The 72,089-nt window shown below is 32.1% G+C and overlaps 4 protein-coding genes and 1 pseudogene across 4 annotated transcripts in view; 2 read left to right on the top strand and 3 right to left on the bottom strand.

The window, feature by feature from the left end:
* The first annotated feature begins 7,326 nt into the window (after nt 1-7,326).
* Nucleotides 7,327-11,511, top strand: LOC114760067 (cationic amino acid transporter 7, chloroplastic-like; annotated as a pseudogene).
* Nucleotides 11,512-21,778: 10,267 nt separating this feature from the next.
* On the bottom strand, nt 21,779-29,765 carry LOC114760065 (uncharacterized). The gene is given in 11 exon segments (XM_028949318.1): nt 21,779-21,810; nt 21,891-21,982; nt 22,247-22,410; nt 22,663-22,854; nt 22,941-23,287; nt 23,290-23,349; nt 23,596-24,841; nt 25,428-27,115; nt 27,117-28,205; nt 29,177-29,427; nt 29,495-29,765. Coding segments are annotated over 10 exon segments (5,094 nt in total). The 5' UTR covers nt 29,361-29,427; nt 29,495-29,765.
* A 754-nt stretch (nt 29,766-30,519) lies between these two features.
* On the bottom strand, nt 30,520-41,241 carry LOC114760068 (guanine nucleotide-binding protein-like NSN1). The gene is given in 11 exon segments (XM_028949320.1): nt 30,520-31,107; nt 31,442-31,609; nt 31,611-31,654; nt 31,780-31,959; nt 32,573-32,837; nt 33,588-33,802; nt 33,902-34,075; nt 34,180-34,288; nt 34,846-35,090; nt 35,185-35,209; nt 41,236-41,241. Coding segments are annotated over 10 exon segments (1,797 nt in total). The 5' UTR covers nt 35,204-35,209; nt 41,236-41,241; the 3' UTR covers nt 30,520-30,729.
* Nucleotides 41,242-59,611: 18,370 nt separating this feature from the next.
* Nucleotides 59,612-60,585, top strand: LOC114760081 (transcription repressor OFP13). The gene has a single exon (XM_028949335.1). It carries the CDS (start codon nt 59,738-59,740, stop codon nt 60,449-60,451), a length of 714 nt encoding a protein of 237 aa, XP_028805168.1. The 5' UTR covers nt 59,612-59,737; the 3' UTR covers nt 60,452-60,585.
* An 11,339-nt stretch (nt 60,586-71,924) lies between these two features.
* LOC114760035 (protein SMAX1-LIKE 3-like) overlaps nt 71,925-72,089 on the bottom strand; it is a 3,548-nt gene continuing 3,383 nt past the window's right edge. The window contains exon 3 of the mRNA XM_028949280.1: nt 71,925-72,089. This exon is cut by the window's right edge and continues 1,127 nt beyond it. The gene's annotated coding sequence lies outside the window, so the exon portion shown is untranslated.

The following is a 72,089-nucleotide window of genomic DNA, read 5'->3' as shown; positions in this document are numbered from 1 at the left end:
ATTAAATGATGATAAATATGAAAACATTGTCTATTATGTTAAGCTAGTTTTACGGTTTAGAGTACTGAATACACTGTAAATAATTTTTTTTGACCTGAGTACATTATAAATAATATTAAAATATACTAGAAAAATAACATTAAGGTGTTTGATTGACAAGAAAATAACATCAAGGTATTGATTGCAACGTAAATAAGAGTCAAATATTATATGTATTAGAAAAATAATATCAGGATGTTAAATGCTACTTTATCTTAATTATTAATTATTGTGCACACTCTTATTATATTACAAAAAAAAAAAAGAAACCTTCCATCGTTTTTGGTTGTCCGTATACAATGAGGAAGATAAAGATAAACCATCTTTAATTGTTTTGGATAGCTGGCAAAAAACAAAAAACTGTTTTGGATAACTTAAAATGGGAACAAGGAGTGAGTGTGAATAGTAGAGTAGCGTATGGATTAGATGAGAGGTTCGGCATGAGAATGGGAACCCATTCCCCTGACAATTTTGACCTTCCTCGGTTTTATCCGCTCTGCATATATAAAATATTATTTCTATTAAAATTAATTAACTAATTTAAGTAGATTAAAAAATTTATTAAATTTATTATTTATAATAAATATGAGCTGATTTTTTTAAAATATCTTTGCTAATTATCATATTAGTTAGAAGTACCAATTAATTGAATATTTAACTTGTATAACTATTATAAGGTTATTTTAGAAAAATAAATAAATATAAGAAACAAAGTGAATTTATATTTTATATTTATAAGCAAATTTAAAGTCAAACTAATTCTTATATCAAAACAAGAGGTAGTATAATATTATATAATATGATTTTATATAGGTATGTTATCTTCCATGGAGTGCTTGAGTGAAAATAAACTATAATTTTTGAAAGTAATTTTAATGATATATAAAGTGTGTAAAATATTTTTATCTTGATTTATGTAAAAGTACTTTTTAAAAGTGTTTTGGCTTATCCAAACACCTCTAAGTAGTACTCCTCCAATCCTAAATATAAAATCTATTTTGTAATGTAATTTACACTACAAAATGAGTTTTATATTTAAATCCAAAAAAGTAATATATAAAGTATGTAAAAATATTTTTATCTCGATTTACATAAAAATACTTTTTAAAAGTGTTTTGGCTTATCCAAACACTTCTAAGTAGTACTCCTCCAATCCTAAAATTTACACTACAAAATGAGTTTTATATTTAAATCTAAAAAAGAGTAATATTTTCTTTTAATCCAGCAACATTAGTTTTGGGAGGGTAGAAGATTCTAAAATCATTATTTAATTTATCCAAACATTGATGTTATTTTTATTTGAAATAAAAAATTATTAATTTAAAATTAATTGTGACATAAATATCACGTGAGTGCCGTAATTCTTATAATTCGGGACTATGGATGAACCGAGGGGCAAAGCGAAGAAGGTTAGATCACTAAATTGCTAGAAAAAGTTAATATTTTACTTTTTTTTTTATGAGTTAATAATTTTACTAAATTGCTGCTTCCGATCCTATACATAAGTTACACTCACGCATTTTTTTGTAAATTACAGTAATTAGCAAAAGTGGATATTAGATAGTTATGTAAAAAAAATGATTTAAGAGATCGCCTGCCGATTAATAAAAAAAATGTTATTATAATTTCAGAGAAATAAAGAAGTTCACATAAAGTTCGAAGATGCGTATCAGCTTAAAAAACGAACACGAAAATGCTTGAAACGGTTAAGGATGTCAGATAGCGAGAGGAAGAGGCGAGATGCATGCCACGTGTCATAAAAGCGCATCGAGTTTAAATCCAGAAAAGTCAATAACGTAACGTTTCCCAGTTCTCTCGCTATCCTTCCCTCCCCTTCCTAGTCACCCACATTCATTCACCTGCTGCCCGTGACCCAAACCCCAAAATAAAAATATACCATTCTATTCATATATATATATATATATATATACATCACTCTTATCCGTTTAAATATAAAATATATTTAAGTAATTTAATTATATTAAAAAATTAAATAAGTTAGTTAATTATAAAAATATAATTTTTTTTCTAAAATATTATAATCATCTTTCTTAATATCATCTTTCCTCTTGTGCTTGATTATGGTTGACGGAGTATTCATAGGGGTAATTTAGGAAAAAATTGTAAATATGGAAAATAGATCTTATATTTAGAATTAAAATTAACTCAACAATTAGGTCTTATATTAAGAACCAGAGGATTATATAAGTAAAAAATATACAATACATTTTTCTTTATTACTATTGAGTACAATAAAAAATATGTCAGAAAAAATATACAATACATTTTTTTCAACAGCCAAAAAAAGAACAAGAATGAAGAAATTTATCAATTTAATGTACTCCTCTGGTTCTTAATATAAAATCTAATTATTGAGTTGATTTTAGTCTTAAATATAAGACTTATTTCTCATATTTATGATTTTTTCTAAATTATCCTTATGGATCTCTCTTAACCATAATCAAGTATAAGAGAGAAAGATGATTATGGTGTTTTAAGAAAACATGTCATATTTTTTTTAATCAACTAATTTACTTAACTTCTTTAATCTAATCAAAATAATTAAATAGGTTTTATATTAAAAAACAGAGGAGTATTTTTTATATGTAAAATGAGATCTAGGTGACTTATATATATATATATATATATATATATATATCTCTCTCTCCAAGAGCACAGTGGTGCTCGTATAATCAACTTTTTTCATATCAAAATTAATAAATTAATTTTTTTTTATCTTTAGCCTTTTGAGTAAAGTTTTGGTTTAATCGCTTCATAAAATATTTTTTACTTTTCTAACTCTGATATTATTAGTCTCAAATAATTTTTGTGTGTGTCAGTTATTGTTATTTTAATGTTTGGATTTTTTTTTAAAATGACAACAGTGTTGGTGCCATAAGGCTGAAGGTGGACTTTTACTTAAATGAAAAATAAATATAACTAATATCCAAAACACAGAAGAGAAAGATAGTGCTTGAAAACTGAAGACCATTTTGAAGGTAGTAAATGATCATTAATCAAAACAAGAAGTAGATTGCCAGATTTCAAATGCGTGTATCTTCATTTTTCTCCGTAGTCCATTGTTATGCGAGTGATTTCACTCCTTTTTAATCTCTTATTAATTATGTGTATATTAGAACTGCTATTTGATAAAAATCTTTCAACACGTGTAACTATTAATAAACTACTTTTAAAAAATATGGATAAATATGATAAACAAAACAAATTAAGACTTTATTTTTAAAATTAAATGGAATATTCAACAAGCTTTATATTAACAAGCGGAGATAATATTTATACATGCACTTGAACTATGATAAACTCAATAAAATAATATGAGATTCTTTCTCTTCCACAACACATTCAAAGGACTTATTAGGGCAAATTGTCATGAAGTTTTAAGTAAAATATAATTATTAAAAAGTCTGAGTGACAATAGATGAGTCTGCAATAATGAATTTAAAAATAACAAATAATAGCTGCTTAGTTATTTTTGAGACTTACTCATCTGGCTCTATTTATAGGGCAGAAAGAGAAAACATTTTTTGGTCCTATTTATAGGGTACTAAAAGAAAATTTTTATATGAATGTATAATTTTACCTTTCATTTATTACTGTGTTGACTTTATTTACATGGGGTATAATATATATCAAATAGAGATAAAGTTAGAAAGTTATTGAATTTTAAATAAGAATTAATGAAGGTTAAGATTTTTCTTAATCTGCGTAAAATATGTTAAAAATGACTTATAAATAAAACAAAAAAATATGAGCAATTTTTTTTTTTGAGCGTGATTATAATTTTCCCACTTATTTATAGAAGGATGCATGGGAATTGAGAGGGGGAGGGAGGCACATGGCCTGCGATTCGATCTCTGAGACCGATGCAATTAGGTGCGCACAATGTGCGTTTTCGTTTGTTTGTTTGTTTCAAAACCTAACGCTCTCCCTCCTTTAATTTCCTTCCTTCCTTGCCACGCTTCCCTTTTTTTAAAAAAATATTAATTTTATATATAAGGTTCACATGTCATCTTAATATTCGTTATTTATTTTCTCTCATGTTTTTTTATATAGTTATATTCAGCTTTGTATGTATAGAAAGACGCACCGCTTATTCAATTTTTTTGTCCCCGTTGTCTTTTATTATTAGCGTCTTCTTCTTCCTCGTATTGGGCCCAGGTGCGATCATTATTAATAAAAATTCTCATATCTGAGAGTACTAACAAAGGATTAATTAGGATGTACTATGAGCTTATGATGAATAATAATCAAGTTAATTATATAGAATGAACAGGATCTTAGTCAAGTTATATACCAAACTAAACATACCATCATAACATTAGCTTTAGTTATTTTGTATATTTATTTTAATCCTAAACATAAAGATATACTCATCAACTCAACTTTAGGCTTGATTATTATAAATATAATAAAGCCGCATTATTCCTAGTCTCCCATGTTAAATTTTCTCCTTTGGCAAAAAATTAAATTTTTTCCTATAATCTGCTCATTAAATTTTCATCATGAAATGATAGGTTTATTTTTGAAAAAATCACCAATTCTTTATATATTAATTATAAGTAACCAAATTTACGTTCTTTTTGAAGATTTTTTTTAAATTAATTAAAAAAAATCTTATATTTAATACTGCCTAAGAAGAGCTAAATATAATATTTTAGATCACTTTGTTTCTCTCTTTTTTTTCCCTTCAAAATATCCTTATTAATTGTAAGGATTGCCTATCAAAGAATAATTCCAATCATCTAATACATAGCTCAGAAAGACCAATAGATATTTATGAAAAATAACTAATTTAACTAATTTTCTTAACCTTTCTAAATTAGCTATCCAAATCTTATATTACTTCTGATCCTAATTATAAGACCCAGTTGACCAATTTGGAGAAATTACGAAACTTAGTTAAATTAGTTATTTGTAATGAATAGATGTTGTTTTCCTATAATATCCTTATGAATCAAGTTTGTTATCTAGAACTATCGTTATTAAAGGACTATCTTGAAAAAAATGGATAAATATGAGAGACAAAGTAGATTAGAGTCTTATATTTAGGACAAAAATAAAAGTCAAACAAGGTCTTATATTAAATACTGGAGGTAGTATTAAGTACTGAAATTAGTATTAGGTGGAGTGAAGGGCAAGTGGGAGTGACATTATATACTCTTCTGGTCCTATTTATAGGGCAAAGAAAGAAGGTGTTCTTTAGTATTATTTATAAGGTATTGAAAGAAATTTTTTTGTATGAATGTACAATTTTACACTTCATTTATTATTGTATTGACTTTGTTTATACGAGGTATAATGTATATCAAATAAGGATAAAGTTGGAAAGTTGTTGAATTTTGAATGAGATTTTAATAAAGTTTTTTTGATCTGTGTGAAACATGTTAGAAGTGATTTATAAATAGAACCAGAGGAATAGTTAGTATACAGTATGGTCAAGTCTGACAATTATCATTGGAACTATATTACTCCTCCAGTCCTAAATATAAGATTCTTATACTAGTATATACAAAGATTTTATATTTAGGACTAGAGAAGTATTTGAGATATAATTAATTGCCTCAATACATTCTATGCCTAATTTCACAGAGTAAATCATAAAACTCCGACATGGTAATTTTTTATAGCCTTGGTATTTAGGCTGAGCCCCTTTGAATCTATGAGTACTCATTACTGGTCAGATCTTATATAATTGATTTTAAACTTAAGTCAAGGAAATTATGTTAAACAGATATATAAAATTCATAACAAATCATATTATTTATAAAATTTTAATTTATCAATATATAAATAAATACCTATAAATTAAGTTAATTAATAAATATGTGAAAAAAATAAGACCTCATCTAAATCATATCAAATTATTATTAATTGATGACAAGAGTATTTCGACTCAATGGCACTTCACCGGGGCCTTATAATCCAATGAAATTTTAAAATTTAAGCACCTATTTCAATTTATTTATTTATTTTGGCCAAAATTTCAATTTATTGATTTCATTCCATTTTTCTCATCAAAATTTACGCGTTACATTTTCACATGGAAATACCTAATTTCTCCCTTGTAGTTTGTACATCCGCGTCTCTGCGCAAGGTTCCACGTGCCACCGTTTTGTTTATTCAGCCGCTATGGAATTCTCAACCTTTTTCTGAAAATTAAAAAGTCTTTGTAATAAATGTTCTCTTCCCTTTCGTGTATTCCTGGGCATGTTATATGCTTTGAGAATCGTGGTATTTAGAGTTTTACTTAAAAATAGAAAACAATAAAGGGTATAAGAAAACACTTTTCCTTTGCGTTCACGTATACAAAATTATAAATCTTAATTAATTCACCAGTGTTTTACGAAATCATCTCATTGCACTTTCATTTAATATTTAATATTTGATTTGACAGTAAAAAGGTAAAATTTGATCGAAACAATGTGCATCATGTGATCATCCTAAGCAAGTTTAAGACTTTAAGTGGTGAGAATTAATTCAAACCCTCTGGAAAAGTGTTATTTCTTTTCATCCTATATTTTCACTAATTTTTATAAAGTATTTTATGTTTTTTTTGCCAATGTAGAAAGTATTTTAGATTGAAGACTAATAAAAAACTTATAAGGTGTCATGTATTAAGAAATGAATAGAGTAATTTATAAAAATAAATAAAATAGAATTCAACAGAAAAAATTTATGAAAATTTATTATTTAGAAATTCTATTAATTTTAAAGACTGATATGTTTTTATGCATAAAATGTATATTAATACTACCTCCAGTTCTAATTATAAGAGCAAGTTGACTAATTTGAGAAAATTAAGTAAAAAAGTTAAGTTGGTTATTTGTAATAAATAGGTGTCGTCTTTCTTAAAATATCCTTATTAATTAAGTATGTTGGCTAAAACTATAACTATTAAAAGGATTATCTTGAAAAAAATTGAGTAAATATGAGAGTCAAAATGGATTGAGATATTATATTTAGGACCAATATAAAGTCAAATAAAGTCTTATATTAAGGATCGAAGGTAATATTTTAGTAATTGATACTCAGAAAGCACTAGGTCAATGAATAAAATTTACAAGCACGGATTTTGGCCGATATATAAAAAATAAAGTAAAATAAAATAATTAACAAGAGACTATCGGAAGAGTATATTAGAAATATTTATTTATTTATTTTTGTATTATGCGCAGCCTTTATAACTGGAGTTAGAGGCTGCCCATCCTCAGCAATCAGCATCATCCTCAGCGTCGTCTTCTTCTTCCTCCATAACCAACGCAGAAAGCGACCGAGGGGCGTAATGGCGAGCCACGGCTCATCATTCTCCAGCTTCCTAGCCTACCTCCAAGCCCTCTCTCACACTCCGACTCGGCTCGCTCGACGAGCTCTTTCCCTCTCTACTTCTTACGAAGAGATGAGTTGTGTACGAGCTCGCTCCGGCTCTGACATGCGCAAGACCCTCCGGTGGTATGACTTGGTCGGCCTTGGAATCGGTGGCATGGTCGGTGCCGGAGTGTTCGTCACCACCGGCCGCGCCAGCCGTCTTTATGCCGGACCCGCCGTTGTTCTCTCTTACGCCATTGCCGGCCTCTGTTCCCTCCTCTCCGCTTTCTGCTACACTGAGTTCGCCGTTGATATGCCTGTTGCCGGAGGCGCCTTCAGCTACCTCCGCGTCACCTTTGGTTCGTTCATCAGTCATTATCACCGTTACCTTAACGCTCATAAGCTCTTGAATAGTCAATCCTTGTGATGATAATAAGATATGATCCTCTGATTTTAAAAATTTCCGTTCGTTTATTCCGACAGGCGAGTTCGCTGCATTTATTACCGGTGCGAACCTCGTGATGGACTATGTGCTGTCAAATGCCGCTGTTTCCCGAGGATTAACAGCCTATTTCGGCACAGCGATCGGCGTCTCCACCGCGAAATGGAGGTTCACGGTTCACTCCCTTCCGGAAGGCTTCAACGAGATCGACATCGTCGCGGTGGCCGTCGTTTTACTCATCACCCTCATTATCTGCTACAGGTATAGAATTCCTATCGCCAAAATATCACGTATTAACAACGCAATAAATACAGTACATAAGTATACAATTATAGCACAATGAAGCTCCTAGGCCTCATCATCATCTTCCTATAAGAGTTTGATTGATTGATTTGATTCGATTTTGATTTTGTGATGATTGGTTGTTCAGCACGAGGGAGAGTTCAGTAGTGAACATGGTGTTGACGGCGCTGCACATTCTGTTCATAGCATTTGTGATCCTAATGGGCTTTTGGAGAGGAAGCTGGAAGAACTTTACGGAGCCGGCTAACCCGGAAAATCCACCCGGGTTTTTGCCGCACGGAGCTTCGGGCGTGTTCCAGGGGGCAGCCATGGTTTACCTGAGCTACATAGGATACGACGCCGTTTCGACTATGGCCGAAGAAGTCCAGAACCCCGTCAAAGATATCCCCATCGGCGTATCAGGATCGGTCGTCATCGTCACCATTCTCTACTGTTTAATGGCCGCTTCAATGTCCAAACTCCTTCCTTACGATATGGTAATTATTATCACTAATTTTTAGAATAAATTATTATTTCGTATACATCCCCAGCTTTTATTATTTTTTGCCTTAAAATTTATACTACTCACACATTAATATTCGAACTCTTTATATTCACCCTTCAGTAAAATTTGAAGAAATGTATTTCGTACTTGAAATATTTGTACTTGCTTGACAAATAAAAAATAATTTGTACTTTCAGTATTCGGTTATGGAATATAATAATCTTGCCTTTATCAGGTTTAGTTCTTTGAAAATAAAAAAGCCAATTAAGCTATTTGTTAGTTTTACTTTTGTCCTACTTTTAAGCGAGTCAAGTCGAGTTTTTCAGAATCACATCTGCTTTTTAAAATATATTTCATGGATGATCCGAATCACAATCTGGTCTGATCCGGATCCGAACGCAGATCGATCCAGAAGCGCCGTTTTCGGCGGCGTTCAGTGGGAAATCGGACGGATGGGGATGGGTTTCGAAGGTGATAGGTCTGGGAGCGAGCTTCGGGATCTTGACGTCGTTGCTGGTGGCGATGCTGGGCCAGGCTCGGTACATGTGCGTGATCGGACGGTCCAACGTGGTCCCTCCATGGTTCGCCAGGGTCCACCCGAAGACCTCAACGCCTGTCAACGCTTCCGCTTTTCTTGGTACGTTGCCCACAAGTTACCTATACCCACTATTAAATGTTTGATCGGTTGAGGAGTTTTCAAATACTACTCTATGCTTATGGGTTCCCTTTATGATAAATCGTGCTTAGAACCAGCTTTGTGCTTCGCGATTGCGCTTAGTGGCCAATTTGGCCATTGATGTTTGCAGATGGTTCTTGATATTGTGATCAAGTGGGACCCACTTTGGACGATCTTTCTCATTGTGCGTGATCAAGTGAAGTTGTTTGGTTTTGAGTTTGTTGGTAGTGATAAGACCAAGGTTTTGTCATTAAATGTCAACAGATATTATATATCATGGTTCCTCCTGTCGAAATTGATAATGATGCTGATACTTATCCCTTTTTTGTGGGTATTTTTTCATTTCATGTCAGCAGCCTTTATGTGATTTCTGATGGTTGTTCTAAAGAGTTAGAATTAAGAATCTCATGGTAGAGGCGAGAGATTAAGCTGGTCTTACAAAACTCCACGTCTATCAGACATTTAACCGCATAGGTTGCCCCCTCAAATTAAATAATTGATACATTATATTGCTGTATTACATTTATTTCCTTCTTCAAGAGTGTGTAGTCTTCGGCATAATCTTCACGTAAGTGCACAGAATTGATACTTGTTCAATATGAACATGAATGCAACTTACTCTCACGTATGAATTTACCCTTTTGCCCTTTTTAGGGGAGGCGGGGCTGGGAGTATTTTTAATCACCTGTGCTTCTAATTAAACATTGTATTCAGAGTCTGTTAAATGCTGGTGCCTCTTGCTAGTGCTTATCTCATATGGATGGATATCACATGCCAATACTCTGTGGGATGGTCCTCCTCACAGTACTTATTATGGAAAACATAATTTCCATAATACGATATTCAGCAAGGGTGTGTTAATTACAGAAGGATGCCCAACAGTCTTTACAGCCTCGTTTTGTTAAAAAGTCTGATTGTGAACACCTAACAAAAACACTTTTCAGTGTTGTTTTCTTCTGGATATAGATGCAAGGACGGTGACAACTAGATTAAATGTATAGCTGCGTAGCTTGGAAAGACTAAGCTCTAATCTATAATAATAATGGTTTATAGGTGGAAAAGTGGTCTGCCGAATATGTCACCCTACTTTAAAATCCGTTTAGATGAACAATAAAGAATCTCACATGCGGGGAATTAGTGGTTTGTATTGGTTCTACCGCCACTTTTGTGCGAGTTAAATATTCCTCTTGATCGGAATTTGGAACTACTGACTGATGATGCTGATGACCTTATAGCTCCTCTTCATCTAGCTGCTACTAAATTAAAGTTGGCCTCGAATGATGTGTTTTTGTCATGATCTTTATGCTCTTTGCACATTTTTGACTTCCCGCATACCTCTTTGCTAGAAATTCCTTTTCCTCTTCTTTTCTCTCCCTAGGCCATTGAATGGTATAGTTTGAATTACATAACTGAGCATTCAGGAGTCACAGATTTTCTCATATATTCGCACATAATCTGCTTTTCAGGGATCTTAACAGCTGCGATTGCCCTTTTCACTGATCTCAATGTCCTTCTGAACTTGGTGTCCATTGGAACACTCTTCGTTTTTACATGGTGGCAAATGCTGTGATCTATAGACGATATGTGGTTTCTGGCACAACAAATCCATGGCCTACATTGTCCTTCCTCTGTTCATTGTCCTTCACTTCTCTCATGTTCACCCTCATTTGGAAATTTGTACCATCTGGGAGGGCCAAATTAGGATTGCTCATTGCTTGTGGTGTGATTACCATTGCAATATTGAACATTTTCTACTGCATGGTCCCCCAAGCACGCAAGCCTGAATTCTGGGGTGTACCACTCATGCCATGGATTCCCTCTGTCTCCATATTTCTGAATGTGTTCCTGCTAGGCTCTCTCGACCGGCCGTCCTATGTTCGGTTCGGATACTTCTCGGCTTTTGCAGTGCTTGTCTATGTCTTATACAGTGTCCATGCTAGCTTTGATGCTGAAGGAGACGGTTCTCTCATTCAAAAGAGTGGTGAGACTCATGTGGAATCCAAAGAAATGGAGGACCAGATTTTCAAAGTGTAGGTGAATACTGGCAAAAAAAAACTAGACAAGTGTAGGTAATAAGTTAATGTCGTTAAGTACACATTATCATTTGAGCTTTGACAAATACATGTTCTGTCAATTTAGCTTTTAGAAAGTAATTATCACAATTTGACTCCAAAAGCTTGTAATGATGATAATTATCTTCTAATGACTAAATTGATAAAACATTTGCTGCTTTCTTCTAAAGATTCGAATGGTATAGTTTAGTCTTTTTATTTATCCCTTTTGTTTATCCAAGTCAGGAATCTCAAGGTGACTTCAGCTTTATCAATGGTTGATGGTCACTTACTTAGACTTAAATGGGTGATGAGAGATATGGAATACATAGGCTGCAACCTTTTCCAGAAGTGGCGAATTGTATAGTTTAAAGGCGGCTTAGGCTGTGACATGGCTTTTGTAAATTCTTGGCTAATATTATCCCAAAGAACAAAAAATAATTCTTATATATACTTTTTTGACTTGTGATTTCAAACAGTCTAAGATGAAAGAAACCATGCGTGTGTGAAAGTGACAAGGATATATATTGTGCCTAATAAAGCCAGTGGAGCACAAATCTTTTAGGGCTGATTCTTTTTTTCTTTTTTTTCCTATATGAGGTTGTGATGCTATATATTGACTCTGTGAGAAGCTTTTTGTGTGATTATGAAGTAAGCTGTGAGCATGATTAGACGGATATGAATGGCATCTAACTCATCTTAGAATTTGGAATTATCTCTTTTGTTCAAAGTGTGTGACTGTTTATGGATCTACTGATAGTGAGGCCACCAGGCCAACTGTTGTTCTCAGTGGGGATGATGTCATTCTCCAAATAAAAATAAGAACTAACACCTCTGGTATTGTTGGTTATAATAGTTAATTAGAATAACTATACAGGACTTATATAGGTATCCCAATTAAGCATCTTTTGCAGTTAGAATTCATAGTAACTGTTCTTGATAAATTTGCGTCTATTCATTTCATTATTCTCTTTGGCTTATCTGCTGGATAAACTGAACCTGCATAAAATTGCAAGGAATATGCTATGACCTTTTAACTCCTATATGATATCGTATGGTAAGCAGCCTTGCTGTTTGAAAAGAATTATCTCTGTTCCTTTCAAGCATTTCCCACTGGGAATTAGCACAGGGCCTTGTAACATCTCTTAAGGCCTTCTTAACCCTCTGGAAATTAAGCAGAACCCTTTTACTTTCAGGGAATCGTGTGCAAATTTGTTCTTATTTATTGGCCAAATTGAGTTTAACCCTTAATTATTCAAATAGAACTTGCGTCTCTGTGTCAATTAATTTGTTTTAATTTCATGTAAATCTATAATCAATCAACCTGGATATTGGCCTGCTACTACATGCCATTAGCAATGAATGGAGGCAATAAACAAGAGTACTTAATTATGTATTTTTTGGTTAAGATGTGGACAAGGGATGGGATTATATACAGAACACATGTAGTGATATAAATTAAAAAAGAATCAAAGAAGCAAAGCAATATAGTGTTTATCATTTATGTGACTCGCAGCTCATTTGACAAAGAAGATTCTGAATTTGTTTGTATAACTCATGAATCACGACATGTGGAATGATGAACTCTTTTTGTGACCATAGTGTATAGTATTAAAATTTCACTAACGAATTAAAATAAAAGGATGGCATTATAATAATTAAAATGAAATTTAAAGTAGAAGAACACAAGGTGAATCGGTGCACGCTCATCATTTACAAGATGAATCATTGGCACTGCTTATATTCCATTCACCGAAAGATCCACTAACTCTTTTACATATGAATGTCACTTCTTTCCATTCAACTTTGGCTGATCTCAAACTAATATATAAGGTTTTCACCCCCCCCCCCAAAAAAAGGAAGAAAAATAAGAATTATTTATTCATGGTCAATTCATTCTTGAATAATGCAGAGAAGAGATGCCATTGAAAATTCACTTAGATATTCAGCTAAAAAAAATGCACCTAGATATGTAAGTAATTAAAAATTGAGAGTGTGTGCATCTTTAATTAATTACTCTTTAGTAAAACCTTTTTCAAGTTTACCGAAAGAGATAAAGAAAAAGAAAAGGGGAATGAGATAATAAAATAGTAAGATAATGAAATAAGCATAGGAGAGTGAAAGATGATGGCCAAAATAGACAAAATAGAAAGAAGGAAATGGACAAAAAATGATGGGTCAATATGTTGGCACCATGTCCTCTTCTTTATCCTTTTTGTCCCCTCCACCTCTTCTTCCTTTTTCCTCTTTTCTCTTCCACTCACATTTCCTTCTTTCTCTTTTCATTCTCTCATTTATTCATATTACTTGCCCCCTTCCATTCTTTTTATTCTTATTTTTAACTTAAAATGCATTTCTACTTTGATGAAATCTACATTTTTTTAGCAAAACGATGAAATCTACAGTTAGGTCTTTTTTTTTTTAAACTTTATACAAAATTTTAGTTTAATCTCTTTCATTTCAAAGTATGGAATAATGTACTTAAATATTTCGGAAGTATCTATGAAGGAGCATCTAGCATCTGGAAGTTTTTTTTTTACTCTTATATGCCTTGAAAGTTTTATTTTGTAACACTTCTACCCTGAACCTTTATATGCCACTAAATTTGATCGTTAAAGACATCGGTCAAATTATATAATTTAACGTCAAACTTAATAGCGTATTCTTTGTTACAAAAATAAATTTCTAGGGCATATAAGAGTCGGAAAAAAAGTCAGATGCTGGGTGCTCCTTCATAGATACCTTTGTAGTATTTAAGTACCTTATCCCTTTAAGGTATTTATACTGTTAGTCTCAAATAATTTTTTTGAATAATTGTTCTTATTTTAAAAATTAAACTTAAATACATTTGTAATAGAAAATATTTTATAAGCTTTTAAAATTTTAATATCGGCATTTTTTGTGAATGTAAACTTTTGCCTTTTTTTTGTTGTTGCCCATAATATAGTCTATTGTAAGGGGAGTTACGATCATTTTAGAAAGATTTGAGAAAACTGTAATTACATAATCTTTCGAGATTGGTGTATTGTTACATTCTTGTTACAGTCAACCGTTAATGTTGGTCAGATGATTATTTCATTTTTTGACTTAACTTTAACTTAATGATGCCTCTTAAATAAATTATAACACTGCCCTGATTTTAAGAAGATTGTGTCTTCCACTGTTCCACAATTGCTTTCAAGGGCGTCTATAGTTGATCCAAAAATAACTTGGGAGAAAAGTGCACTTTAAACTCCTTTGTATTAAAAGCTAAAGTTTATTTAACATCCTGAAATATTTTCCCTCCAATTTAGGGTTAAGATTTTTTATCCAGTCACACAACCTTATATTTAAGAAGAACCTGAAGAAAATGTTTGATGTCATTGGGATATAAGATCATGACTCATGACTATGGACATTTGCAAATATGAATAAGCATAGTTTTATCAACAAAGTTTAATTTCTCACGACATGATGAATTAAAGTTTGAATCTTTACTAAAAGAAGTGTTTATATTTAGTACCCGACAATACCTCAAATAGAATTTCTTTCAATAAGAAAATACTCATGTGCATAGGGGCGCGCACACACACATATATAAAGGCATAGTTTTCATTTTATATCTTTCTCATCTTTTAAATAATTTAACAATTATTGGAATCTTGAACCTAGGAATGATTTGCGGCCATTGCGAAGGCTTCTGACAATGATTCTCTTTTTATTGTCAAATTTCCATGATTCGTTATTATTCACGCTAATGATAAAGTATTATTCACGGTGGACTTTGTAATGCATTTATTCCTTTACATACAGCAAAATTTATCAAAGAAGGGAAAGATTTGACAAAATTTCCAGATATAAATTCTGGATAAAAAGAATAATGGATAAATGTATGGTCTAATCCAGATGGATATTCCACTGTTGTTAACAAAATTATATTTAAACTACACTTTTTGAGTTCCATGTGAATACAACTGAAGTTAAAGTGTAAGGTTTACGCATATCAACACGCTGATCTTTGCGTTCTTCTTCGTTTTTCAATTCCAATTATTGTTTTTTTTTTGACCAGCAATTCCAATTATTGTACTAAAAGCATTACTATATAATACTAATGATCCGGTTGTCGTTTTGATTACTAAATAAATGGATGGTTTTTTTTTTTTTTTGCAATAGAAAGGCTGTAAAGCTATATCAACATTTCAAAGTACTAGAGTCCAATCATATTTATAGTATTTGGAGAGATATTGACATCTATGGGCTCCTTTTCATCCATAAGATGTTATTTTAAAAAAAAAGAATAAATCAAACACATTTGTTAATAATTGTCATTCTCTCAAATGTTAAAAGAAATTAAATAACAAAAATAAAAACATAACAAATATTATACATTTAATTTTTATATAAACTAAAAAGAATATCTTTTCATGCTTTTTTTTCATATTGAAATCCAATTAATTCATGTTGAGCTTAATTGTATGTTTTGGACTCAAACCCAAGACTACTGGTTAGTTTAGCATAATATTTTGCCAACTAAGTTATATGCTAATTGGTTTTTCATATTTTAAATAAAGCTGACATTAATTTTTTTTAAAAAAAACTTTGGCAAAAATGTTAGCAATTTGTACTTTTTTTTAATTGATATCATACACACATATCAAAACAATGGATTACTACCCAAGAATACAGACATCACAATGGAATAACATTTGAAAATTTTTGCAACTGATGATTTAAAAAGTATAAAACACTTTGAATAGATAAGAGAATGAGATATTTTTTAAATTTAAAATAGGGGATAAATATTCTTGAAGATCTGCCTAAGCTGATAGACCTGAGTATAAGTATTTATTCCCTTAAAAAATGATAAGACAGGAGAACCAGGAAAATAAGATGAAAATTAAAATAATTGGGCACACATATTTTAGTTTAAACCAAATTCCAGGTACTACCGTACTTTATATTCAAGCCTATTGAAAAATAAGTTGTCAACTATTTTTCTATATTTTGCTATAAAACAAACTTACAATTGAAGATATGCTGAGTGTCAAAAGCAAAGGAACAGATGAAGAATTTAGATGCCGAAAGTGAGCCACGCTCTTAAATGTAAAAGTTAAAAATGGCATTTATTCTTAATATTCTTCAGAGCTATATTCTATATATAAATATATATATACTCCTCCGGTCCTAATTATAAGACCCAATTGACTTATTTGAGGAGATTAAGGAAGTAAGTTAAGTTGGTTATTTATAATAAATAAGTGTTGTCATTCCTAAAATATCCTTACTAATTAAGTATATTGGCTAAAACTATCATTATTAGAAGGATTATCTTGGAAAAAAATGCATAAATATAATAAACAAAATGGATTGGGTCTTATAATTAGGACCAAATAAAAAGTCAAATTGGGTCTTATAATAAGGACCGGAGGAGTATATATATAAGAAAATACTTACATCAAAGTCCTTTAAATCTATTACGTCAATTTTTTTTTCAAAGCAAAAGTTTCGTCCTAATGGAGACAATCCTGTTCGAGATGCTGTAGGATACTAAATATGGATATATCTCTCAGTGAGGACTCGAATCTTGTTTTGTCATATTGTGAGAGATTAACTATTTTTACTAAATCCAACTCCTATTGGTCTTATGGTCCAACCCTACAGGTTTCTTTTATGTGTGTGCATCTATATCTACATTATAATATTTGAAGTTATCTTTCATAAAAGTCAATATTAAATAATCGATGTAAAAATAAAATGTATATATAGTAAAACATATTATTTAAAAATCGTAAACAATGCAATTATTATATAAGGAAGTTCACCTAACTTTTGTTATATATTGCTTAGCTTTCTCTTTTTGTCACTGTGTTCATTCTCAACCCGTCTACTTCTTTTTCCTTTATTTTTTAATTAATCAATATATATATATAAAAATAAAATGTATATATAGTAAATCATATTCTTTACAAATTGTAGACAATGCAATTATTATGTAACTAAGTTCGCCTAACCTTTTGTTATATGTTGCTTAGCTTTCTCTTTTAGTATTGTGTTCATTCTCACTCTTCTACTTTTCATTCCTTTTTTTCCTTTTTTTTATTTTTTAATTATGCACTACTTTGTTTTATTTTCTTAACCACCATGCCATGGCAGACATAATTAAATGTGCATTTGTAGTTAAATTAAACTTTTGAGACGCGGCACATCATCATATTCATGCATGTCTATAAACTACTAAAACTTAAAAGATTGAACTAACAATTCTTTAGTAACACAATTTATTTTTATTCTTTTACTCCGCTCCTCCAGTTTTATATATATAAGAGAGCTTTTTTTTAGAGATAATATACTTTTATTTATGAGAGATAATAATAGTTTATCAAAAGTTTTCGGTATCCTTTCTTACTTTTGTTCTTGTTAATTATTGGTTTGTCTTATTGCATCAATTAGCCACTTGTTTGTCCATTGGCACTCTATCATAAGGGTATAAGTTATAATTTTCACATATTTATTAATTTTTACTATATTTTTATTTAAATAATTCAATTATTGGCAGAAAACACACGAAGAACTTGTAATCCATTAGTTTATGAAGTACACTTAAGATCAAGTTCTCTATATCTACTATGTCAAGTTCTCCAATCAAACACATGTTAACTTTTAATATTATTGAGTTATAAGCTCACATGAAAAAAAGAAAGAAAGTACACTTAAGATCAAGTTCTTTATATCTATTATGTCAAGTTCTCCAATCAAACATAACTATGTCTTCTATTTTTGAAATGTTAACTTTTAATATTATTGAATTATAAGCCCACATTGAAAAAAAAAAATGAAAGATATGATTATATGTGATTGGAGAACTTTATATAATAGATAAATAACCTGACCTAAGTATTCTTAGTTTATTGTGTTAATTTGAAAAAAAAATTATAGCTAGAGACTTGAAAATAAAAATATTTGTGCTCAAGGTTTTTTTTTTTTAAAAAAATAGGAGTCAAATGAAGAGTACACACAGACATATCAATGCACAAAAACAGTGCATAGATTTGATCCTATGACTTTCCTTCTATAGAGAGGGAATGGTGCCACTAGACCTGAGGGTCTTTGGCTGTGCTCAAGGATTTTAAATTCGGTGCCATTTAAAATTTTATATTTGAAAATCAACATAATTCTGTTGAAAAGTATAATATATTTAGAAGAGTTTGAGCTTTTTGGGTAGTTAAGATACGAGAAAATCGTAGGGGAAGATCCTTTGGCCAACACAAATGAAAGCAAATTTTGTAAGTATATGTGAATCAAATCAAAGGTAACAAGTTGAAAAAAAAAAAAAGAAAGGGCACTTAAAAACATTGAATATGACAATTTGACAATGAATGGTTTGGTTCATTCATGTGTCTCCTCAATCTTAAAAACGACGGTGTTTGTTTGGTCCACTCATAATATTTTTGTATTCTTCTGAACTGCCCATTCATTTATGTGTGAATCTCACTGGATCCATGTAGCATCCTCTTCATTGGCTGTACTTTCCTCAATTTGCAGATTTGTATATTCTCATTCACAGGAAATCCACTGCTTTTTTTTCCCGCATTCGATAATCCCATTCAAAGTACTATCAGACACTAAATGTGGATATTTCTATTAATGAGGATTCGAATTTTGATTTGACAAGTTATAAAATATCAGTCCTTTCTGTTAGACCTAACTGTTGTTGGTACGAGAAATCCACTTCTCTTATTTAGTATTTACCCTTCTCATTTTATAATATTGATGTTTAAAAATTGAATTTTTTTTCATTAAAAAGAAAGAGAAAAGAACATTTAAAGTACAATGTTCATATCACCACTGAAAAGAAAATAAAAAGAGCCTACTGAAGAAACCGAGATCATTAATAAAAAAATAAGCATTGGAGAAGGATTTAAACATACAAAGGAGATCAGGCCAAATCCAGATCCAGTTCTTTAGAAAAGCCGATTTAGTGGAAATGGCCATCAGGTTATGATGAGGTCGCCATTTATGGCACTTGAGTTTTGAGTATCCAATAGATCATGAGTCGTAATAAACTTAGAAGGTGATACTCCCAAGCGAGCATTAAACAGTTGAATTTGAATAATATATTCTGCGTTACTACTTTTGATCTTTAATATAAAAACTCGATTAACTTTTATTTTAATCATAAATATGAGATCTCAATCCACTTTGTCTCTCATATTTATCTATTTTTTCTAAGATGGTTCTTGTAATAATAGTAGTTCTACCCAATATATTTGATTAATAAAGATATTTTAGAAAAGACAATATTTATTTATTATAAATAACTAATTAAATTAATTTTTTTAATTTACTTAAATTAGTCAATTAGTTTTTATATTAAGAAAAAGAGAGGTAGTATTACCCAACTTCTCTCATTTGTTGGCTCGGAAAGTCAACCCCTGACGAATCCGTTAACATTGTGTTGCGTCTATGATGGAATATTCCTTGGGCTAAAGATAATTTTAAGTAGCCGCTTTCAAAATCATACTCAAATTGCTGAGGAAGTATTTTTGAATTCGAAAATGAATAAAAAAAATTATGACTAAAATTTAAGAATACCCCATATTAATTTATAATTAAATGGTACAAAGATGAATGATTTTGTTCAAACATAATAATTGCCAAAATTTCAATAAAATAAAACTAATATAATACGATAGATACTGTGGACACACATTTATTTTGTGCCACTCTGCATGTTTCATACTACTTTCACATTTCAATGAGAAAATAAGACCTCCGGCCATTAAAAAAAAAAAAGAGTTTCATTAATAAATGAATGCTTGTAATAGCTAATGTTACTGCAGGTTGTATACGTATTCATTAGCACAATAAAAGTTAATCAATCATATAATTAATTAGGATGTGCATATATAACTAATTAGTGAATTAATATAAGTTGATTAAGCATTTTCTGTAAATGGCAAATCCTTCAAAATATGTGCACCATATTTTGCCATTGCCGATTAGTGCAAACAGAGATTTTTTTTTTTTTCCTGATCTATAGTGCTTAATTTGTAAGTTGAGATAAATTTTTGTAACTTGCGATAATATTGTTGATTGATTTTTTTTTTTTACTAATAAATACCTAGTAAGCAAAACATAAGATGCTTTAAACACGACACCGTGAGAAATCGAGTGTGCTAATTACTCTTCCGTTGAACTCTAGTATGTCAGTTACTCTCTGAATAGATTTTAGTAGCAAAAATGTTCTTTCAGCCAAAGTCAATCACTTTTTTTTTCCCGCCAAATACCCAAAAGTCAATCAGTTAATGGTAAAAATTAATATCTATTAGTTTAAGGACAACATTTCAACAATTTTGACATATAAAAGGCAAAATTACCTTGACAAAAATAATCTGCAACTCTTCTGTGAATATTTTTGTGTTTGTTGGCCAATAATGTTTTCACCTTTAGGAAAAAAGAAAGAGGAAATAGCAAATTTTTGTAATATTCAATAATCGTCTTTATTTTTTATAGCTAATTTTTTAATTATAAATATGATATGGATACAAAAACATTGTCCTCCTAAACCACGCACCTTAGACAAATATAACGGAAATCCTAAAATGTATCATAGCTTCATTTATCATCTCACTTCCCCTGAGTGAGTCCATTGTGATGCACAAAACAAAAGTGAGTTGTATTACTCAACTCTTATATACAGTAAAGCCTTTTTTTTTTTTGTGTCCCATATCTTTGTTGATATTGCGTAGATACATTTTTTATATATTACAGAGTTACCTAAAACAAACAAATTCACTAATCATGATTTGAAGTAGTACAACTTTGCTTACATTTTGATCCTGCACTAAACATTTTTTTTGCATTACATTAAGAAAATGAAATACAGTATACTACTTTTGTATTATATATATAAATACACAAATTGGTAAAGTAATATATTGATATATTCCAAATTTCTATTTTAATGTAGAATTATATTATCTGAGACAATGTTCAGGTGATCCTTAATTAGTTTTCATACTTGAAGTATGTTTATACAAAAAAATTAAATAATCCATAAAATAAACTTATATGCTTATAATCTACTATTTATATATTATTTCCACCTTCTCTCATTTTGTTTGCACAAAAGAGTCTAATATGCACCTAACCTTCAACTATTCTCCCAGGTTAATAATACACCAAAACCCAAAAACTACGTGGCATGTTTCAGGTCACACCAAATCAACAACGCCATGAATTGTTGAGAAACAAGAAACCTCCTCATAAAAGAGCAAGGGTCGTGCATAGTGCACCTGTGACAGCCTCGTGCCTTCATCTCCTTCCACGAGTAGCTAGAAAGAGCATGAACGGAACACTCCTCACGTTTTACCTCATTCTATTCCTTTCTCACTAACCTCAATCAGCTTCTCTTTCTGTACATCTATCTGAGCCTCCTTGGAGATCAAGAACAAAATAACACTTGCTTTCTGGAAACCCTACTTACCTTGAAGTTTTCGAGGCAGGAGAACTACAAAAGAAGGAAATTATGGCTTAGATTGTTGACAGAGTGATTATTCCATAAACTTGTGACGTCTATGAATAGTTTACCTTCTGAAATATTGCAAAAGCTTTGCAGAGGAAATATGGTTTCTGGATCTACCAATTTCTGGGAAGAAACTGCCGAGTACAGGCGTTGTTTACTGCAAAAAGCAGAATGACTCTCAAGTGTGATTAGGCGAGTGGATATTACAAAACATAAACAATGAGACTATGTGACACTTGCAATCATCTCAGCTGCTGAGTAAATTCTAGATCTGAACATGCATCTGTATGCTTTACATGTGATTGAAGCTTTTTATTTAATTTGTTCTCCTAATTTCATTTTGAATTGTGAATGTCAGTTCACAATGAGGGTTTCCAATCCGAGTACGTCATCACTAACGGAGGGAGAAAGAGTCACAAACCTTGACCATGAAGGGACAAATTTATTATTATCTGTACGGTCATCATCGTCTTCGTCTTCGTCATCTGAACCTTTGTATGGAGAAATGTCATATGATTGCTCTTCAATCGTGTTTTGGGCAATCAAATTGTCATTTCCAGTTCCTTTGATCGTATTGCCTATTATCTGTGGAGAAATTTAATCCCATGATGGTTATAAAAAGCAAACGCTTCAACTTTGAGTAAAAATAATATGCATTGTCAGGAGCAACGAGAGCATGGAGATTCCCGGACACCCTTCCTCCATTTCTTGGTGTTTGTATTGGAAAGCAAAATATATATATATATATATATATATAGAGGCCCTCGAGTAATACCGAACTACTGTGAAATCACTTAAAATGCAAGGTTTTGAGAAAGCCATAGCCACAGATGTTACCTTTTCTTTATTACCACAATCATTCACGGCTTCAGAATGTTTTAGGCTTTCTTTCGTTTCATCAGTCATTGGGTTCTTGCTGGTAAAAGTTTCCGCCAATGGAATTCTCATTTTGCCTTCTCGATTATCTTCCAAGTTCTTGCATTTTTCTCTTCCATCCATACAATCCTTGCTTTCATTTTTTCCATCGAGCTGGACCAGAAAGACAAGTATTAGCATTTTTCAAAGTAAAAAAATAAATGAAAAGAGCAATATTTAATAAGAAAGCGGCGTTTTACAGCATCGCGGCATTTTGTTCCTTTTTCTTCTTTCTTAGCACCTAACTTCTCACGCTCTTGGTGCTTCGTCTTTGCTTCCTCAACACGCTTCCGTTTTCTTTCTTTCTCAATTCTTTCTTCCTCCCCCCTCTGTTTTGCTTCCTCAACCCGCTTTCTTTTTCTTTCTTTCTCGATTCTTTCCTCCTCCTCCCTCTGTCTCTTCTTAGCAGCTAGTTCTGCCTCCCGTTTCTTTCGTTCCTCCTCTTTCTTTCTGTTCTGCAGCTCCAGCTGCCTTCGGTTGTCTTGCTCGATTCTTTCCCGCTCAAGCCTCAAAGCTTCCTTTTTCAACTTACGTTCGTTCTCTTCTTTTCTGCCATACGCTTTGCGGCCTCAGCAGCCTCAAGGGCTTTAACTTTAATGTCCCTCTTCCCTAGACGTTCACAAACAATGATAAGGTCATAAAAGAAAAATATCAACCCATCGACCATACCTATGGAACATGATAGATGATAACATTAACCATAACATTATAAAGAATACAGCCACTAACGACGAAGTGCCAACACAAGTATGCATATTTGGGTTGCGAAAAATACAATGCAGTTGTGGTCAAATAAAATCGGGGCTGCTGCAAGTTATATTAACTAAGGTAAATGAACTAAATAAGATCAATTACCTGTAGTAACTTCTGCTGCTTGTTTCTGTTGTACAAGAGGAATGAAGGATGTGATGTTGGATACAATATTGCTGCACGAAGACTTCCCACCGGGATAAGCGGGACCCTTATTGATGCTGTTTTTGCCAGATAACTTTGGCCTACTGGATCTATTGCGAAGCGATTCAGTGGTCCTCCTAGCATGATTTGTTCCTCGCGATATACTCTGGTTCTCCTTCCCCTTACCAGTGAATCTTCTCCTGCAGGCACTACTCTTTTCACGTATCTGTTTTTCCTGATTGCTAGTCCCACAGAAGCTGAACTCTCTGGCTAGACCACATCCATCATCCAATATATCATCTTGGGAAACTAATGAAGGCTTTGCATCATCCGTAATTTCCGCAAGTGGTTCTCTTATGATCGAGCCAGTCGTCCCTTCTGGACGAATCCTATTTTGGAAAGTATTAGCAATTTCATCCGCAGCTTCATTTTCTTCATCAATACAGGGCAGCTCCGGTTTCGAACTTTCTCGTTTCCCTGAACTGCCATATTTTGAATTAATTTTATCCCATAGAGTTTGAATGGGAGAAACACAAGCTTTCTTGATGTCCCACGTTGATTGATTTTTGCAATTTGGTAGGCAATCAGAAAACGACTTTCCACTCTCACCATTTGCAGGAAGGGAAGTCCTTATACCCATCATGCCCTCGACAAGTCCATTTGGTAAAGACTGATAAATATCCGGCATCTTGTGTAATCTATATGGGTTTGAAGAAGAGCAAAACGGAGAATGCACGAAAGTAGAACTACTAAGGCGCTCCAGAATGGAGGCATATTCATCTGTATCACTTGAGAAGTTCAACTTTTCTAATTCAATCTGATCTCCATCAGTGCATCGCCGCGCCTCATCTGGTTGGATAATGAAACTTTCAATCTCGGGTGCAGTTTCATCTGTATCAATCAGATCCGAGCATTGAATCCCCTGAGAGACAGATGGACCTTCTAAGAGCATAGCAGTCTCTCCCAGATAAATCCTTCCCGAACTGCTTTCTTTTGCATCCAGGCTCTTGTCCATGGTGCACTGCTTACTTGAACCAATACCAAAACCACATGAATTTGTCACAACCTTTTTCGCCGTCAAACAATTGTGAGAGTTGCTAGAACCCTGTTCAGTCAAACAAGGTGCAAAAGATTCTCCTAATCCACTTGAAGTGAAAAAAAGAACAGTATTGCTACTTGTGTCCCTTCCATCCAAGCTAAATTTCTGCTGACAAGAAAATCATTTAAAAAACTGTTCTAGGGAAAGCGGACAGGAAACATTTGCAGAAATTTGAAGGGCTCAGTTGCTCACGCCATTCTTGCCCAATGCAACATTGTTTGTGAATACAAGCAACAAGCATATTGAAAGATTAACGCCATCCAAAGACAGAAATAGGCCAAACTGAAAACCACACTGCTTTCAATGTTCCGTGATTCTTCGAACTATCATTAACATAACTAGAAAAAGACTATCAACAGACACTCCAACCCAAAATATCTAAATTAAAAGAACAATATTATAAATCTACAGTATCAATCTATTCGATTTTATTATAATATATTGATATACTTATTTGCTATAAAAAAATGTAGCGGTCCATCAAAATATATCAATTTATGTATATGCCAAAGCATACTGCATGACAATTATTATCTAAAAAGTTGAAAAGTTTTAAATGCCATATAGTGGCGCTGAAAGCAACTTTCACCATTCCAAAATATACGGTAGACTCAGTCAACGCTGATCATTGGAGTAGAAAATCGTACAAATTCAATCTCAACAATTCTAGAGTCTAAAAAAGAAAATTCGGTACCTGGTCCGATATTATTTCAAGGGAAGACCTTTCCATTACGTGGCATCCCTCGGTATTTTGCATTTCTTCTGCTATGTAGTCACTGGCATGCGAATTTTCTATATCCTCTTGATGAGATGTCAAATATTGAACTTCTGTGCTAGCCTCTCCGTCGTCTTCTTTAATGTCAAAGTTCCCACTCACCAGCCTTGGGTTACTAGACTCATGTTGCTTTTCCAGATGGCTAGGAGAGGCGGTTAGAGATCTCTCTGCCTGACTTCCAATCTTTCTTCTCTTATGCTGAGGGCAAGAATGGTTATCAGAGGCAAAACTCCCTGTGGAATTTTTCGGAATCCGGAGTTTTCTTGACAAACCGGCGACTTTTTCATCGTTGAACCACTTCCCCCTCGATAAGCTGTTATTTTGATGTAAGCAAACGCCAGAACCTGTGTCCCGGTTTGTCGAAGAAAAGTCCGGTTCATCCATGGCAGCTGTAGACCCAACTGGAATAACGGTAACAGTTTGAACTGCATTTCCAAGCGGATCACTACCAGTAACTGCTGTAGAACAAGTGTCCTTCATTATTCTAGAACTGCATTCATCACCTCCCGCATTAATGTTTTCTAAAACAAGTTTGGATGCCACAGCTTCCTTTGGAAAACTTCCAGATGAATTTTGAGAAGCAGTTTGTGATGGAATTAAGCCATTCGTTGTGGAAGGTAAGTTCTGACTTCCTATGGGAGCATGCTGACATAACTGCTTCTGAACCCCAAATGACTGTGACTTGGATGACATGACGCCTCGCGATTTCCTGGCTGCATCAGTCTCCTCGGCATCGCTTTCACAAGATCTCATTTGAGGGCCGTCTTCTCTGACCGTAGCTTCCTGACTCCCCAGCAATTGCGCATCCAGGGAAAAGTTGCATTTCTCTTCGCATAAAAGAGATGATACATTGTCATCCAAATATCCTGGCTCTAACATGGTCAAAGCTCCTTTACCAGGCGACACGCCCTGTCCTCCTGCTTTCAGATCGGCACCTGGAATTCCATTCATACTCTCTTCAACATTATCAAAGTCAAGTTGTTTGGGCTTCACAGACATAACAAAATTAGAGGGTGGCGGCCTCGAGACTGAAACGTCCAATCCAACTCTAGGGGACGACCCTGAACAAGATTTACGTTTATCAACTAAAACATCGAACTCTACAGCATCTTTCGCAACAGTTCCAGCAGCTCTGTCATCAATATTACAAGTGACATTGACACCTGATATTATATTTTCTCGAGCATTCAAGGATTTATCGGCCACAACTGTTTCAGCATGCAATGATTTCTCAAGCAAAGACTTCCTCAAAGTAGAATGTCTGCTATCTAAATCGGCAGAATTCACATGCCTCAATGATCCTTCAGTTCTGGACGTAGTCGCAGCCCTTGTATTCCCACAAGAAGCTGTTGCTGCAACTTCTGTATCTAATTTGCAATCCTTTTCACTTGAAGAGGAGTTGGAACTTTTATCAGCAAAAATGTGGCTGACAGACTTTGATTTTCCTTCAGTGGTCTTCACTTCTACTGCACATAAATCTGGATCCTTCTCACAATGGAAGGAACTAACAACACGCATTGCAGGAGGCTGTAAATGCTGTGAAACTGAAGGTTGAGGTGATTTTGTTGTTTCCCGATTGACTTTAAAGAACCACCATGCATCAAAGCATCCTCATTAGGTGCCTGGAAAAAACTTCCAGGCAATCTTCTAATCTTAACATTGCTTTCTTGTTCGTCGCTGCAGCAGCCGCTATCTTTGGTTGTTTTCCTCTGACATTCATTTCATAATCACAGGTTTCGCTGAAAAAAGTCCGTCCACCGTTAACTACTGGTTGCATAGAATCTGGTGGTTCGACTTCGTTGCCGCCAGCCAAGGCACTTTCATGCTTCTGCAATTCGTTATCACATTTTTTTTGGCTATTACTTCTAGATCTTGTTACTTTCTTACTAAAAGCATTGTCTTCTGTTTCCCTCCTCTGATAATCTCCTTTATTTGTTTCCTTAGCTTCGCAACTTCCATTTGAAAACCAAGGGGCATCAACTGGCCCCGATCGGTTGATCACATTATTAGACTCAGGACCATCTTCTTTCACTTCGGAAGAACTAACCACATCCAACGAGTTGGGTTTCAGTGCTAAGCTTCTAGATCTCGTAACGCGACCAGAATAGTTAGACTGATCATTTCTCTGAGTCGAACACTCACCTCTTTTTACGTCTTCCGCAGCACAACTGTGAATATTGCTATTAGAAGCTTTCGCTAATTCTGACCCTTCGAAATGGTCCAAGTGCGGGGAAGAAGTTGCAGAGCCTGTTTTTCCACTAGCACAAACATCAATATAATTATCATATCCTGAACAGCTTTTAGCTGCCTTTGCACTATGACGGAGCTCCAGAGCCCTCTGTCTTGACTTTGATCTTTGCAACTTTGCCAGGGAGAGAGCGGGGTCGTTGTAACTGTGTGAGATTCTTGATTCCATCTGAATTTGAGGAGATATAGCTGTAGAATCCATTTCTGGGGCACTAAATGAGGAACGTCCAACATTATTGACAGAGCAATCTGGCAAATTTGAAAATCCATCTCCTGCGCCGATATCTCTATTTACAGCATGGAATTCATTATGTAAACAACTTTGAGACTGACCATCATCAGTTGTAGCAACCACGTTGCCCTGCCGATTCCAACCACGATCAGAGATAGGATTTGTAGACTGTGCTCTTGATAATAGCGCTCCAAATATAAGATCATCTTCATTTAAATCTGCACGTGCAGAAATTACTTTTAATGGATCAGGATTAAATATCCCAAAGCAGAATTGGCCGACATATACTGGCCCAAATACAACCAGATGAGAAGTACTACTCGAATTTAATGTATAAATAAGAGCATATAAATCAACCTAATCCCCCCGGGTCCTGCCATGTTTTACAGATAAAAAAGGAAAGAAATAATAGAGAACTGAAGTAGTGTTCAGTATCAGAAAGTTGAAGCATGGCATAACATTGGAAATAAAATCAGACAACACCTCAAAATTTTTAAGGCTTCGAGACATGGAAAAGTCGTAGATCTGAAATTACGTATAAAATGAAGTATAACTATTGTGAACCGGTGCGATATAAGGTTTACCTCTTGTACCATTAACCAAAAATATACTGGATCTTCCCTATCATAATGGCCCGCTTCAATTACTTACATCATATGGGAGACATTACCTGTAACTATAAACTTCTCTTAAACCCCAATTTTCCTGCAAACCAATGTTTTTGACAGAAAAAAATAAAATCTTTATGATTTTCCTCTTTTCAGATCAGTGTGCTTCTTGTTTACTACTTCAATTTATACTCCTGATGAACAATATTTGGTGGACAATACTCAGTATAATGCTAAAGGAAACATATGACAAATAAAACCATCGTGAATTTTCACAGCGACACTATGATATCACAGTTATTGAAATTTAGCCGGGGAAAAAAAATTGCAATCTCTTCCCTCCCCAGCCCCCTCTAAGTTTCATATCGAAAGAAAAAGCCATAAAACAAGGAAACACTAGAAACAAGTTGGTCCTGTGAGAGTCAACGTATGGTTGAATTTTCACTCTCGAGGGTGGAAACTAATCTACGGACTTCCAAATCCATATTATGACCCTAAAAACACTAATGTCAGGTCAAATAAGCCCAAGTCATGGGCGTTGAGAGAAGAAATGGTTTCTGAGGAAGGAGATGAAGCATTACCTTTGGGATCTGAGGTAAGGGAGGTAAGCATAGGGTTGGACAGCCATGGAGGAGGGACAATTCCGTCGATAAGGAGTTTAGACACAAGGTGCTGGTCGAATAGATGACACTGACGATGGGCCTGATCGATTATTCGCTTCTTCTTCTCGAAGATTTGAATGAACAGCTTCTCTATCGCCGACATTGATCAGAGGATTGGCAGGAAAGCGCAGACGCCGACGTGATGGAGATAGAGGATAAGAGCTCGCGTCCTGAATGTGTAAGGCAAGTTATTGATTATCTCCAGAAATTGCACCCATAAAAAGCATTTTGAATTACCTCAGGATCAAAAGTTAAATTTCGTCGCCGATAGACTGCCTCGGTCACCGAAACCTATCCCCGCCGATGAACGACGACCTCCACTCATCCCACTCAAATTGTCTAACTAACACGCCGACCTAGCACGCCGAAAAGCTCAGATTTTTCAGTTACTCAGTCGGTTGTGGCAATATATACAAGCAGACTGACCCCACGTCCTTCGCAGAAGCCATAGATCGAGATCTAGATACAATTTTTCAAATTACGGAAACCAGATATCGTGGATAGACATATTGAATGAAGCTCAGGCGTCAGGGTCTTCGTTTTGGATGAACGGAAGAGACGAGCTTCGCGCTTACCGCGCATTCGAATTCAAATTCAGGGTAGAAACGGAACTCGATAGATCATGCGGATTCGGATCGGTTTGGTTTGCTGGGCCTACCGTCTTGTTTGCATGTGCGACATATGTTAGTACTGGACCACGCCGGATTCGGGTCAGCCCGGACTTGATCAATAATGGCCACTTGTAATTCCTATCATATTTTGAGCCCATAAAAATCCCAATCTCAATATACTTCTATCACGTATTAAATGTAAACACTTATTCCAATCTCAATTGTTTATTTTTATTTTCATTATCAAATAAAATATCTCAACACGTCTGGGTCCATACATGACTCAACAGAAACTAACTACGTGCTGAATAGAAATATGCGCATAGAGGGGCAACAAACCGATTTTTTGAGATTGAAAGTCTATGTGCTTCATTGAAATGACAGTATAAGACCTTCAAGAATAGTTATTTAATCGTATTTTGCGAAATATAAGAGCCCCAAACAATTCCTAGCAGTAAAAAAGAATTTGAGCGATGAAATCCTATTTTTCGTTCATTACATACTTAATGAAATTTGTTAGATAGAAGAATTAGAGAGGTGGAAGAGAAGAACGCATCATGCTTACACGAAAATGGCTGGAATCCGAGCTGAATCAGAGTAGACAATTCCTCATGCACTTGAAATTTTTCATTCAGACATTTCAAAGTTAAATTTCTTTAAGAGAAGAATCTCTTAACTGAAAATTGAGCAACAACTTTCCATACAAAAATCCCATTCGGAGACACCGCAACAGGACAAGAATTCTTGAAATCTAATAATTTGACTGTTGCCCCAAATATATATTAAAAACTGAATCAACCAAGAGAAAACTATTCAAAGCCAACGCCAAATGACAAAATTGAAGGCATGCCCGCTACCCCATTATTCATCGGTCTGCATGCCGGACGATGGCACTTGTTGAGAGTTGTGTTTATCATCATCATCCTCGCTCTGATCGCTCTGTCCCCCATCAGCATCCATTGCAGTTCCCTTTTGGAAGTAGTCAACTTTGAAGTCATAATCGCCGTCCATGCCATCGGATGCAGCTTTGTTAGACTTTTTCCTTTTCTTCTTCTCTGCTCTCCGAAGCTTTGTATTAAGCATTCCTTCCTCTGCATATAGTTTCTCATTTTGCCTACAAGCAGCAGTTTTCCCCTTGCTCTTGCTGTCATCCTCACATTCCATGGACTCGTCAGCATTGATTTCTGCTGCGTTCTCACGACCTTCACCTTGATTTGTTGGTTGAGGCTGCACGTCATCCTAAAATACATGGCGTTGAACAATAAGATGATTTTATTAATGAAAAATTGATATTGTAGGTTCATGATTAAGATAAAGCAACACGCAAAAAAGCATTTCCCAGGAATCATCATAGTCCTGCTGATAACTAAATTAACAAAACTTGGAATAGGATTAAGTAGCGTGGTTTCAGAAATTATTCAAATCTAATCATGGCAATCATCTTCTGACGATTAAGTTGGTATAACCCATATTTCAAGGACCCACCAAGTGGTAATTTATCATACTGATTTAGAATATTCAAAAGTTTAAGCAGCACGATCTCATAGGCAAGACTCCATATCCAGTAACAAACCTCTAACATTGACTGGTCAAAGTTGAGAGGGTGACATGAAGGAACCTCAACAGGATTGAAGTCATCAGCAGATTTAAGGCTTCCTATGAATGAAGATTCACTTTTGTAGACTTCATCAACGTCAAACTCCTTGGCAAACTCAGAAACTATCTTTGTCTCTGAAGGCCTCTCCTTGATTCCTAACTGGGGGTAAAGAATAATACGGAATTTTACCTGAAACAAGCAAGCCGAGTATCTCTTGGTTAAGCAAATCATCAATCATTGCTTTATATTTATTTTAAAAGAAAGCGCGTATCATTTCTGTTTGTTTCAGCTTTTGAATTTCATATTTGCATTACCTTCATTCCAATCATGAAGAATGATTCTAGCAGCAGCTTCAACATCAACTATTCCACCTTTCTTGAGTTTGCCCCTGACTGTAGCAACTTTCTGTATGAAGTCATCAACTGAATCAAAGCTTGGAATCTTGTAAAGTGTTACCAGCAGAGGAGCTGGACATAGCTTGAGAATTTCCTTTACTGTTTCATACAGGGAAAATAAAGATATATTAGGGTTTCTACAGGAGGGATTACAGGGAAAGGACAGATGAATTTCATTTTCTGTTAAGAAAGAGTCGAATGCATTAGTGGCAATAGGCAGTTTAGCAATGTTATGGTACATTTGCTCAGAGAGGAATGCTCACATTTTTAAGGTTACGTCTTATCAATATCAAATGTTAGCATTCTTTTTTTTTTTTCCTTCTTTTTGTTAGGAAGATCTTATTTTGTCTTGCAGAGAAATTGGGCCCCTTTGCTGGTTTTTATGTAATCTTTATTGCTAGGAAGCACAGACACAGTCAAGAACACCTCATAACTCTGAAGCATCCACAAGGAATTTGATGGGTCAGATCATGCCTAATAGAATGTCAAAAAATGTGCCAGACATAAATATGGCTTTTTCAAGTTTACATGATTCATAGCATCAGTGTTTCCTTTTTTATAAAAGCCACGCTTAGCAGACTAGATTTCCAGGGATTTCTTGTCTAGGCTCAAATTCATAAGAGGCTCAAACTCCATTTCTCCAACATGAACACACAGCAAGGCAGATTAAGCTGTGTCAAAAGAAAGGGAATGCCTCAAGCCCTCCACTTACCTGGGCTAATTGGATCTTCCAGCTTCTCAATTCTTTTGCAATTTCGTAAAGCTATGGAAGCATCATTTTCTTGAGACTTTAGCATCACAACACCAGGGCAGTCCAACAACTTAACATTTTTGTCTAATTGCACCTCTTGCATTGATCTTGTTAAACCAGGAGTAGCACCGACATTGACAACATGGCTTCTCTTCAAGCTATTAATGAGACTACTCTTGCCAACATTTGGCAGGCCAATCACGCCCACAGTAATTGACTTCTTGATCTGTTAAAGAAAGGATTAAGAATTAATACTAACCCCACAAAAGAGGAACAGTGGATGAGTTAAAACATAACAAGATCATAGAAATGACAAAAAAGAAAAACCATATAAGCCACAGTGAAATACAAGATAAAGAAATAAAAAGCCATAGTAGAACATCAAACACGCAACTAGAATTCCTGAACTTCTTCACGATGTCACAGATATGCACTGACAACTGGCAAGTATTGTTAGATAAAGAAGGGCCAACTAAGTAACAAAAATACATCTGTAGAAGTATGAATAGGATCAACACTATAGTTTAGCATATAATCAAAAGGTTTTGTTTATGATGGGTAGTTCCCTTCTAAAGACAATTTACAAAACAGAAAACAATGACGAGGTTAACTCAAAAGTTAAGAAAAACAAAGCAGTTGGACGAAAGCAAAGCCAGAGATGACACAAAAGGTTTAGGCAATTCCAGAAAATGGGGAAAAAAATTGACAGAAGAAAGTTGAACGAGATGTTTCCATCAGCATCCCAGCCAGAGTTCAAAGCAGATAACTAGCCAATCCCCCAAGCTTAAGGTTAAGAAAAAGTTATTTAGAACAAATAATGGAAATCATAAGCCCAGCCCAATAAACATCAACCAGGGTTTCATCCACTGAAATGAGTACAGAATTGATAATTTCATTCAAATCATCTAAGAGCAAATTCAAAGGCAAAATCCTAATTCTGGGTGGAAAGTCGTCCTTATACCAAAAGTTATGTTACCTCATGGCTTCGAGAGTAATTCTTCAACAATTTGATCAGAGTATCGGCCCCAAGACAATCACTTGTTTGCAAAAGATTGCTTGCTTTGGATTTTTTTGAAGATTTCCACCCTAAATTTGACTTCTGCTCTTGAGTGCTGCATTTGAAGGCCACAGCGGGCAATTCTTCTCTGAGGTACTTAAGCCACTTTTCCACGGCTTCTCGAGGTACAAGATCTGTGTTAGGGGCACAAATAATTAGCTGAAGTAAAACTAGGTAAACGACATAGGTTTCTACAAATGCATAGGGTAACAAGAATGGCAAATGAAAATTACCAATTTTATTTAAAAGCAATACTAGATGCTTATCAGGCCCCGATTTCATCACCAACTTTTCCATATCAATGCAACGGGTCCCTAGGGGATCACGGGCATCAAGGACTTCCACAATGACATCTGAGGCTTCAATGACCTTGACCAGCTCCTTGTAGAAGGCCCTGTCTGAGTTATCTTCGGAAAAAGAAAAGATAATAAGACATGATCAGCAAAAATAAAGTATGCAAGAAAGAAAATTATATATCTGACCAAAATTGAAATTTCAACCAAAAGAAAACCTCGATTCTTCCCAACTACAGTGAAACTTTGCTCTGTCACAGTTGCTGTTTCAGCCAATCGGGAGACATCATCATCATCCTCTACTAATCCCAACTTCCTCTTTCTAGCCTGAAACCAGCGTTAACCGCAGTATAGATTTTAAAAACTGAATGACAAAGTCGTACTCACACAACTGCATTGGAGAAAACTAAATTTAGAGGTGAGCAGTTCCAATACGTTGAACCCATAAAATGGAGGGATAACATAGTGTTCACTTTATGTATTGAGTCCCCCAGCGTGCAGAAAAAGAATAGGTTGCCTTAGTGTGTGCCCATGTATGCATATATGTAAATTACGGGTGTTTATAACAATCTACACCAACTATGTTGTCAGTCGACCCAAAAATAAACCCAGAAGAAAAATTATAAGCAAGCAGACCGTTTAAAGAGCCTACACTAAGAAGTGCACAATAAATAGAAGGCTTAAGACCGTCTCAACTTTTGCCATATGCAGGGTCTATCCAACATTGTCTCTAGAATTCTACTCTTCAAAGAAAAAATAAAGATATAAATATTAAGCTCACAGTTTCATACATATTTGCAGTTTACTCGTCCTTCTTTAAGAAACGGATGGAAACTTTATTTCATACAAACAAAATTAATAAAAACTGCCAGGTGAAGCAATACCCTCTCCTTCCGCTCAGCTTTCTTTTGCTCCAGTTCCTCAAGAACACGAGCTCGTCGAGCTTCAAGAGCCTTAAGCTCCTGTTCCTTGAAGGGCCAATCATTAGGAATGCCGGGATCCTTCTCAACCTTCCTTTTCCGGTTCAAATTAAGCTTTTTGGCCTCCTTGGCTTTTTTCTTATGGTGCTCCTTTACCTTTCTTATGATCTTGTATTTTTTCTTCAACGAAACTCTTTTACTCTTACTCTCTGGCAAAAATTCAGAAGGAAGGGAGATGCAAAAGTAAGCGTAATGAGACAGCCCATATGTAACAAGGTAAAACGTATAAACAAGTTCTCTTACTCTTGCTCTTCTTCACCATTTTCGGCTCCTCCTAGTTCTGACTCCGTTACAGGCCAACGAGAGAGAAAGAGTGAAGAAGCTGCTTGAGTTGGTGCCGTTGCGAAGCCGAGAGGGACAAGTCTTAACGCGATTGAACAAAACCCTAGAGCCCGTCTGACCCAGAAACACACGCTGGGCATATAATGTGATGTGCTGGTCCCCAAAAAAAACAAGCAAGAAAAATATATTTTGCAATTATAATTATAAATAAAAGATTTAAGTGATATTAATGGAATTATCGCTCCTTAATATAAGAGTTAGTTAACTTATTTAAGTAGATAAAAAAATTAATTAAGTTAGTTATTTGTAATAAATATATATTGTCTTTCCTCAAATATCATTGTTAATCAAGTGTATTAAATAGAACTATTATTATTACAAGTACCATCTTGAAAACAAAAAAAGATAAATATGAAAGATAAGGTGGATTGGGGTCTTATATTTAGGACCAAAATGTTTGACTTTTATTTTGGTCCCAAATATAAGACTCCAATCCACTTTATCTCTTATATTTATGTATTTTTTTCAATGTAATTCTTTTAACAATAGTAGTTTTAGCTAGTACACTAGTAAGGATATTTTAAAAAAGACAACATCTATTTATTACAAATAACTAACTTAACTTCTTTCTTTAATCTCTTTAAATTAGTCAACTAGCTCTTATAATTAAGACCAGAGGTAGTATTTAGATGATATCATGATATTTACTTAGATTTATATCGATTATGGCTTTTGCTTGTAAATAAGTATGCACCATTCTTTGTAACGCATTTTTTGCAATGTGATTAAAAATTACTCGTCCTTTGCTCTTCTCTAATTCTTCTCTATTTCTGTTACTATTTTTTCCTACTCTTTCCTCGTTCTCTCTCCTATTTCCTTACTTTCCATAACATGTAATAAATCACGAAGGCCCAAATCGACCTCTGATGGTGCAATAGCAACACGATCAATGCCATGTAATTCAAACTAGTGCCCTTAATAAAAGAAGCCCATCATCTGACCTTCCATGTCTAAAATAATACGGCCCAGGTTCCTTAACCATTAGGCCCCAAAATGACATCAAATTGACCTATATCCATAACCAGGAAATCATCCACAGAAGTATGCCCATTCATTGACCAAGAAAGGTCTTTAGAAACCTTATCAGCCAAAACAGAGCATCCCCTGCAAATTCCCCTAGCAATGTGTCGCTGGAAAACAAAGCAATATGCAAACGCTTCCAAGCGAAAGCATGAATCACATTATGAGTGCTAACTGCGTCGGTCAAAATTTCGACCCTCTGTTTCTTCACATAGCTTCAATCCGTAGAGTGGATGATCGTTCTCCCCCCTAACAGGGCGTTAATTTTTCTGTCAAACTTAACTAGCATTGATATCCAAGTTATCCACAGCATCCACAAAATCCTCGTCATCAGCCTCTTGCACAATCAATATCATTACCTGCGATTCACTGTATGTTCCTGAATCCTTGTCACCTACATCATACTCGACAAGCTTGGTGTCTTGAAAGCATCCACAACCGATTGTATGTCAGCTCGAAGACCACCAAGGAAACAATCCGTCGCAACCTCTTCAGGTAAATCAACCTCCGTCAAAAGTTGATCAAAACATTCAATATATTCATCAACCATGCCTGTCTGCAGTAATTGTTTCAGTTGAACCATAGGATTTATATGCTTGATATTAGAAAATCGATCCTAAATATGAGCGAAGTACTTGTCAAAATCCGCAGGGCAAAGGATTCTTTGTGATGTGCTCTGTATATGACATGTATGCGTATGACTTAACCACAATTAATAGTGACACGTATCAAAATCCGCAAGGCAAAGGATTCTTCGAAACAGAGGGTCCAAGTGAATATTACCGAAATTGAAGAAACAGAGAGAACTAGAGATGAACCAATCCTGCAAGAACAAAGCTAGCGCACCTTGTCGCGCAAGTGGTGGATACTATATGATTCCACCTGCTACTAAGACAGAACAGTGAAGGAGCTAGAATGAGCTACGGGCTTCACAGGTGAAAACCCAAAAACCTAGAGGGGAAGGAAACGATGGGAGAAAATGAGGTCTCTTATACTCTTCTGATTTTTTAGCATATTCTCTCCCGTGTGGATTTTTTTTTGCTTTTGTGAAATTATGTATATATTGTTTTCTACTAAAGTCGGTAATCTTTGATTTGACAGTTATCATATCTTAAAATGTTTAGGTTTAATGAAGTTGACAATTAGTATCGTATACTTAATATAAGAGCTGAATAACTAATTTTTAAATATTAAGAAAGTTATTGTTTATTGTTGATGGTGGTTCCAGTTCCGTTGATCATGGACAAATAACTAATTTTTGAATATTATGAAAGTTATTGTAGCTATTGATAGTATTTCCAATTTTATTGATCATGGATAGAGAAGAGAGACCTGATACTTAATATGAAAGCTAAATAGTTAATTTTTAAATATTAAGAAACTTATTGTCGCTATTGATAGTAGTTCTAGTTTTGTTGATCATGGACAGAGGGAATTTTTTAAAAATTTCTTCACTAAGGGAATTTCAATGAACATATCAAAACTAATTTATACTCTCCCCGTCCTTTTTTACAAGTGGCATCTTCGCGTAGATCAAAATATTAGTTAAAATTAGTTAAAAACAATAAATGTGTAAAAATTAGAAGTTCTTTCACTAAAATATCCTTATTTATGAAGGGAGAAAGAATAAGAAAATTATTATAATAAAAAAAATTATGAAAGAGAAAGAGTGTGTGATAGAGAGATGATGGTTTGGAAAATGAGATAATAAATAAATTAAGTATTAAAATAAGTAATTAATGAGAACAAAATAAGAAATTCGCTATAAAAATTTAAGACAGCCTGCAAATATTGCTTATATTTAGGGACAGAAGGGATATGGTAGTTGTGGTTTATAAAATGAGACGGAGGGAGTAGTTAATAACTTGTTTGGAATAGCTTGTAAACAATTTTTTTTATCATCATTTACAAAGTACGGAATAAGTATGTGAGGATAATTTTTTTCTCAATGTATGCGAAAGTGTTTATAAACACTAAATAATGCAAACAAGCCTTAAGGCTAATGGGATTCAGAGCCATCCATGCGTTTCTTGGGAACTTTATATTTGTAAAGTCGAAATGTTTTATGAAAAGCATTGAAACTGGATGCTTTGAATTGGACTACGGGCCCACAACATGAGTGCAGTTTAAACGCCTCGTTTGGATCACCTCTACGTGTCATGGTTCAAATCTGGACTAAGGAAGAGGCCCAAGCATTGAAGTTTGAAAGCCTCAATATATTTTTCTTTGATAAGACAAGCATCGTTCTATCAAAGGCAATCTTATTCGAGATACTATTAGACATTAAATACAAACAATTTTCTAGGTAAAAATTTAAATTTTAATTCATCATATTATGAGAAACTAGTCTCTTCTATTAAATCTAACCTTGTCAATTAAAGGTCTCAATTAATAAAAGAGTTTAATGACAAGCAAAAAAAGATGCATTAAGATTAAAAAGTGAAATGGAGAGAATTAAAGTTAGAAGCTTAATCCCTCAAAATGTTTCTCTTGCAACATTTAGCAAAACACTCAGTTGACTTAGAATGGGGTAATCCACTCAACATAGATCATACAATTAGGCTTATAACCTCACAAGTCACAGCCACAATTAGGCATGGGTTTCAAATAAAAGAGTGTGATTTATGGCTATACTTTTCCATATAGAAAATCCAACATCTATCTTTCAAGACTGAACATTGAACTTTTCAAACTGTCAAAAGGAAGAACTTTCCATATCCATACCTCTGGAGATATAAGAAAACTGTGATTAGATATCATTAACCATTTAGCGACTTAACACAAAACTTTTTCTCTTTCCACTTATGCCCTCAATTAATACTCATTGTTTATTTAAAGCTTTTTTAACTTTACTTTACGGTAGGTCACAAAGTTTTTTTTATTCAAAAATATATTAGAATTAAAAAATTGGAATTCTTTAATTCATTTTAATTGTTTAATTTAATTAATTTTATGTAAAATAGTGAAAATAGGAAAGCAATTCATCATTATTAGAGACATTTGAAAACATATGAATTAGTTCTCAAATCTTGTAAATTTTATTGTTTATATGAACATAAGAACTTTCAAAATGTTATCTTATAATTAGAAACAAAAGCTGCAAATTTATCTTAGAAGTTTCTGCTCAAGAGTGTTGGATATCCAGAATTTTTTTAGGTGCAGATTTGCCTTGAAAATATAAAATCACAGCAGTGTTACTCTACCATTAAAAAGCTAACGTTGACTATTAAAACAGCAAATTGACCATTAATATCTCTAATAATAGGGGCAACATTGCCATGATTTTAAACTTTTGAGACAAATTTATACCTAAAAAAACTTTTGAATGCCTATCGTTCTCGAGTGAAAACTTTCAGAGATAAATTTACACCTTAACTCCCAAAATAAAATATCGCTATTTATGTCATAAAATTTATTTTCCTTCCTTTGGAATTCTCAAATTTTGTATGGAAACTATAATCTGATTATTTTAATATTATGCCTGCATTTATTATTTTTGAATCAATTAAAATCCATCACTTTAATTCATTAACTGTTCTTTTAAATATGGAGGTGGTGAAAAGTTCAAATTTCTTTGTTTTTTTTTTTAATCAATGTGCTGCAAAAACCATATTCACTCACTATATATACATCTTGGTTTTGCACAAACTAAAAATCAAACAATCACTTGATCCAATCTTCAGCCATGGCCACACCCTTTGAACATTTTCAACAAGTTCAAGGTGCACCAACTGATGAGGGGAAAAGGAATGATACTCTGAGGAATGATTTTCGTGTCGGTGATCAAAAGTCGAACATCGGCACGGATCACTCTCGTGGTGATCCTGACGAATCTTCTAAGATCACTCATTTAACTCATCTTGAATTGAATGACGAGCCGTATTTTCTGGTGGAGGGTCATATTAAATCTAAGGTGAATTTTTCAATTATTTCACTTTGTTTTTTTATTTTTCAAATTGAATTCTTTTGATCTCTTCACATGAAACCGCCACAAATTCTGTTTTTTAATATATCCTATTATTATGATATGGCGTGATTCAACCCTAAAATTGTTTTATGGATTAATTTAGATTAAATTTTTTCAAAAAAAAAGGGAAATTAATTCCCTAGATGCAAGATTAGAGCATCTAATTGGATTTGGATACAATGAAAATTTTAGTTACAAACTCATGGATTGGATTTTACAGTTCACATGTTTGTAATTTTTGGTTGCTTTCAGTGATGAACCGATCAAATAGTCTAATCGGTTGGATCGTTGATCAAACTCGCAGTGGATCGATTTGGACGAGACAATTATTTTTATGGTTGAGTTAGATTAGATCAAAATTGAGCCACCATTAAGTCAAAGTACGAAATTAGATCGAGAACCGAAATAGTTTTTAAAAATTAGACGGCTTTTCAGCTTGACAAAAAAATATCAAAAAAATTGACGCTTTTAAGGGAAAAAAAACTCAACATATTTTCAGACCATTTTAGGGATATATAGCATTTCTTCCTTAAAAACTTCATTTGCATATAGTTTTTTTATTATATTTTATTTAATTATTATGTCATCAGTTTGACTACTGTTCTAACCAATTGAATCATAAAAACAATGATCCGCTGGCCTTTCTGATTTGATGCATGATTGGCTTTTAAATATTGTTTGCTTTCTTTTGGCTAATTTTTCGTAATTTATATTTTTATATTGATAACCATTAGTTATTTATTTTAATAAAACATTGTTGAATCTGTTTTCACAATAACTTAACTATATGGGATTCTCAGCTTAACTATGAGTCTTGTTTTGTTGGCTTTGACAGTTAAATCAAGTTATCCAATAAACTATACGCATGAATCTATATTATGATCATTTTGAAACCCTTGCAGCATTTGTCAAGTTGAGGTATTGTTTTCTAATTTTTTTCCTCAAATCTTTTCATATCATCCAACAACAAGGAGGAGGAGTCTGGTGAGAATCTGGAAGGAGACAAGATGTCTTCACTGATCGTGATGGGGTGTGTGAATTGCTTCATTTATGTGATGGCCCTGAAATTTGACCCAGAATGCCCCAACTGCAAGAACACTGACCTGCTTGATGTTGTCGGAAATCTTCCTGGGAAGAACTAGCCCGAGTCGATCCATTCTATGATGAGATATGCATATTGTGTGTCTGTTAACTTATCGTTGAACTCTTCGTTTTCAGCTGTGTGTTACCTATCTTTATCGTGAATAAATGCATATCGTTCTATCTTAGCAAATAAATGAATCTATGAGTTTGCTATTTCTCTTCCAAATCTCTGATCTTGCTTTTGATGCTCCTTTTAAGGTGACTTGCTCAAACTGCTGATGAATAAAATAGAACAGAATACAGCCGTTGAATGGAATATGGCATTTAAATGGGGGAAATGTTTTATGAATTCCTAGTTATAAATTCATACACACAAAAAAAAGACTTATTCTTAAGTACAAATTTAAGTGAAATGATAAATATTTCACGCTGCAATCACTGCTACAAGAGTTAACCAGTTTAACTAGTTTGAACTAGGGACCAGTCTATATGTAAAATAAATTCACATACCCCATCGTATTTACAGAGGATATAGAGTCAATAACCTTACGTTTGAGAAAGATTTAGGAGAAGCACTGGGTGTCATTGGAACAAAATCTCCAACAACTTTTGAATAATTTGTACTAATTTGTTTTAAATTTAAATTTGGGTAAAGATACATCCAGTAACCTAATCTTATTTTTTCTAGTGTACTCAATACCCTAATTTTTTTATAGTGCATCCAATACCCTCATCTTATTTTTATTGGATCCAACACTCTAAATATTAAGGTGCTAAATGTAACTAAAAAAAATAATATCAGAGTGGCAAATGTATCAGAAAAAGATCAGAATGCTGAATATACTATATAAAAAATCAGAGTGATGAATATACTTTGAAAAACAAGATCAGGTGATCGATGAATGCACCCTTACCTTTTTAAAATTTTATATTGATACATGATCATGAAAAGATCATTAATTCAAGGAAAAAAGCCATTAATTATTTCAGAAAATAGACAGAGGAGTTAGTTTGGATAGCCGATAAGTTTGAAATGATATTTTGAAGCAACGGACAGTTTTAGCATAAGACAGTAGTAGTGGGAGACAGACATTGTAAGTGCATTTAAAGGCTTACTCCTTAATAGAAGAGAGGGATCCATGCATTAAAAACAGTTATAAGAGCCTCTCTAATAGTCAAAACACACTGCGCAAGTGGTTTTGTGATGCATCCGAAATTCCAGATATTTTACTTCTGGCATAATACTTCTATAGAAATGGATAGAGACGAGCAATGCATAAAATTGTGGTTTTATGGGAACCTTCTTATTTGACTTTTTTTTTTTCATATTTTCTCATGCCCTTATTGTAAGTATTTCCCTATAACCCTTAATATAAGAATTAGATAACTAATTATCGAATATTAATAAAGTTAGTTAAATTAGTTTTTTTTATAGTGAATAGGTACTTTTTTTAAAAAAATGTTTTTGTTAATCATATGTATTGAAACAGTTCTTGCAATCACCATAGACATTACATGTAGACAAAATAGATAAATATAAGAGATAAAGTAAATTAAGGTCTTATATTTAAAAATTAGAACTAAATTGAATCTCTAACTAGTTTTTACATCAACAACCAGAGGTAGAAGTGTTTTTAATATTTTCACCTGTATCGGAAAATATTGTTATATTATTAAAGTTGTGATTTTTTTTAAAAAAAATAAAGAAATTGTGCAAAACTTGAGTGGAATTGCATTATTCATTGCCTGTGAATAATAACGTCCTTTTTATAAATTCTACATTTTATATTGTTACGTCAATTCATTAAAATAAAATACTTTCATTTTTTATAAGTCATTTTCAATCTTGTTTATTATAAATAAGGTGAGTCTTTTTTTTTTTTCTGCCAGCAATTACTAAGGTGAGTCTTAAACCTTATTTACACTATCTAAGGGCATGTTTGGATTGTAGTTAGAAACTGTAAAACTGTCTTGAAATTTGTGAAATTGAAGTTGCAAACTGAGTTGGACAAAAACTATTATTTGGCTAGGCTAACTTTTCTAACCAACTTCTAGTTTTCAACCTTGGTTGGACTCAACGTAGAAAAATATGACTTTTCAGGGTATGTTTGGATTGCAGTTTGGAACTACAGTTGTGCCTTGGAATATGTGAAACTGAGATTGCAAATTGAATTGGACAAAAATTGTTGTTTGGCTGGGCTAACTTTTCCAACCAACTTCTGGCTTCAATCTCAGTTGGACTCAACGAACAAAAATCTGACTTTTCAAATTGCAATTTCAAACGGTGATTATTAAAAATGAGCATCCCAGATTTACCCTCACATTTTCCCCTCTGCCTCATCTCTTTCGTTAGCATAATAAGCTTTTATTCAGACAAAATGAATTTTAATTTATATTCATATTTGTCCATTTATGTGTTTTCAAATTTTTCTTGGTAACAAATATTTTTATTTTATAATTTCACAAATAAACTATTTATATTTTATCATAATAATTTTACGTATTTTTAAACTATTATCACATTAAAAACATAAAATTTCAAACACTACTATAAGTTCATGTCCTTTTCAGTCATTTTACAACTAAACTAACTTTTCTATTAATCATCCAAACAACTTTCAACTTTTTCAACTGACTTTTTAGAAACACATATCTAAACATACCCTAACTGACATTTACTCTAACTTCAATTACAAAAATCTGTTGAGTTAAAAGTCAGTTTTACCCAACGCCAATCCAAAAATACACTCAAACTGCAGTTTCAAACAGTGATTATTAAAATTAAGCATATCAGATTTACTCTCACATTTTTCCCTCTGCCTCATCTCCTCCATTAGCATAATGAGCTTTTATTTAGACCAAATGAATTTTAATTTATATTTATGTTTGTCTATTATGTATATTTAATTAATTATCTACAATATGCTTTCAAATTTTTCTTTGTAACAAATATTTTTATTTTATAATTTCACAAATAAACTATTTATATTTTATCATAATAATTTTACGTATTTTTTAAACTATTATCACATTAAAAACAGAAAATTTCAAACACTACTATTCAATAAAGTTTATGTTCTTTTCAGTCATTTTACAACTAAACTAACTTTTCTATTAATCATCTATCCAAACATACCCTAACTGACTTTTATTCTAACTTCAGTTACAAAAGTCAGTTGAGTTCAAAGTCATTTTTACCCAACGCCAATTCAAACACACCCTAAAAGTTTGTGAAAATTTCAAATTTAGTATTGTTAAAAAATCGGTGGCAAAAAAGATTGTTAAAAAAATCAACCAGGATTAAAAATATAAACCAATATTTTGAACAAGGAGAGTACAATAAAGATGCGGTAGTAAATGCATCTCATATCGCTTAAGTTATAACAAAGATGAGAGCGCGGGGAGAAAGAAAGAAAAAGATCGGAGGAGGTACTCTTTTGATCTTATTTATAAGATAGAAAGAGAAAATATTTTTTAGTCCTATTTATAAGTCACTAAGAGAAATTTTTTGTATGGATGTATAATCTTCTCCCTCATTTACTATTATGTTGACTTTGTTTATATTAGATATAATATATACTAAATAGGAAAAAATTAAAAAGTTGTTGAATTTTAAATGAACGTTAATAAAATTTAAATTTTTTTTATTTGTACGAAATGTATTAGAATTGACTTATAAATAGTATCAAAAAGTATATTGTTTAATTTGAAATAATGTGGCACATTTCCCAAGCTAAGTTATGCATAAAATCTGCAAATTCATTGAATTTGTCAAAAGAAAATAATTACATTCATTCCCACCACTGCCCCTGCTTAATGCATTAAATTTAATGTTTTCTCTCATTTATTATGTGAAACCAAAGACAAAACAGAAAAAATATCATTAAATCATTAATTAATGCATTAAATATGACTTGCTATTCTAGTCATATTTATAAATTATTTCTATCATATTTTATCAAAAAAGACTTTAAATACTCCCTCCCATCTTATTTATAAGCTTTAAATTTAGGGAGGAGTGTGGTATATTTTATAAGTCTTGATTTAGGATTTGTCTTAACACTTCTTGTTTTTTCCCCCAATTTTGCCCTTAATTATTGATTCTTTCTCAATTGCTAAATTCTCTCTTATCACATTTTCCCACACAATCTTTTTCATCATTTTTTAAAATTTATTATAAGGGCATATTTAGAAATAAAATTATATTTTTAACATATTTATTATTTTTTACTAATTTTAACTTATTATTTGTTATTTGTAAATTAATTATTTAAAATTTATAATAAAGATTGGAGGGAATATGGTTAACTTTGCCTTAAAATTTCTAGCATGATTTTTCATAAATTATAAATCATATTGATGTTGATGAGTCATCAATTCCCAAAGTCGCCTTATGTGCATAAATTCTACGCCCTATTTTTTTTCCCACCTATTTTAGAGATTTGCCAATATTTATTATGCTGAAATGTCCTCCTGTAGTGAAGCTTTTATGGGCTTCCTATGGTTGTTGGTTAAATGTTGTTTATCTTGGGTCCAGTTTTATTGTCTCAGGTAAAAAAGGAGAGCCCAAGGAGTTGAGCTCTAAGAAGTCCTCTGAATGGGCATGAAAAGAAGCCCAAAACACTTATCCAAAGTTTGCGAAACGCATTTCGACGTGTGCGAATGGCTTCCGCTGTTTGTTTTTTTTTTTTTAAATAAGGCGTAATTTAGAAGATCTTTTTTTAATTAAAAGATTTTGACGTTCCTTATTTACAAAATATTTTAGGAGCTAAACTCGAGTGATATGAGAAAGCAAGTGACATGATTTTTTACTACGTTAACCCAAACAATAATACAAAAATGTAAATTATTGATGAGAAAACAATTTCTGGGACACATATAGTTATACTTGTAATATTCATAAAGTCATTAATTTTTAGTTTAATCGGTACAGTTTTAAAAATTCAATTCTTACAATTTACAAGTTATTGTTAAATAATAATAATTTGGTGGACATTTATTAAAATTTCTTGATATAAATATCCATACGTTATCTTGTTGCTCTAAATAGAAATAATTTATAAAATAAAGATATGATAAAATCATGGATTAGCCGTGCGCTTTTTTAATACTATTAAATTGAAAATAAAAATGAAAATTTAATAAAACTACAGAGATCAAAAGCATACTTTTCGTTATTTCTTTTTTAGCCCAACATGCACCATTGATCCATCAATTCAATTATCAATTTATAAAGGCTAAGTGTAGCTAGCACTAGGAAGAATTTATTAAGTAAAAAATCTAATCAAACGTGTGTTTTAGGGTGTGTTTGGTATGAAGGGTTTGGAGGGGAGGGGAGGGGAGGGGAGGGGAGGGGGATTTTAATTATTTCTCTTTATTTGACAACACACAAATTTTAGGAGGGAAAAAAATTAGGAGGATTTGGAGGGAAACGGCAATATTTTGCCATGTTGTGACCATTATGCCCATATTTTGTCATGTTGTGACCATTATATCTATATCTTAAATAAAATAAGAGCAAAATTGTCCATATTAAAATATTTTTCCCTCATCTCTCTCTTTTTTTTTTAATAAATCCAAACAAGATAATATTAAAATCCTTCTACTCTTCTCCCCTCTCCTTCCTCTCATTGAGCCAAACATACTCTTATAGTTTACTTTCCGAATTGGCATGAACATAGTTGTTGTTTTTTCCCCAATAATGCTGATCGTTTGAATCTCTAACGTGCGAGTTACAATATATATATATATATATAGAGAACACGAAAGCAAAATAAAACGAGGAAATGAATGGTTGTTAGGGTACAAATCCAAATGATATATAATGGAAGCTTAGACTTGTAAGGATTTAACAAATTAAATAGTTGAAAGGACATGAATGGAATATAAATATAGAGGTCAAAATATATGGCATGTGCCGACTATGGAAGATGCCTCTAACACTATTATGTGGAATGTCGTTAGGAGACATTCCAGTTCACTTATACCATAATTCATAATACAAATAAACAAATTGATCTAATCTCTTCAGTTTAATTAAAATATAAGTGGATTTTAATAATCGCCTTGCAAAAATTAAGAAACAATAGTTTAGTTCAATAAATTTTGTCTTCAATTGAATTTTTTTTTTCAACTTTGCCTCGTTTCTTTTTTCTTTCTCCATATCCAATTTGTAAAATAAGAGTAAAATCAAAAAAATAAAAATTAATAATTCTCTAAGTGATTTATATTCTAGATCAAGAAAGTGACCTATATTTTGAATTTCGAGTACCGTCAAATATTTAAGCAAGACTTCGAATTTGGGCTACGAGGTTTTAAAAGGCTACATTGCGAGGATTTTCCCTGAAACACTTGACTCAAATTCTGATTTAACTAATGGAAGGATGATATATATTCATGGTAAAAAGACCTATTTTTCAGTTCTTATAAATTATATGGTCAACTTAGATAAATTTTTTTATAGCCTTTTCTTGAGGAATCAATCCTTGAAATTATTGCCATCTTTAACCAAAGTTCCTAATCTTATCAAATGACATCATCATAACAATAACTTGTTATTTTTGGAGGGTTTAACTGAAATTCACCTTAATTCTAAGGATTAGTTTTTCAATAAAAAAAAACTACAAAGGAATTATCCAAATTGACCTCGATTTGGGGTTATAACTATTTTTCTCTTTATGTATACATAACTAAGGCACATGTCTAACACAGATATGAATATATTATATTGCATCTTGTGATGAGATTTCAATAATTAACTACACTCGCCTTACTTTGTGATCAAGAATCTGCAGCATTTGGACATTTGTTTGCTTTGATCTTTTTATATTTTCTTAAATGAGATGGAGACAACATGCAAGTATAATATGTTCAAATTAATCTGTTATATATTTTTGGGATATTGAAATGAAGGTCACTGGCTAGCTAGCTAGGGATGAGATAATATACATACATTGTAATTAAATAATGACACATTTTGAGCAGATTCTGATTCTGTCTACTTCTAATTAATGATAATATGCGGAGTTTACTAGCTCAACAAGATCAACGTGGGGTTTGTGGCTAAAAAAAAAAATTATAAGGATAGGTATGCTATTATTAAAAGTAATTTTATTTAAGGTACTATTAGGTACTAAATATGAGCACCTGTCGTAGTAAGAATTTGCAATATAATTTTGACAAAAGTAACTAATTGTTTTTAGGAAAATGTAATTTTGGGAGTGGTATAACAGCACCTCAAATATGATAATTATAAGTAATTAATATAATAGTTAAATATCTAATTTATAAGTTAATAAGAAAACCACTAAAGTTAGCTATTATTTGTCAAAAAAATATGGTTTGGTTTCCCTAAAATTTCCCTTTCAATCATTTGTCTTGAAAACTACTCTCTTAATTGAAAGAGAAAAACCTTCAATATATGCAATCGATAGGAGAATTTAAAAAAAAATGAATATGGTAGACAAAGTAAATCGAGGTTTAGCTCTTATATTTAAAACTGAAGTATGGAAGAGTAGTTAATTTAATAAGTATTATAAAAACTTAATTATTAGCTATGATTTAAATTTTACATATTCATTAGCATAAAAAATTTATATTTTCTTAAATGAAATGGAGACAACAAATCAAATAGAAATTGATAAGATATATATATCACTTTTTACTGAATTTTCTAGAATATTTCATCCATTGCAAGAGCGTAATATTTGAATCCAACAATACAATTAGAACTATTGGTTCAATATACATACATACATGATCTTTTTTTTTTCCCTTTTACATTGAAAAATGATCTGCAAGAAGCTTCATAATGGATAATAGATTATGAATTACACGTACATGGTTTTAATAATGATATAGTTGGAGTTTTGCTGGGAATTAGAAGGCTTATGAGTGGAGTGATTAGAGTAGAAGTCCTTGCATGGTTCACCAAAAATGGCATGAAAATGGGGCATATGATTCCTTTAATAATAGTTCCTTCACGGGCAAGTTTAAGTGTTTGGAAACTTTCTCACTGACATTGTACATAACAAGGCACCAGACTAGGATTAGTGCCTAATAGGTACATGTTTATCTAATGTTCTAAAATATTTTTTTAAGAGCAGAAAATGTTCTAAAAGATTTATTATTTGTCTTTTTAACACTATGAAATATTTTTTTTATATGTGTCCAATATTCATTTCAAGATATTGGATTAACTGTAAAATATTTTAAAGTGTTATATAAATTTAAAAAAATACTTCAAGATACTAGAAGAATGTTAAGTTGTATAGATAGTAATAAGATATCTCACCTATTGAGTGTTTAGGTTTTTTTTTTTTTAACCCAAGCAGAAGCGTCCAATACTAAGGACTATTATTATTATTATTATTACTAAGGACCCATTCCTTTTCTTTTTTTCTCTCGCCAAACTGAGGACCCATTCACATGCATTATTATCTTGTTTAATTGTACAATAGCACATGACCTGCTCTTTGCAATCAAATACTTCTCAGCCTTTTTCCCCCCTTAATTTCTGAGTTAACAGGGAGGACATGTAATTAAATTGCGCACATAGGAGCCCCCTTTCCAAATTAATGCAACTATCTTCTAACTGTGCAAGGTTGTCAAATGAGTTGATAATACTGCCGTTCTGGTGAGTATAGTCAGCGTGTTGTTGTTCTATTATACCATATTTGGTTCTATAAGACTTAATTAATTAATTTTAGAAAATTGATAAAGTTGAAAAATTACTTAATTACTATGTCTAATTTTAAATATAAGAGCTAGTTGGGAGTCTTAAATATAAGATCTCATTCCATTTTGTCCTTTAAATTTATAATATATTCTAAAAAATATTCTTATTGATTGTAAAGTAGTTTCACCTAAGTGTAATTCTAATATACATGATTGAATAAGGGTTATTTAGAAAAATCAATACACATTTGTTATAAGAAACATAAATAGATAAGGGTATTTGTGCCGGTAATTAAAAGGGTATTTTTAAACAAAACTGATGTAGATAATTCATTTATCAACGTCGGTTTATCTGCATTATTAGTTTTTTTTTTTTAACCGGCGTAGAAACTCCTGTTTGTGTCTATTTTAGGTTTGATCTAGATAATTATTGCCCTATTTGCCACTACACTTAAGTCTCTCACAAAAGAATCTACATAAAATTTTCTACTTGCACTGTTGATTCAATTAACTCACCACTTTGATAAATTGACTTAGGCCTGCTTTGAACCAGGTGAACGAACTAGTTTAAATCACTATTATATTAAAAAAAAAAAAACAGTTGAGAATCATATTGCAAAATCCAAATTAACATACTATATTAGTATTAAAAAAAATTAATTGTGACTAAAATCTTAAAAGGAAAACTCTTACATCTGCCCATCCTTCGTTTAATCATCTCTTGATCAACGTTTTGAATGTGGTATGCTTTGTCTTTTATGGACACCAGTTTTGGTGCTTATCATCATGATGAGCACGTTGTGATGCTCATTGTTATGTACACCATTCAAATATAATTTTAATAGTCCAAATTTATAATTAATTGATATTTTTTATTTTTAAAAAACTAATAATTAAGAGATTATTTTAATTTTAAATAGAAATAATTTTTTTAAAAACAAAAACATAAAAAAATGAATCTAGACCATCCATCTTAAATCTAGACAGTACATATTTGATAAATATTATGGTGCTCATTATTACACTGAGAACAAAATATTTCAAGTGGTTGATTAGTAATTTTATATTTTACTTTGAACAATATGCATTATTGATTTGCTTCTAGTAACTCTACTTTTAACTCGTCAAGGTTGGCTCATTCATCGCGCTTGACAGCTCTATTTTTGACATTTTCTTTAATAAAATACATGCAAAACCCTGTATACATTTATAATGAATAATGGTTGTAATTGGTCAACTGCAAAGCATGTCTGTAGCATAACATGCAGAAGCAAGTGTTTTGCATTATTAATTAATGTTAAGTCACTATATGTTGGCAAACCCAAAAAAAAAAAGTGTCACTATATGCCACAAAAGTGCTCTATGAACTTTAATTTATTATATTTGGGACAAACACATTCATACGTACATCTCATTAATTATATTGTTCTAATAAAATTTAATTAATTAATTAATTAATTTTTCAGCCATTCTTATGGGTCAACCAGCTAACCAGCGTACTGCTTATTGCTGATTGCTTTAAGCGTCACACTCTGGTGTAGTTGACCAGTCCAATTCCAGTATGTGCTCAACTGAAGCTGATGATTCCGCCGTCCTTAATTAAATCAAACTTGAAAATAATAAGAGAGGATTTATGTTCACTCTGTTTTACTTTCGTTATTTCCTTTTAAACTGAAGAATTATATACAATTATAGACACATTATATCATAGCAAACAAAAGGCTTTTGACCACGCAACCAAATCCTTATTTGTTATCAATGTCGGTTTATCTACACTATGAGTTTTTTTTTTTTTTTTAACCGGCGCAGAAACTCTTATTTGTATCCATTTTAGGTTTGCTTGATTAAAGGTGAAAACAGGCCAGGCCTGATTTGTAGCCTATAGATCTAAGCCTAGCCTGTGGCCTGTTACAGGCTTATCTTTAAGCCTGAAACCTGTTAAAAAGCCTGTTTTTTTAAAAAAATTCAAATTACAATAATTTTTTTAGAAAAAAGCTAAAATAAAAAAAGTGTACATAATAATTAATTTTTTTAGTTTTATCTTTTATTTAAATTTTAGTATCATAGGTACTGTTTTAAATCTTAATTACAATTTATAAGAATATTATTGAAAACTAATTCTAATTGTATGTTAAAATTTGGGACAAAACTATGTTTAACTACAAAAAAATTAAGACAAATAAATAAAGAAAAAAACTATTAATTTTACAATGAATAAAGAGAGTATCATAATTTAATTAATATAATACATAAGTTAATTAATCTATCATTCTTGGAACAAAAATTTTTTTTCCTATTTTATTTATATTTTTAAGATTTAAAGATCATATTATTTATTGATATTTTTATTTTAAATTATATTTTTATCTTTACTTGTCAACTAAACTTCAAAATCTAAGGAAGAACTAAGCTATTAACTATATATTAAAATTAAAAAAATAAATTAAAAGTGTACATTAACAATACCATTAACTAATTTTTTATATATATTATAATTATAAATTTCTAACAGGCTCAAGTCGGCCTAACAGGCTTAACAGGCCTTTTAGAGAGCCTAAGCCTGGCCTATTAACTTAAACATGCCTTCAAACAGGCCTGAGCCTGTCTCTTTTAGAAAACAGGCTAGGCCAAATACAAATCAGGCCGCCTGACCTGTTTCCACCTCTAGGTTTGATATAGATAATTATTGCCCTATTTACAACTACACTTAAGTCTCCCACAAAAGAATCCATGTAAAGTTTTCTACTTGCACTAATGATTGACTTGGCTTGCTTTGAATCAGGTGAACTAACTAGTTTAAATCACTATTATATTAAAACAAAACAAAAACAGTTGATAATCATATTTTAAAATCCAAATTAACATATATTAGTACTAAAAAAAATTAATCGTCACTAAAAAGAAAAACTCTTACTTATGCCCTTCCTCTGTTTAATCATCTCTTAATTGGCGTTTTGCATGTGGTGTGCTTTGTCTTTTATGGATACATGAGTATCGTAATGCTCACATTATGATGCTCATCGTTACGTGCACCATTCAAATAGAAATTTAAGAGTCCAAATTTATAATTAATTAATAATTTTTATTGTTTAAAAACTAATAGTTAAAATATTATTTTTATTTTAAATATATCTATCCACCATAAGAAACAAGCTTTTAAAAATAAATAAATCTAGGCAATCCATCTTAAATCTAGACAGTACATATTTGATAAGTATTATGATGTTTATTACTACACTAAACACAGAATATTTCATGTGGTTGATGAGCGGTTTTATGTTTTACTTTCAACAATGTGCATTATTGATTTGCTTTTAGTAACTCCACCTTTAAATCGTTAAGGTTGGCTCATTCAACTCGCTTGATGGCTCTATTTTTGAAATTTTCTTTAATAAAATACATTTAAAACCCTGCATACATTTATAATGAATAATGGATGTAATTGGTCAACTGTAAAGCATGTCTGTGGCATAACTTGCAGAAGTAAGTATTTTGCATTATTAATTTTAAGTCACTATATGTTGGCAAAAAATAAAAAAAGTCACTATATGCCACAGAAGTACTCTATGAACTTTAATTTATTACATTTGGGACAAACACATTCATGCACATCTGATTAATTATATTGTTCTAATAAATTTTAATTAATTAATTTTTCAGCCATTCTTATGGGTTAACCGGCTTACCAGCATATTGCTTATTGCTGATTACTTAAACGTCACACTCTGTTGTAGTTGACCAGTCCAGTATGTCCTCAACTGAAGTTGATGACTCGGCCGTCATTAATTAAATCAAACTTGAATATAATAAGAGAGGGTTTATGTTCACTCTGTTTTCATTTTGTTATTTCCTTTTAAACTGAAGATTTATATACAATTGTAGATACACTATTGACATCTATGAAATAACTTATAAGTAGCTTTTCAATTACTATAATTTACGAAAAAAATAAATAGAATTTTATCTCGACTTACGTGAAATGTGTTTATGAGTGATTTTCACTTTCATCCCAACGAGCCCTATATCATAGCAAATAAAAAGCTTTTGACTATGCAGCCAAATCCTTTTGCCAACTAAATGAATCTTTGCTGACTCAAAACATGCCACATTTATTTTTATTATATACGATATACATGATACCTTATGGAATTATATATATATATATATATATGAAGATTAAACATATTAAATTATAGGGTTAACACAAACCTTAAATATGAGGTTGTGGGTTCTAGTAACAAACTTCTTCATATACAAATGTACTCCTCTGGTTCTATTTATAAAGAACTTCCAATATTTTTTACACAGGCCAAGAAAAATCTTAAAATGCATTAACTCTCTATTAAAATATAGCAACTTTATAACTTTACCTCTATTTAATATATACATCTTTAAAAAAAAATATCTACACTATAATAAATTAATGACAAAATAATATATTCATAATAAAAATTTAATGAAATGACTTATAAATAGAAAAAAAACTTCTCGTTCTGCTTTATAAATAGGACCAGAGGAGTAATAAACTATGCGCATCCCAAATTTAAAAAGAAAAAAGATATTGTATTATATATAGTGATATACTTCTCTGTTCCTTATTATAAGATCCAATTTTTTGAATGGGTTTGTTCCTTTTTATAAGATTATCTTTGAGTTTGTCTGAGCATTAAATGTATTATTACCTATTTTATCCATAATTTAATACATTTAATATATTCTCTTTCTTTATTTATCTTACTATTACTCTCTCATATTTACCTATTTATATATAGGGATATATTTGAAAAAAATTATATTTGCTATATATTAATTATCTTTAAATAATTTTAACTGTTTTCTTAAATCATGCAATTTAATTAAAAAAAATCTTATAATAAGAGACGGAGGGAGCAATGACGTGTAGATTTTTTTTAGGTGCCAAAATGACATGTAGATTTAAGAGTATAGGAAATTAATTCACATACAATTGATTTGATAAGAGATGAAAATGGGTAATAAATAAAGAGGGAAGATATAGGTGGGAATATTGGTTAGTGTAATAAATATTATGGGAAGGATAAGAATGTACAAAGCGTGAAGGCAACGGTTGTCTCTTTATAATCGTCACATGAACTTTCCCTTTTCCTCTCCCTTCTTTCACTCCTTCTTCATCCTCACTTACGCATCTCTTTTCTATGTATCTCTCATTTATTTTGTCTTCTCAGCCCTACTCCTCCATAATCTATCCATGCATACACACAGAGAACAAAGAAAAATTATGTAAAAAAAAATTTTTGTTTAAAAATTTTATTGATCAGAAGGAATTGATACGTTACATTTAATTTATAGAATTTCGCATAGAAAATTTATGATATTCAAATTTAAGTTCTTTTAACCAATAAAATTTTTTAAATAGAGACTTGTTGTGATTTTCCTAACATAAAAAGTTAAATTCATTTGTTAAATTAATATCCTTTCTTCTAAAAGATTTTCTATTCCTTTTCTTCACCAAATAAATTAGCCCCCCAATATTCATTAAATTAGCCTTGTCTTTAATACTATATTCACTATATTCAGTTCTTAATATAAAACCCAATTAATTAATTTAAGAAGAGTGAAAAAGTTGTTAAATTACTTAATTATAACATATATTATATAATCTCTCTGAAATATTTATGTGAATTACTACCTCTGATTTTACTTATAAGACCTTGTTTACAATTTACAAATACGGTCTTATAATTAGAATCGGAGGTAGTATTAGATTATATAACAATGTGTGAGTGAGATAAATTAATTTTAACAAAAACTATAAATATAAAAAATTTAAAGTAATTTAATATAACTTTTTTAATTTTTTTAAAATTAATTAATCAGTTTTTATATTAAAAGGCGGAGACAGCATAATCTTTATGTGTTCCTTTTACTTCTACTCTTGTCTTTTGAGTTTTGTCAGACCTCATTGTACACCTCTGTTAAAAAAGTCGACTGTGTTTGCGCTGAAATTTTATCTGTTCTTTGAATTATTTTCTTTTTTGGGGTGAGATATTATTGCTTTATTATTGAGAAGTATGAAGAGTCCATATCATGATCTAAATTATTTGCTTCAATAAATTTCTTTACCCGGAATCCTTAGATTCATCCTGACCAGGATGATTCATAATATCTTTTTTTTTAGCCAGAATAATATCTTAATTTTTAATAAGAGTCCAGATTTTTGTAGAGCACATTTTGGGCTCTCAAATTTCAGCTTCTTCACAAAAAATCTGGAGTACATAAATTTCCCAGGAAATTAAAGAAAATAATCCTAATGCGCATTATTTAGGATATAACAATTCTATGGATCGATGCTGCCTAGATCTGCATACTAATCACCAGTCTCAACAAGTTTATATTCTGGAACATGTTTTATTTATTAAAAATAATTCTCCTTATTTACATCATGATTTTTTTTTCATGATTAATTATTATTATTTGTTTGATCAAGGGTTTTTCTTTTCGAGACTTGAAGGATTTTTTATTTTCCCAATAATTACACTTTTCAGGATTTGAATTTATATTTTTTTAATGGGATGATGCCGTTTACCACCTTAACTAACAGTTTTTTAGTTCATGATTAATTAATTTGTCAAATAGCCTCATAAATAATTTATATTTTACGTGTGCCACATAAATAAGTCATGTTATTTAAAAATAACATGACTTATTTACCAAGTTTCATGCTTTAAAATATAAAATACATTACTATTATTTCATGGAATAACCCATCAGATAATAATGTACAAGCCTCAATAATTTTTCAACTCTACAAAATAATTAACTGCACAGGGTGCATCATTCAGAAAAAGACAGGGAAACGAGTAAATGGAATGTAAGTATGTAAATATAAGATGTAGACTCTGCCTTTTTTTCCCCCCCAACAGATGTAAACTCCATGCCCTTCGAGGACAAAGAAATTTTTTTTTCTTAATATAAGTTACGTAATTAAAATTTAAAATATTAATGCATACTTTTATTCTTAATTTATTATTTTACATATATATATATATTAAATAGGGATAAAACTTGCCTAGAAAAGGGTAAAAGATTGAAAATTATTACCACCCAGTCCTTAATATAATAAGATCTAGTTCACTAATTTAAGGAGATTAATGAAGTTACTTAATCATGTTAGTTATTTGTAATAAATAAATATTGTCTTTTCTAAAATACACTTATTATTTTTTGAATTATAGAATGATAGTAACTTTTTAACAATTATTTGAGAGTAAAATAAATAAATATTAAAGACAAAGCAAATTAGAATTTTATATTTAAAATCAAGTTAAATGTCAAACTGATTTTTATATTAAAGATTAGAGATAGTAAATTTTAAAATAGTGTTAGTTAACATATTGGAAGTGCGCGCGAATAAGATAAATACATACTGCATATAGTTAGTTACATTCATTTCTCTCACTTTATTATTTTTCTAAAGTGATGATTATATGATTGTAAATTCATTAATAATCCACACACACGCACACAACATTATAATCACCACTTAGTATTTGGTTTCAAGAATTTGTAGACTATTAGTCTCATTTTTATTGGTTTTATTTACGGTAAAAACAAAGTATTCTATCATTATCAATATCAATTATGTCATGTTTGAGCTACCCTCACTAGTTCACTGTTACTTAACTGCCCTTACATATTATGACTTCATCATTACTGTAATAATCCCTTCTTTATTTCTTATCTCACCAACAACGTAACTAAACAAAATTTGCTTCGAAATTTTTAGGTCAACGCCCCTACGGGTTTGAACTCAAATTAACCTACTCCCAACTATTTCTCTGGTCATTTGTATTTAAGAAACATTAAATATATATTAATGTTATTTAATAACATTCCATAATTAATTAAATTAATTCATTCCTTGCTGCTAATTAAATTCCACCAATTCATCTTAGCAATGTTTTAAAAGCCGGACCGGAAGTCGAACCGGAAAGATCAACGGGTCATGGTTCAATCGGTCGGATCGGTCGAACTGTTCGGTCAAACCGGTGGCGCAATAATTAATTTAAAACAATATTATATACATATAATTAGTATATATGAAAAATATCAAATTATTAAATAATTTAGAAATGCATTTAAATAATCTAAAATTATAATGAAATCATTGAAAATGGACTAAAACCTTATATATTTAAATTTATGTATGTTTAAAATATTTAATGATATTACAAATTATCAATTCATTCAAATCAAAATATTTTTTTAAAAGATAGACCAAATATCGAAACAAAAAGATTAGCGATTCACGATTTTAACACCACAATATATGAAATTTTTAATGAAATAATACTATATGGTTATAACTAGTCTAAAAATATATTAGGATATTTAAGGGGATCAATTTTTTTATTTTTCTTCTATTTTTTTTAAATTTTTTAGTATTTTTCAGTCAGGCTAAAAAACCGTCCGGTTTTTTGAAAACCGTTCCGGTTCCCGGTCCAACTCCGGTTTCCGGCTTAATAACGGCTCAACTCCGGTCCAATCCGGCTCAACTATGTGAACGGTTTTTTGGTCCAAACCGAGCCGTTAACGAGTCCGGGTGACGGTTCAACCGGTCCGACCGTCCGGTCCGGTCCGGTTCTTTAATCATTGCATCTTAGATTCTTGTGGCGAGAGTCATTGATGTATCTTCATCCTAGCTGTGTTAGGCTTTAAATGAGTAAAAACTCTCATTGCATATCCTCCCCCCTTTTCTTTTCAACAAAGTAACCCAATACTGCTCTAATTAATTATTATTTGTAATTAATTTAGAGAAATTACAAAATTTAAATACATTACTTAATTTTAATAAATATTACACGATCCTTCTAAAATATTTCTATATAACATGAAATTATAAGTTTATAAGTTAGATAAATTAATTTAAAATGAATTAATATTTTATATTTATGATCAAAACTAACTTTCTAATTATTCTCATACATTTAGAACCAGAGCAGTACCTAAAATTAACATTGTCAGACTATGATTAACATGCATTTGAGTCCAGTCTCTCTCTTAAATTTATATTTTTTTTCTAAATTTTTTCTACTAATGACACATGTTAAGAATTTTTTTTTTTTGGTGAAATGTTAAGAAAGTTCTGTATCAGAGAAGCCGCGTCTAATACAAATGATTAAAATAGATAATTTTTTTAAAAATAAATTAATTTTTTTAACATCTATGAATTACTTATTTAGTTGCTACATTTAATTAACTTTAGAATTGAAGATTGAAGCGAGTACAACCTAATTGTTTTGTGCTAGAAAGGGCACTTATGAAACTTAAATTTCTTCTATTTCATTGATCAATCCAGCTGCAAGGCCCTCTTGAATTTTTACAGTGAGAAAAAGATTATACAAAAAGGTTAAAAAAAACAAAAAACCAAGACTGATATTACTGAAAAAGTGGTGATACATTTAGCTGTTGAAGAGTGCATTAAATGACATTGAATTTTACAAACCTCAGAATTTAATTCACCCCGCACACAACTCACCAAATCCCATTTTCCTCCCCCCCCCTCTCTCCCCTCTTCTTTCCCTCCACCACCATGCTTCCCTCTCTCTCCTTAAATACCCGCTCCCCTCCCGCTTCGTTCTGGCCACAATCATTATTGCTCACACCAACCTTCAACAAAATCCTCCCAATCCTCCCTCATCCACCCAAACAAGCCCTTACACTGCTTCCATGGGCAAGAAACCACAAGCTCTTCCTTCTATCTCCAAGGCTCCTCCCAGAAAACATTCATGGCAGTTCTTTCCTCCCTGTGCTTTCTCCCCTAAGACCCTCTCCTTTCGTGCCGCCGGCGATGACATCTTCAGAACCGTCAACTCCGTCTACTTCGACCCCGTCGATCAGACCCCCGACCCTTGGTTCACGACGTCGTCCGAATCTGCGGCGAGCTTCACGACGGAGGACGATGTGGATAGAGACACGTGCACGGAGGAGTCCCTGGAGATGGTGGTTCGCGACGTGAGGTCGTCGGAGAGGCTGTTCTTCGATCCGGACGACACGAGGTCGATACTGGAGCAGGCGAAGGCGGGAATGGCGTTTCCGTTCAAGGAGAGTGAGGTTCTGGCGATGGAGTCGGAGGATCCGTACGGCGATTTCAGGAGATCGATGGAGGAGATGGTGGAATCGCACGGAGTTAGGGATTGGGAGGGATTGGAGGAACTATTGGGATGGTACCTGAAAGTGAACGGGAAGAACAATCACGGCTTCATCGTGGAGGCTTTCATGGATTTACTCGTGAGTTTATCCAAGAAGAACCCTGTTTCTCGTTCTTCTTCTACCTCTAATTACTCTTCAGCTATTTCTTCTTTCTCGTCGTCTTCTTCATTGCGCGTATCTCATTCTCAGCAGGCTCTGAATGAGATTGTTGGTGATGAGGATGATCATTGATCACAGCGTTCGCGTGATCGAACAAGTAAAATTAGCGTTTAGGCAACAATATTTTTTGCCAGCGATATTATATGATGCATTCTCATTGTATATTTTGTAGATTATTACAAGGTAATTGATCACTATATTAGTCACAGGTTTTGTGAGTTTCTCTTCATTCTCGCGAATCGTTTTTACAAATTGAACTAGTAAAATATTAACATTCTGGGAATTTTTTTTGATCTTGTACATTCTGGGAATGAGATATATAATTCTGCTCGCTGATCGAGTTAAATGTCATACAATATGACTTTTGATGTAATGGTTAGAGAAAAGGTGCATTGAGCATAAGGCGTCTGTGTAGAAAATGGCCGTTGAATCAGACTGAAAAAAAGTTCCTTAAGAGAAACTAAAAGCAGTTTGTTTGCCTGTTTTTGCCCAAAATGGTTTGCTTCATGAAATCAATCACAAGACAAGTTCTTTTGAAAATTGTTTGGTAAGATTTTACTTCAGAGCACAGATTTATGGTAAGTTTAAAATTATAGCAACACAGTTAATCGATAAAATAATAATACTTACTGTTAATATTTTTTAACAGACAATTATTATTGGGGCGATTGTGTTTACTTAAAAGTACATTCTAAAAGTACTTTTTCGTAAATCAAGATAAACTCCTTCACATATTTACTTCGTATACCGTAAAATCACTTTTAAAATCATGGTTTGGTTTTCATCCAGACGCCTCCTATAATAATTTTAAACTTTCTGGATAAATTTATGTCTAAATATAACTTTCAAATAATCAGTTCCTCTGTATATTAACCCTTCTATTTTTTAAGTTGAAAGAGGCAGACACTAATGGAGAGGGATTGAATTCACAATCTCCTATATATACAAATACAAAGAAACTTTTATATCATTAAATTAAACTATAAGACTAATTTTTTTGGACCTGAAAACTATAAGCCTAATGAAAAACAAACGTTGAATCGTGTGTAAACTCAAAGCATCAATTTTCAGACACTTTGATGTTTATGGAAGAGCTAGCTACCCCTAGGCTTTTGGACTGAATTTGAAGTTGGTCCAAAGAGTTGAATAGGGTTACCTTGGATTGGATGCCAAGAGGTTTTGGTGGGAAGAAAAGGAAAGAGCTGAGAATTGTGATGGTGATGAGAGTATTAAGAAGAGCCGGCTGAATGAGAGGATGTGTTTGGAAATTAAGGGGGAATTATTGTGCACCGCTCTATTTGGTATGAGTTGCTCAGTTGCTCACCCGGGAGCACATTTATTGTTTCACCTCCTTTTCGCCTCTCTGTCTCTCCTCCAACACAAATACTGCTACTTACAGATTTTTGTCCATTTAATACCGAAACACAAACATACTTTTAATTGGTATTCTTGTCCCCAGACAACAAATATGCATATAACATTAATGGTGAGACAACAAATTATAACAACATTATTGTATTTTTGAGCACAAAGTAAAACAAATTCATATCTCAGTTCACAAACATCAGTTAGTATAAGTTGTTGGTTTTTTGTTGTTCTTTTTGGGTAAAATGACAACTCATATTACAAATTTAAAAATAAATTGGCCAGTAATACAAAACATTTAGTGAATTTTTCCAAAGTCCAAAAAGAAACATAGGAAAATAAATTTAGCAATCAGCAAAAAAAAAAAAAGTCGTTTTCAGTGTTTGCCGTTGTTGTTTTGTGGGTAATTTCGCTTTGCATTCCGCAGTTTCCTTCTCTTGGCGGCATTTTCAGTGTTTGCCTTTGTTGTTTTGTGGGTGCCGATGTTTTTTATGCCGGAATTATGTTGTTTTTTTTGGGCCCCTGTAATGTATGTTTATGGTAGAATTATTGGATATCTTGGGCTGGAGGCCCAATTAATGAATACTGGGTTGGGCCTTTGTCAGATAGTGGCCTTGTTTCCATCGTCTTCCCTTATGATGTCACGGATTTTGGATTAAATGGATGCGGCTTGGGAACTAAAATTCAACATGTTTCTAGAGATCATGATCAAGTTGCCGATACTCTTGCCAAGGAAGGGTTCACTAAATCTTCGTTGGTTGATTCTTGTCCGTTCCGTATGCGGACATTGGTGTATCACGATTGCTTCGGATCAGATTCCCCATAGTGTTTTTTTTTTAACACAAAAAATTGTTACTTTCTTTTTTCTAGTGCTTTAGCTGTCTTTTGTATCCCAAAAAAAAAAACTGAAAATTGATTTCCCTAAGTTTCTTTTCTTAATTAAAACAAGGTATTTTTGCTAATAGAAGTTAGTCCAATTGGTAAGGAGTTAATTCATAACTCATAAAATTAGGAGTTCAAATCTCGTCACTGTTATAATAGACTTGTTGATAAACAATCCATAAATACTTCTACAATAGCTCTTTCATAGAGGCATTTCTTGACATTACTAAATCCTCCGGATCAAACTCATTTCAACTTCATAATAATTACGAAAAAAGGAGGTTTTATTCATACAACCCATATAGAAGGGGTGAAAACGAACTTTAAAGCTCCGTCCACGATAGATTTTGGCTACAAGAGAATTTTCTCATCCATTAGATATATCAAACAATAAAGAGTTCAACACTTCTTGGATAATGCTCAGCATTTGCACTTCTCAGAAAATGTTGAGAATTTAAGTCATATGAATGGGAAAAAAGAATCCTATTAAAAGAGCTTTTTCCAATAATCTTGATTCGGCCGGAATTCAGATCACGAGGTGGTTTTTTTTTTTTTTTGCTAAAGCATAGGTATCCTCCTATTAGAGACAATTCTATTCGAGGTGCTATTGAGCATTAAATGTGGGTACCTTTCTCAGCGGGGATTCAAATCTTGGTTTGTCACGTTATAAGGGATTAGTTCCTTCCGCTAGACCCAAACCTCATTAGTGATCATGAAGTAGTATTTGATTGTTTGTTGGAAGAACAATCAATTTTGGGCCTAACTGGTGAAGTTGAAGCTGGGCTTATTGGGCCTGGATGATTGGGCCGTATGGGGTCTCAAGAATACTAATGGGCATATTAAATACTATTTTTGATTTTTAATATAAAATCTAGTTAATTTTTATTTTGGTTTTAAATATAAAATCTCAATTTACTTTGTCTCTTACATTTATTTATTTTTTAGGATAATCTTTCTAATAATAGTAGTTCTAGCCAATACACTTGACTAGCAAGAATATTTTAAGAAAAATAATACCTATTTATTACAAATAATTAACTTAACTTATTTTCTTAATTTATTCAAATTAGTCAACTAGTTCTTATATTTAGGAGCGAAAGTAGTAAATGGGTTTTTCTTTCCAATGAGCTTCCAGCGTTACACTTGTATAAGACAAAATTCGCTGTTTATTTTGCGGGGTCAATCCTTTAATTCCTTTTTCTATCTCGACTTTGAATTACATATTTTCAAACTTATCTTTACCTCTGATGGTCAAATTTATGAATGAAGCTGTGTCCAGAGACTAGAGAAACTTTTTTTAAAAAAAAAAATCTTAATTTGTGACAAGATTGGGAAGCTAACTAGAGAAATAACTTTTTATTGACTAATCAATTCATCATTTTTTTATTAAATAGTTGTACCCCGAATCTTATATTTCAAATTTGCGCGGATAATAACATGATAGCCAATTTTATTTAGTGTACATCTTATTATTTTTATTATTACAGACATTCTATTTAGAATAAAATTTTTATATCATCATACGTTGATTATTTAGTAAGTTACTTAGAGGGTGTTTGGCAACCTCCAAACCATAGTTTCAGAAGCACTTTTCTATAAAATGAGGTAAATTCCTCCACATATTTACTTCGTAAACTGTAAAAGCACTTTTGAAACTATGATTTGGTTTCTATCTAAACACCCCTTGTTGTTAAATTTAAGAGTGGCGACCTGTTGCTGTTGGTGTCGTCGCTGCTCAGTGTCATATAAAAAGAAAAAAAAATCCGAAAACTCAGTTCAAAAATCAATTTAAAATGGAATTCAATAAGATTATATTGGTGTTTCTTTTCACACACAAAACTCGTTGATTTTGATGGTGTCCCTTTCCTTTTTGACTAGTCATCTCCAATGTCTTTGTCTGTAGATCGTAGGGTATCCCTTGCTATACTATAATTCTCTGTCCCACTCTCTCCAATAATAATAGTAATAATAGAATATAGGGATGCATATGTGTTTGTGTCCCCATTGTTGAAGGATCCAAGGCCACTGAACAAACAGCTGATTCTGTGCATTTTCTTTTTCTCCCTCTCTTTGTTATAGAGAGAGAGAGAGAGAGAGAGAGGTATTGTTGGATCAATTCATCAATTATAGAGTGATTATTGGGAGTTTGAGATCCGAGAAATAGCTCCTTACTTTCTCCTAAAAATTCTCTCTTCCAATGGAATGAAAAGCGATCAATGCCAAAAAAGAGAAGTTATGGTCACCTTCTATTTCCAACCTAGCCAGCCTCCTCCTTTCGCTTTTCTTTTTCTCTCCATGCTTTCCTAATTAAATCAAATCAAGTTGAGAGAAAATGACTTGTTTTAGTACATCACTACTATACATATGTTCATTATATATATATATATATATATATATTAAATTCTTTACAACGACCACAAGTTTTAATTTAGATGGATCGGAACGCCCTGTATTATCTTCATATATTTTTGTTACGGTTTATTTGAAATACGGGGATATTCAAATCCTACATCTTTGTGAATAAGTGCATCTTTAATTAATAATATTGCTTAACAGAAAGAATAATTTGAAATATATACATGTCCATGTTCATTATAACATTAGGTTATAGCTAGGGGTAACAATTTATGTGTCGTATCTTTTCAAAAGACTGTAAAAGATCAAGATGTGGAAGCTCTGTCTCCATGCCATTTGTTCCCGCATATATTAAATAAGATATTTGTCGATAATAATTAAATTGAAAGTGTTATATATCTTTGAAGAATTAATACTCATTTATCACAAGTAAGTGATTTAATTAATTTTTTAATATTTATGAATTAATTATATAGTTTTTTTATATATTTAAGATTGAAATGCATGATGGGTACAGATGGAAGTGCAACGATTGGATTCAAAGGAAAGGGGAAAAGTGGGAATGACTTTGAAAAGGAAGGACATTTTGAATGCTTTAGAGCATTAATGAACCCTAAAAAGAATACAATTAGTGGGGTCTCATTCATATGCTTCCTCTCATTTTTAGCTTTCCCTTTTAATTTCCCTCTCTCTCTGTAATCATCACTTCTGATCATCATGTTCCCTTCTCTGCTTTTAAATTTTCTTTCTTCCTAAAGAACCTTTTTGCATGAGTACTGCAATCATAAGTTACTTATAATTATTATTAATTTGCTCCAATCAATTGATCTCTCTCTCACACCTTATTTGTTTTTATTTTCTCATGAACGAATCACGAGGTTGGTGGTTAATAATAAAAATTAGATGTGATCGTTACTTTTATTTGTAATATTGTATCACTCATTTATTTTTTTGTCTGACCAGAATTGTATCACTCATTTAAACTAAACAAAAACATTAAATCAGTTTTATTAGCTAAATGGTCAATATTGTACGAAGATTCAGTCAATATTCACTACTACTAACTGGTCAAATTCTATCGACTTTAGTGGACTCAACTATGTAACTTTTGCATTTGGTGCGCACATTTGATATTTTTGAGTACTTCAATGAAAATGGAAGTAATAATTCTACGTAGTATAAAACTATACATCAGATACAATAATCGTTTTAGATAAGATTTGTCTCTGATCGCATGATATTAATAAATCAATTAATTAATTACTTCCATTAAGATGTATAATTCTTCTTTGACGTACTTTGTTATAAACTTGGAAGAGAGTATAATAACGTTCATAGTCTGCAAAGCATGAATAATGCTTCCTCTTCCCCCCCCCCTTCTTTTCTTATATCTCTAAGCTTTATAAGAATTCTCAGTGTTCTTAGATTCAAATTGATCATTAAGGATTTGGATTTAGTAGGATGTGGTAAGAGTCTATTTCAGCTATCTATCTGTGACTGATCAGCGATTTTTTTTTTAATGTATTTTGCAGCCATTTCAACAATGTAGCATTGTTAATCACAAATTTTTTATTCGACAAGTAAAACCTGCTTTGTAATTAAAACTAAAGAAGAAGAAGATAACAATATATTTAGTCGACAAGGCACACTGGAATCTTAATCATCATCTCTTCTTGATTATTCAAAATTCGATAATTGAATTTTACTAATTTTTATATAACATTTGCGAATGATAATTCTGGAGGATCGCGTTTGAACTTGAAATTCTAATGTTGAATATTGTTGAATGCACCCATTTCTGCATTGAGATTGATAAATCTAGAGGGGAAATGTTATTTATGCTCTAATCCAAAATGGCAAGAAATAGAGACTACCAATCTGTGGGAAGGAATGCTCATCAAGCTAGATTTTGGATGGTCATTGGGGGAGGTTTGAACCTATACTAGGAGTGAAATAAAACTTTATAAAATAGAAATAGCTTTATCTTCACGTATTGATAAATTAATTAATATCCGTGGAATATCTAGCTATTTTGATAATATAAAAAGGTTGCAATTTTTTCCCATACCCATGTATTAATTTATCCCCCATGTAGATTTTAGATGAACACTAATAATATGAAATTATAAGTGAGACTGAATTCACAATTTCACATTTCTAGGATAGTTTTCATGTCATTACTAGACTATAGGACCATTGGCAATTCAAAGCGTTTTATATGCTTAATGTTAATGGCCTTGTTGGCGCACATATAACTAATTGTACCTTTTATTATATTAGGAGGATCTGAATTCTAAACTTCAACCCACATTCTATTACCATTTCATTTAACAAGTTTTCTTAGTTATATGAAAATATATCTTGATATATGTTAGCTTCTTCTTTTTTTTCTGGGGCATAAGCACAAGGATTAAAGTCTCATTGTCAATAGAAATTATCTCCCTCCGAGATACTGAGGTTTCACGTAAGCATGCTTAGCTGGAATACAATAGGTTGGTTCTTTCTGGTTGATCAAAAAAAAGAATACCGTAGGTTGGAGATACTCTGCATTATTGCTCAAAATTTATGAGTAACGCGCAGTTGTTTATACTTTTTTAAATATATTTTAGGAAAATAAGTGAAAGCCCTCCCATTGAAAATTTTATTATTGAGAATAAGACCTAAATCAGTGTAGCGATAGATACTCTATGTGTATAAAAAATTTATCAGGTTCTTCTCACCAACAAAATTTTAAATTTGGGGGGGGGGGTCCCCAGAAATTTACCATTATTTTAGATCGATTATTAGTGTACTCTGTAAGTTTGTCATTTGGTTACAAAGATGTAATACAAACATCCTGTTTACGTTTTAAGAGAATAACTTAACTTTTGGGATCAATAGATGCAATTAAAAGGCCATCTATGGATGGAGAACAAGTATTTTTTGGAATTGATTAATGCCGACCATTCATAGGAAGATGATGGTGGAAAAATCTTTATATATGAAATAATATTTAGACATAATGGAAAGAAAAGTTGCACAATCTTTTAGCAAAGGAGGCTGTAGGTTTCTTGTGAGCTAGGCAAGGTACTAAACTTTGGATTACATATATATCATGAAAAACAAGTTTATTCTTAAAGATATAAAACTTCATTTTTGTCTCTTTCTTTTGCTCTTAAGATCCACTACTTCTTCCAGCAAAAGCCTTTGCCACTTTGTTTCTAACACTTGGGCCAGGGCCACTTCATATTCTTCAAGTTCCTTGCCCTTTTTCTTTTTTTCTTATACCCTTTTATGCAAAAGAAAAGGGAGAAAAAGGAAAAAAAAGGAAAAAAAAAAAGAAAAATCGTTTTGATTTGTGCCAACAAGTGTAGCTTAAAGATGGAGATTTTAGTGTTAAAAGAAAAGAAAGAAGAATGCAAAGAAGATTTGGCTGCTTTCTTTTTCTTTATTTCTTTCTTCTTTCTTCTTTTTAAATTTTTAAATAAGGAGTTGATATCGAGGGCTTGATCATATGGACAAGGGCTACGGACAGCTATATACCATCTTCAATTTTCTATTATACTACTCTGTTGTTTAACATAAAAATTAAATAGTTAATTTTGATATATTAAAAAAATTAGTTGAATTAATTATTTGTAACAAATATGTATTGACTTTTCTAAATTATCATATTAAATACACCATATTTGATCATGTGTATTGAGACCACCCTTGGTGGAAATTCTTCACAATTAGTAGGGGTACTTTGAAGGGGAAAAAATTATAAATTTGAAAGACAAAGTGAATTGAGATTTTATATTAATGATCAAATTTAACTGCCAATTAACTCTTATATAGAAGGTAGTATTAAAGAGACTCCGTTTAAAAATAGCATTAATTTTATCACCCTTGAATGTGTATATTTCTTTGGAATATAGTGTGTCTTCGTTTATAATACATGTCATTTGTTGAGTTATTAATGATTTTTTTAAATATTACTTCTATTACAATTTACTAGGAGTAGATTTAAAATCTAAAATACTGCTTCTTTATGCTCTTAAATATGCATAAGAATAGGGGGAAAAAATTTCATTTTCAACAAAGTTAATGAGTCAATCCCTTCTTCTTATAGTTTTGATAAAACAGTTAGTTAGAAGTGACTTATAACATGAATTGGAGGGAATATGTTAGTTATAAGCCCATATAAGCATACCACAAACGATCTAATCGAGGAATAATCATAGTACACATCACGCAAAGCTCTTGAAGCAACTAAATATAAAGCATGTGTGTGGATATGTAGTGTTAATTGTACAGTCCTTTTCAATATATATGGACGAGAGTTGCACAATGATATTTTATGAAGGATATATACACTTCACATTACGTATCTGATTTCATTATCGACTGAGTGGAAGATGATATTCGCCAGCTCATTTAGTTGAAGCCAACGTTTCGCGTATTGCATGGACTTTGCAAAACCAAATTACACTATTTACAATATGTGAATATATATATATATATATATATATATAGTACAATGACTTATCACAGATTTGGATTTATGTATCTTGATATTGATATGGACAACTAGTTGAATTTAAGTATATTATAGCCAGAAATTTCATCAAAAAAAGATAGATTGATGATAAGATTTTGATTCTAAATTGTTGGTCCTTGGTGAATCTATTGTCGAGTTCTTTTAGATAACTTCGAAAAGACAGCTTAAATGCTCATTCCAAGTGGTATGGTATTAGCGATATATATCCTCCTATACGTCTTAATTCCACTATTAGGTTTTTGGTCTTAAACCAGCTCATAGATTCTTATTTCTACGTACGTTGGTCGTCTAAATATACATGCTTTTTTAAGTTTACGAGGATAGGAATATATATGTCGGGTTCAAAAACAAGTTCGTTGAGATAAAACGATATATATATATATAGAGAGAGGGAGAGGGAGAGAGGGAGGGAGGGAGAGGAAGAGAAAAGCTTTTTCACATGGATGTTTTTAATTAAGTGCTTTTCACTTTGATACTGGTAAGGCTAGCTTTGCAGAATGCTTACGCTATGAATAATTCCTTCATACACCTTTTATACATATCTTTAAACTTTGTCCTTTTCTTATTTTTCCTCAAAAGCTACATTTGAATCGTCCCAGTTTCATCTATTCCCCATATTCTTTCTCTTTTCCAATCTTGGATATTACGCTACTACAGCTGACAAATTCTCTCAATTGCTCGCAAATATTAAAGATTTGAATTTATTTATTTATTTTTTAAAAATTTGATAATTATTTAAATTTAATTTAAAACAAAGTGACGATGACGATAAGAAATTCAATATGGATCTCAATCGTGCTTTCTTGGTTTGGTAATAACCAAATGATTTCAGATAGTTAGTACATTGGATTTTAATTTGACTAATTTAGATTGAGTTGGATCAAACAATATAGATGTAAAAGCTCTTAAAACAACAACTATTTCTACACAAAAGTCTTGATACCTGGTATCTTAATATACTCACACTCTCTCTCTCTCTCTCTCTCTCTCTATATATATATATATATATATATAAAGGACAAATACTAGACTACTACTTGAACCAACTGCAGCCACATTGATGAATCTTGATCTAGCTTTTAACCATCTAGCAACAATTTCTTGATGATAATTTAAAAGGGGAAAAAAAAAAAAGAAATATTCTACAGTAAGTTAGGAATTAATTTGGTCAATATCATTTTGTGGGTGAGGTAATAAAAAGCGTACACACAAGCACCCTACTGACAGCAGAATTATAATATCTCCCTAGGTACTGAGAGCTAAGGGTAAATCTCTCATAACTAGATTATTACATACACAAGAATTAATATTCGAATCTCCAACTATTTACTTAAGTAACGAGCACGACAACCTAAGTTGGTTTGGTATATTTTATGTTTCTTTTCTCTATCACCCCATTCCATTTCATTTCTATTATTTTCAAAGGCAAATAAACTGGCTGGAAAAGTTGAAAACTAGATATTAGTTTGGTTGAAAGTGATTATTGATCAGGTGTGAGTTTGGCGAGCGTATGTGAGTACAGTACTGTGAGTGAATAAAGCAAAAAGCTGAAACATAAGAGCATGTCTGCCTTATTAGAATGGCATGAAAGGTGGTGGAGCACCTAGTGACGTACCTAGATTTTGCAAATCGATCGACACAATGGTTCAGAAGTTAGCGGTTCAAATTAGAATTAACTTGAGTCGTACATAAGACTGATTCATCAGTTCATTGGTCTGATCAGTCGACTTTGTCGGGTTTTCATACTATGATATTTTGAAATACTTCAACAATAAAATATTTAAGCAGCTAATTCGGCATAGTTTATGGTAAAAATTCGGCAAAATTGTAGTAAGGACATGAGTTTGATAAATTTTCACCGTCTAATGTATCAGATTTGCTAATGGATCATAAAAATCTCTGTAAATAGTTTTTTAGTTGTGGGGTGTGTTACAAACAAGAAAGTTATTTAAATTTCAAGAATACAAAAATAAATTGTCAGAATCTTATTTTTATTCTTAATAAAAGAATGATATATATGCTGTAAATCAAAGAAAATAACTAAAAAAATGATAGTGACTAGGTTGAAGAATAGCTACCCCATCAACTTGATGGGCTCGGTTCATTTGCAGAAAACTTTTAATAATAATATCTTAAATAAATCCAAGTGGAAGAAAGTGTACGTACGTACGTTTAAAATTATTTTGGGCAAAAAATTCTTCGACGACGCAGACTGGAGAAATGGCCATGATATTATAAAATAAGGGCCCTTATTTGTTTTTGGTGATGAGGAATATATATATGGACCATTATTTTGAAGTTTATATATATATATATATATATATATTCTTGTCACTTATATAACTTGGTTAGAACTCAATGATATTATTAAAGTTCATGTACATCACATGCTAATTAACTTATGTTCCTTGGGGAAAAAAAAAGGACAAAATCCCAGAAAATATGGGTATTTAAATTGCAGGCGCAACATATATATTACATTCAGAATAAGATCACAATACATAAACTTATCCACAATGGCATATCCCTAATTAAAATCTATATTTGATATAACAACTTGCATTTCAAGTCTTTCTTTCCCCTACC

This window comes from Neltuma alba, unplaced genomic scaffold, assembly GCF_004799145.2.
Source record: "Neltuma alba isolate B1F8T4 unplaced genomic scaffold, ASM479914v2 tig00010929_pilon, whole genome shotgun sequence".
In the NCBI taxonomy this organism is placed as follows: domain Eukaryota; kingdom Viridiplantae; phylum Streptophyta; class Magnoliopsida; order Fabales; family Fabaceae; genus Neltuma; species Neltuma alba.
Note: the sequence above shows the minus strand (reverse complement) of the source record. Positions and strands in the feature narration are given on the sequence as shown.

What these genes read in the sequence shown, in the direction of transcription:
- LOC114760081 (XM_028949335.1), top strand. Translation starts at nt 59,738, where the DNA reads ATGGGCAAGAAACCACAAGCTCTTCCTTCTATCTCCAAGGCTCCTCCC.